General features: G+C 40.5%; 1 protein-coding gene and 1 long non-coding RNA gene across 2 annotated transcripts; one reads left to right on the top strand and one right to left on the bottom strand.

The window, feature by feature from the left end:
* Positions 1–31,182: 31,182 nt before the first annotated feature.
* Positions 31,183–41,187, bottom strand: LOC134740206 (uncharacterized). Its single transcript, XR_010127505.1, has 3 exons — positions 40,569–41,187; positions 32,656–32,752; positions 31,183–31,425 (listed from the first exon to the last, which is right to left on the bottom strand). It is a non-coding gene; the product is annotated as an uncharacterized LOC134740206 (long non-coding RNA).
* Positions 40,850–48,210, top strand: IFIT2 (interferon induced protein with tetratricopeptide repeats 2). The gene is made up of 2 exons (XM_054503503.2): positions 40,850–41,422; positions 45,251–48,210. Exons 1-2 carry the CDS (start codon positions 41,418–41,420, stop codon positions 46,662–46,664), a joined length of 1,419 nt encoding a protein of 472 aa, XP_054359478.1. The 5' UTR covers positions 40,850–41,417; the 3' UTR covers positions 46,665–48,210.
* Positions 48,211–64,450: the final 16,240 nt, after the last annotated feature.

The following is a 64,450-nucleotide window of genomic DNA, read 5'->3' on the forward strand; positions in this document are numbered from 1 at the left end:
AATGGATAAACAAATTGTGATGTATCTATACAATGGAATATTACTCTGCAATAAAAGAATAATGATCTTCTGATGCACACAGCGACATGAATGACTCTTAAAATCATTAGGCTGAGAGAAAGAGGACAGAAAAAACAGTACATGTCTCATTTCATTTTCATAAAAATATAGAAATTGTAAATTAATCTACAGTCACAGAAAATTAGTGGTTTCCTGGAGAGGGGACATTTTTCTTTGGGGAGGAGAGGAGGCTGGATGACAGAGAGGCATGGGGAAACTTGGAGGGAATAAATATATTTGTTATCTTCACTGTAGTGATGGTTTCACAGGTATATACACATGTGAAAACTCATCAAAATATACAATTTAAATATGTGCAGTTTAATCTTCATCTGTCATACTTCGATAGGCCTATTTAAAAAAATACTAATAGTTACTATTTATTGAACCCTTGCTATATGACAGATATAATCCTAATACTTTACATTCATTATCGTGTTGAATCAGTAACCACCCAACAGAAGTGTTTTCCCTTTCTTCAGATGATGATATAGAGACTCAGGCCATGAAGATGATATTTAAACTCAAGTAGCCTAATGCCAAAGATCCAGCTGTTCTTCACTAACGAGAATTTAACCCATTTTCATTCAGCAGTTCTTTGAGTGACAGGCCACTCTCCTAAGGGTTGGAGATTCCGAGCTGAACAAGGATACCTGACTCCTGCCCTCAGTGCATAGTGGAGGAAGCAAGAAGCTGGGGAACCTGAGGCTCAAAACAGGAAGGCCCAACTCACCTGGCTTGTGGATGAGAGGTTGGGTAGCTGTGGAGAAGATTGGCTGAGCTGATTAGAACCGAATGTTGTCTCACCCTTCATTGCCAGCAGGGGGCAGCAGTTCCCCAGGAAGACCGTGTCTGGGCCTATGCACGCTTGGGCCTCCTACTTGGAGGTGCCGACACATTCTGGTAGGTACATGGGGCCTCAGAGTCTCACAGGCCTTTGGCTGTGTTTTCCCCACCTCTACACACATTTCAGTGCTTAACAATTCAAGGCCCTCCATCTCCGTGTGCTCAGTAAAGGGAAGGAGGCTTTACAGAGCACATACAGGGCAGATTGCCCTGCCTCCCAAAGGGAGGGAATTTAAACATGTCCCATTCTGTTTTGTATCAATTGGAAACGCTGATAAAAGGTTTACTAGCATGCACTTGAAGATGGAGTTCAGGTATCCAGGACGCTCCAGGCTTTGACCCGCGATGGTGAGCAAGGGTTCCTCTTCCTTTTCCTATGCTGGGCTTTTCAGTCAGTTTCATCACAAAAGGTGAAAGGTAGCTAGTAGTGACACATTCCAGCACCAGAAGAATTTCTAGAAATTATTGTCTAAGGGTCTTTAATTTCCAGCCCATAGTCACCTTTGATTCCTATTAACAACATGTATGGACACCTACTAAAGAAGTAGCCTGGAGCTGAGGACACAGAAATGACTAAGTCCAAGCTTTCAGTGCCCTCCTACATAAATGTGAGTAATTGGATGTGATGCCTGGTCCAGAGGCCCTCAGATATGCATCCTTTGCCAAAATAGCTGGACCCTCTGGGTGTTCTAGAAATTTGAATTAGTAGTCAATAGTTAAAAATCAGAAGAGCTCAACACCAGACTGGCCAACATGGCAAAACCCAATCTCTACTAAAAATGCAAAAATTAACTGGGTTTGATGGCGGATGCCTGTAATCCCAGCTACTCGGGAGGCTGAGGCAGGAGAATCGCTTGAACCCGGGAGATGGAGGTTGCAGTGAGCCGAGATCGTGCTATTGCACTCCAGCCGGGGTGACAGAGCGAGACTCTGTCTCAAAAAAATAAATTAATTAATTAAAATTAAAATTAAAAAAATCAGAAGAGCTCACATAAAAATATATAATCCTGGCTTCTCTTGAAAAACAGAGAGAATGCTGGCTCTTGATTACAAGATGAAATAAATGTCTTAGAATTGTGGGAAAACTATTGGCATAGGTCAAGTCCAGCCCCCTCTCAGTGCAGAGGAGAATAGAACTCTAGTCTCATTCCGTACCTTGAAGCTTCAGCACCAGACATGAAATCAAGAGCCTTACAGAACCTGCTTGGCCAGCTCCCACAATTGCGTAAGATCAAATACCCATAAGAAACATGTGTATATCCCTTCCAGTGGCTCTGCTTCTGTTGCTGGATCCTGACTAATACACAATCAGAGATATCGAGTGAAACTGGGGTTAGAAAACTAGTGATCTACTTTCATTTCTGCCAATTCTGGCTCTGTCATTTTGTGAAAATTATTTCACTTTTTTAAGCCTCAGGTTTTTTAAAGTATATGCCTTTTACCAAATGATCCTCTTAAATTTCATTCCAGCTCTAGGGCTATCAGGTGACTTGATGACTGTATGTCCAGACATACCAGATGCTTCATAAATAACTTTCTAACTGCAGTGTATGGAGATTATGTTATGATTTCATCTATTTTTATACTATCTTTGATGCTCAAGTACATAGCTTGTGTGACAGTAATGCCAGCTCAGTTCACAGTATGACCTTTCTACTCCATAGTATAATTTTGTAGAGGATGTTAAGCTTTAAAAGGTACAGTTGTAAAAGGTAGGCTCTGGATAGGGCTGGGACTAGATAGATAAGGTAAGCAAGGCACTTAATGCACATTAAGGAGACACTCACTCTCATGTCTTGCAAATGTGGGGTCAGCACTTGCATTACCTGCAGAGTGTCTCCTTAAATTGTATGCCCTAGGCCCTCACTCACTTCACCCTCATCCAAGTCCTGATTTCTAGAGCCAGACTGCTAGGTTTGAAGCAAAGATCTTCTACTTGCAAGTGTGATTGTAGTTGTAGCCTCTGTTATTTTGTTATACCAGCCCGAGCTAAGACATTTCTCAACTTTTTCCAGAAACTCAATTAGCCAGGCTCTTTAACAGCAGATAGACACCAATTCAAAAGTATCACACCACATCATGTTCCACATACAGTATTGGTTAACTATAACACACCAAGTAATGGCATTGCCCTATCTTGAGATAGCTTTATGGATTAGATAGGAACATTTTAAAATAAGAGCTGTAAAACTGTACTGTTGTAGAGCCTTAGATGATCAAATGACCTTAACCAAGTTTCTGATTAGTTTAACAGTATCGTTGGACGAGACTTATTTTTCTGTCTACTAAACTGTAAGGCATTTGAGGGTAGGATCCATCTAATAATAATAACATATGCCAGTTATTTAATATTTAGTGGCTACAAAGTGTCATTCTAAGTGGTTTGCATATATAAAGTCATTTAATCCTGACAACTCCGTTAGATTTTTAATTGAAAATTAGATTATCAATTAATAATTACCGTTATTATTCCCATTTGATAGATGAGGAAACTGCAACAGAAATACTAAATAATGGCTAGAGGAGCTAGCAAGTGGCAGGTCTGGGATCGAACGAAGGCAGCCTAGCCCCCAGAGCCCTGTCTCGACCCTCCGTCTCATTCACTGCTGAATCCCTAGTACTCATCCCAGAGCTCATCAGTTGGCTTCACTAAATGTTTATTGAATATATACCTAATGGCTGTTTTTATTAGATGAATGCCAAAACCAGTCACATAAACTTACTGTGTATTAAACAAGAAAGTATCCAGGAAATGGGGGTGAAACTGTCATTTAGAAACAGAGGAGGAAACTGATGGAAGAATAAAGCCTGCATGCAGTAGGAAGGTTCGCTGGGAGTGGAGTGGCTGCAATACGAGGGGAAATAGCGTTACTGCATTTATGCATTACTGCATTTTTACTTGCAAGTGTGCAATCTTATACAAGTTATGGAATCCTTTTGAGTCTGCTTTCTCATCTTTAAAAAGGAGATAATCACAATATATATCATAAAGCTGTTTCAGAGGTTAAACACATATTTTAAGTAGAACACCTAAGAGAGTTACTGGCACATCAGTAGGGATCAATAAGTGTTAGCTATCTTTAGTTTTACTTGCATTATACGCAGAACAGTAGAGGCATGGAACAGTGTCTGACACATGGTTGAAATTCAATATATATTGACTGACTGAATTAATGAATGAATAAAGATGGATCCATAAAGATAAATGGATGGCTAGATGGACAAAGTATGTTTTCCGAGTTCAGCTTTCCTAAAAAATACAGAGGACACAGAGAACAACCACTGAAAAATTATTGGCAATTATCTCTATATTGGAGGAAACAATTTAGAACAACCTCTGCTGGTCATGATTGGGTTTAGGGATATGACTGGATTGGAGGCAGTAAGGTGCCTTCTTTCATTCATCTGCCAAGAAAACAAAGTACTACTATATTTGAACTTACCTGGTAACTTTTACTCTATGTTGTTGTCGTTGTTGTTTTCAAAAATAAACAAACCCCTCCCCACTCTTTCCTTTCTCTTGTTTTCATTTGTATTTTTTTAAGTGTTTCGTGCTCACTTACCTAAATTACAAAGGTAACTTGGAAACAGAGGGGGCTACATAATACGAGGTATAAGGGATTATGTACTGCCATTGTGAGAACCCCTCATATAATCCTGCCTCTTTTCTTTAGTTTCCCTCTTTTTGATCAGATTATGCTCCTGGTGTAAATCAGGATCAGCACCAAGAGCCCTGGTGGGACCAGCAAGAGGGACACAGCAGGAGAAATAAGAACAATTCCTACCAAAGCATGTTACTAAATTTCTTTCTCTCAGGAAGTAATAACAGGAATGTTTTCATTTTCTCAGTTCTAATGATTTCATACTGAAAGAGAAAAAATTCACAAGACCAGTGATCTCCATAGCTGGATTGACTCCAAGAGAAAAAAATCCATGACAAGAATAGCTGGGAGTTGAGTCACTGTGCCCAGAAGTTCTGCAAACATGATTCAGAAGGTAATTCTCTCTGCTTTAGTGTAGCAGGAAGGTGTGAAGAAGGGTCCACTAATACGTATTAACAGCGTGCAGTTTGCCAGGCACCATCCTTGAGGCTTTTCTTGGTTTAGCTGATTTAATCCTTACAATAAACATCTCTGATAGGAAGCAGAGGGAAAGAGAGGTTAAGCAAGTTCCCCAGGGCCACACAACTAAAATGCTGCTCTATTTTGCTTCAGACCTGGAAGACCTGGCAATGTTATATTAGTTTGGAATATTAACCAAAAATATAAAATTACAGAGACAGGCTCCAAATAGTTCTTTATGCTTTGGAAAAGTAAGAAGTCTCATAAAATATAATTGAAGTGTGAAAAATGTAAAATCTTCAGTCTAGGTTAAAAAAAGTAATTATGGAAGAACACAGAATACATACTACTTACATATGTGTTATAGTAATATTATTTACATATGTTTATATTTTAAAATATATAATATAAAATTGCTTTTATATATAGTATAATTAAAAGAATGTACATGGTCTAAATATATTTTGATAAAAATAATATATAGTCTTCTTTCATATGCACACACACAGAAACATATATATAATGGAAACATACAGAATGGTAACAGGTTTTTACCAACAATTGCTTGTAGCTAATGTAGAACATACTTGAGAAAATGGCTTCTGTGAAAGACCAGTTAGTACCAAAATAATCTGGCCCAAAAAAATAGCCACCATTCTTGACTACATTAATAGAAATAGAATAACCCCCAAAGGTAGATGAGAAGCATTCTAAACTGCACTGATCATGAGTTTCTATGTGATGATTTGTGTCCATTTGGAGCTCCAGTGCTTTAAAGCTGAAATGAACCCTGGCCTTTCACCACCCTCCCTGCCCATAGTATGGTATATCCTCTTATTCCTTCCCTCTTAGCTTACTGAGAGTGTAATTTCCAACCAGTTAAACCAAAGAGGACTATTCTCTAGAAAAGGAGAGAGAGAATGAATTAGCAGATAAATGAAGAGTGTGAGGGAGGCCTTGGGTGGTCCTAGGGTTGGAAGAGAGTTTTGGAGAAGCATTCAGGGATTTGCTTTCTACCAGGTGGCAGAATATAGGGAAAGATGGGAGTGTAAGGAGTTCGCATTTATGGAAGGATTCCAGATTTCCAAATGTATTGGCAGGAGCCAAGTTCCTGTCATGACCCTTGATTGGAGACCAGGGCTTCGAGCCAAACCACGAGGGATGATAGAGAACAATTGATAGAAAAATCCATGCATTTCCTGAGAAAGTAATAGGAAAATATAAACCCACAAACAAAAAGTGACCTTCCCATGCTCCCAAAGGGGTAACAGAACTGAGAGTGGAAGGAGGGATTTTCTAGCCTAAATCTGGCCTATACACACTGTACTTAGGTAAGGAAGTGGGAAAGGGTAGCCGAGTGTGAATTAAATAACAACTCAACACATTTTGGACAAAAAATGGGGCCAGGATTTAAGACATGGTGTGAAGCATCTGGTCAATTTCTTTGACCCGGAAATTCTAATTTCTGGAATTCATTGTATTGAAAAACCCACACAATTGTACAAAGAAGGACGTACAGTGATATTCATTTCAACATTGTTTGTAATAGTGATAATCTGAAAATGACTTAAATGTCCAGCAAAAATAGATTAATTAAACATTAAAATATGCCTATTAAATGTTTTCCTTGAAAAAAAATAGCAAGATTATAAGTACTGAAATGGAAAGATATCCAAGATTTATCATTGAACTGAAAACCACAGCTACAAAACAACATGGATGGGGAGTGATTAAAGCATATTATGATCCAAGTTTAACTTCAGATTTTTATTTTGTTTATACTGATGAATTTATAATATATAGATTTTTATTTTTATAATTAGAAAACATATGCAAAAAATTTAAGGGTATCAATGTGTAGCAAAGAAAAAAACAAAAGGAAGAATCTCCCTCCATAGTCAGGTAAAAAGTGAACGTGCTCTCAGGCAAACAGGAAATGAAGCAGGAAGAGGTTCCTTGAGACACTAGAAGGCAGGGAGGGGTCTCCTGGGTACATTCTCCCTTCGCCTCCCACTGCCTCGCCTAGTGTTAAACACAGCTGGATTACATTTCTGCTTTCAGAAGTTTGCTCTCAGAGTGACGGTCTCTCCTAGGAGGGGACCCTCATTTCTAATTTTGTGATCTGCCAACTCTAAACACTGTCCCCATTCTAAGTTGGTCCCAGCTTCACCCATTCATCTCCAGTCAGAGTTTCTTATGTTGGTTCTGCTTATTTCTGCTACTTTTGACCATAGCCCGTATTTATGTGTCAGTTGGAATTCTGAAGTTTTCTTCACCATCTGGTTTCACTAAAGATAGAATGTGTGAGGATGTTTTATCTGATATCTTATTCCTCGTTATTATTCCAGAGTAGAAATTTCTGACTAAGCTGCTCCAGTGTTTTTTAATGGTATCATTTCTGAAGTTGGTTTCAATGGCCAATTTTGGAATTCATGGCTGAATATTAATTCTGTTTACCTCTTTGCATTCCAGCTATTATAATCCTAATCTACCTTAAAGAAACTCTTGCCTCAGATATTATAGGTGAAAAGTCTTAAACAAAGAAGTACAAAAAGGAAAAGCACGTTAATATATTTCCAACTATGGTCATGCCACAGAGGAAATAATAAATAACTTTGGTTTTAAAAACAGTGGCTATTTATGATTTTAAAAAGAAGGGAAATATTTGTCTGTTAAGTATTTGCAACTCTTGAAAAGGATTCCCTCCTTGACCAAACTTTAGGCAGGTTCCTTTTTAGTCAGAGCCCTCTTCTTGACTAGGCCTCAACATGGCTCTCATCCTCGTCCTTCAGAGACCAGTTTTAGCAAAGAATCCTGCTGAGCCACTTTATCAAGAATGCCCCCCCACCCTGATATACAATTAAGTACTTCTTTCCCAGGCCTTGATATCTAAGCAAGTTCCTTTTAGTAATTTTCCATCCACTCCTTCATCCTGCCTGTTGGCTACAAATCCACACTTGTTGTATTCAGTGTTGAGTTTAGTCTTTCTCCCATATTGCAATAGTCTGTCTCTCTCATTGTAATAGTCTTGAAAAAAAATAAAAGTCTCCCCTGCCATTTTAACAGGTGCCCACTGCAAAATTTATCTTTAACTCCACAAGGTTGGTATCAATACTTAACACTTTACAGATGTGGAAACTAAGGCTCCAATAGATCAAGTAATTATCCAAGGTCAAACCACTGGTAAGTGGTAGGAACAGATTTGAACTCAAGCATTGATATTCCAGAAACCAAACAAACACTTCGCTACTGCACTTTTTGTCTGACTTTCTCAGCTCAATAGTTTGTGAAAACATCTCAGTTTGGAACCAGTTTAGGTCATAAATGCCAGTTTTAGGGAAAGTATTAGGCAGGATGTATGATGATGGTATTTGGCAATAAGTCACAATATTGGGGTATGAAATCCAGTCCTCTGGCATGAACATCATAGGGCCAGCTACTGAGAACTATACATACTATCCCTACTTAGTGTTCCTGACTGAGATATTCAACCCTGGCTCTTGGTTCTCCATCAGAATAAACAGTTATGGTACTATTAGATATTAGAGTTTTCCCTTTAGTGTTCCATGTGCATTCACTTGCAGGGTCTACATTGTTGCTGTTGATGAGGCAAGAGTTAATCAACTTTACTCTTCCCATTCCACAGAGATGGAAACCAAGGCACAGAACTACTGTGACTTTCCTAGAACCTCAGACCTAGACTGGTTTGCACCTTGAACTTGATTCCAGGATATGGGTTCATGAAATGTTAGTCATCATATTTTATACTGAGAAAGGTCCTGGAAGGATCATCCAGACCAATGAATTTTATTTCTCTGAGCATAAAACTGAGACCTGTTTTATGATTTGTCTAATATCACAAACAGTTGGTGACAGAAGTAGGAACTACAGCTGAGGCCAAAACTCATTCTGAACAGCAAATGAAAACAGATACTTTTGGCCAGGCATGATGGCTCATGCCTGTAATCTCAGCACTTTGGGAGGCTGAGGCAGGCAGATTACCTAAGATTGGGAGTTTGAGACCAGCCTGACCAACATGGAGAAACTCCATCTCTACTAAAAATACAAAAAAATTAGCCGGGCATGGTGGCACATGCCTATAATCCCAGCTACTCAGGAGGCTGAGGCAGGAGAATCGCTTGAACCTGGGAGGTAGAGGTTGCGGTGAGCCGAGATCGCGCCATTGCACTCCAGTCTGGGCAACAAGAGCGAAACTCCATCTCAAAAAAATAAAAAAAGAAAGAAAGAAAAGAGATACTTTCATCGAATCCATTATGTGCCAGGCAGTATTCTAAGAGCTTCACAACAAGCCTATGAAATAGGTGCTACCACTATTTACAGATGAAGAACTGATGCAAGTTCACACAAGCAGTGCATTTCAGAGTTGAAATCAGAAACTATATAGTTTAGATCCAGAGAGTTACTGCACTTAAGGAACACACTGAACAAGGGAAGTTCTAGAGTTGGGCAGACCTGGACTTCTCTCCTTGGGCATATCACTTAAGTTCTCTGAATCTTCTCTTACTCATCTGTTAAATGGCCATATTTCACATGAGTGTAAAATGGACTAAATTAGGTAAGTCCTATAAGCCCTGAGCAAAAATTCTCAATCAATATTAGTGTTAAATTAAGTTTCACTTAAAGCTGTCTCCTTGCATATTTTAAGTTCACCCTGACAGTTTCTCTGTACATAGTAAACTATAACCAACTGGATGTGTAAACAGACTGTAACCTACTCCTGTGCCACTCACAGTTTTGGCCAATCAAAGGTGGACAACCATTCAAACCGTGTTAAAATAAGGCAAATGCTGGGCTGTAACCAACACTTCCATTTCTGTACCTCACTTCTGTTTTTTATAGGTCACTTTCCTTTTTCTGTCCATAAACCTTCTACCAGGCAGCTGCACTGGAGTCTCTCTGAGGCCACTCTGGCTTGGAAGGCTGCCTGACTGGTGAATAATTCTTTGCTCAATTAAACTCTACTAAATTTAATTTGTCTAAGGTTTTTCTTTGAACATTAGCTACTGATGTTACTATTAATATTAGCTAGTGATGACAACAGTTCTCCGGAATCCACCCTAGTCCTGTGGTCATTTTTAGATTTCTGGTTCTCTGACCACTACACTGCTAATACTCCTTCTAGTAAATTTTCATCTACCTTGAACTTCCTTACACACTATTCCCCCTAAACGTTGTTCCAGTTGAGTGCCCAGCCAGAAAGATTAAAGCTTTCCCTGCTGAAATTTCCTTTCCCTCCAGCAGGAAACCAGTGTAGTTATGTTGTTTGTACTTGCCAGGATACACTTCCATTTCATATTTGCAAGTACACATAAAGGTATCCTTCATCAACAACACAGTGCCTCCTTTCCTCTGGAATCTTCCATCAGCTCAGGCAGATTTCTAAGCAGCAAATCAGCCTCTGCCAGAACACTGCAGGACACCAGTGCAGCGCCCAGCCTGCGACCATGAGGTAAAGGATTTTTTCTTGCATTTATCCCTTGAAATTATGTCTTGTGCCTTTGAAAACCTCAAGGTAGATTTTCTTAGGTGCTGGATTTGGGCATCTGCTTAAATATTTAACATATCTTAGAGCATACTTGTTTCTTATTAATTCAGGCATTTAAAAATTTGTGGCACTTCCAGAGTCACATCAACATTCCCTGATGGAAGCCTTTAGAAATCCTAACCAGGAAGTGGCCAGAGCCTGGAGCCAGAGACGAACGTCCCTCGTAGGAGGGGTTGCTGGAGGGGGAGGGGCAAATCTATTTCATTCTGTCCTTGCAGGCACATTTTCATCAGTTAATGATGCAAACCAGGCTGAAACGTTCTTAACAAGCATGTGTGTTTCTGTTTTTCATTTGAAAGTCGGAGCATGAGGCTATATTCATCATAGAGGCAGGGTTTCTCTGTGTCAGAGCTCAGCATTGGCAGCTCTAGCAAAGGACAGACTGCATTTAGCTGATTCTTTTCTAAGAAGCCACAGTCAGGCACTAAACCAGCATCTACACCTCTGAGGCCCCTCAAAGCCTCCAGTGAAGCTGGGCTTGATCAGACCTCAAAAAGATCTCCCTTCGTGTTTTGCTCTTAGTTCTCAGTGATCTTTAAAAAATAATAATAAAAAAAAAATTAGAATCATGAAAGATTTTTCTCAGGATATGAATACTATAGGCACAGTAAAGGAACTTTGGAAAAATGCCAGCAAGTATAAGCAAAAAAAAATCATACTGCCCCTTATATCACCCACTGAAACTAAAATATTTAAACATTATGCTTGTGTGTACACCTATATATACTGTATGTCAGGCCTCTGAGCCCAAGCTAAACCATCATATCCCCTGTGACCTGCACGTATAAATCCGGATGACCTGAAGTAACTGAAGAATCACAAAAGAAGTGAAAATGGCCTGTTCCTGCCTTAACTGATGACATTACCTTGTGAAATTCCTTCTCCTGGCTCTTCCTGGCTCAAAAGCTCCCCCACTGAGCACCTTGTGCCCCCCACCCCTGCCAACCAGAGAACATCCCCCTTTGACTGTAATTTTCCACTATCTACCCAAATCTTATAAAACGGCCCACCCCTATCTCCCTTCGCTGACTCTCTTTTCGGACTCAGCCCACCTGCACCCAGGTGATTAAAAAGCTTTATTGCTCACACAAAGCCTGTTTGGTGGTCTCTTCACAAGGACGTGAGTGACATTTGGTGCCGTGACTTGGATCGGGGAACCTCCCTTGGGAGATCAATCCCCTGTCCTCCTGCTGTTTGTTTCATGAGAAAGATCCACCTACGACCTCTGGTCCTCAGACCAACCAGCCCAAGGAACATCTCACCAATTTTAAATTGGGTAAGTGGCCTCTCTTTACTCTCTTCTCCAATCTCTCTCACTATCCCTCAACCTCTTTCTCCTTTCAATCTCGATGCCACACTTCAATCTTTCCCTTCTCTTAATTTCAATTCCTTTCCTTTTTTGGTAGAGATACAGGAGATGTGTTTTATCTGTGGACCCAAAACTCCGGTGCTGGTCACAGACTCGGGAAGACAGTCTTCCCTTGGTGTTTAATCACTGCGGAGATGCCTGCCTGATTATTCACCCACATTTCATTGGTGTCTGATCACCGTGGGGATGCCTGCCTTGCTCATTCACCCACATTCCCTTAGTGGCAAGGCAATTGTGGGGACACCTGCTTTGGCTGCTCACCCACATTTGCAGCCCAGGGCTGCTCACCCAACTGCTTCTCTCCATGTCTCTACCCTCTCTTTTCTCTCCACTTTCCTGGGGGGCAAGCACCCCCTACCCCTTCTCCACTTTCCTGGGGGGCAAGCACCCCCCACTCCTTCTCTCCGTGTCTCTACCCTCTCTTTTCTCTCCACTTCCCTGGGGGGCAAACACCCCACCCCTTCCCCACATTCCTGGGAGGCAAGAACCCCCCACCCCTCTCTCTGTGTCTCTACTCTCTCTTTGCTCTGGACTTGCCTCCTTCACTATAGGCAACCTTCCACCCTCCATTCCTCCTTCTTCTCCCTTAACCTGTGTTCTCAAGAACTTAAAACCTCTTCAACTCACACCTGACTTAAAACCTAAATGCCTTATTTTCTTCTGCAATGCCACTTGACCCCAATACAAACTCGACAGTGGTTCCAAACAGCCATAAAATGGCACTTTCGATTTCTCCATCCTACAACACCTAGATAATTTTTGTCGAAAAATGAGCAAATGGTCTGAGGTGCCTGACGTCCAGGCATTCTTTTACACCTTGGTCCCTCGTCCCTCCCTAGTCTCCGTTCCCAATGCAACTCATCCCAAATCTTCCTTCTTTCCCTCCCGCCTGTCCCCTCAGTCCCAACCCCAAGCATCACTAAGTCTTTCCAATCTTCCTTTTCTACGGACCCATCTGATCTCTCCCCTCCACCCCAGGCTGCTCCTAGCCAGGCTGAGCCAGGTTCCAATTCTCCCTCAGCCTCCACTCCACGACCCTATAATCCTTCTATCACCTCCCCTCCTCACACCCGGTCCAGCTTACAGTTTCGTTCCGCAACTAGCCCTCCCGGACCTGCCCAGCAATTTCCTCTTAAAAAGGTGGCTGGAGCTAAAGGCATAGTCAAGGTTAATGCTCCTTTTTCTTTATCCAACCTCTCCCAAATCAGTTAGCATTTAGGCTCTTTTTCATCAAATATAAAAATCCAGCCCAGTTCATGGCTTGTTTGGCAGCAACCCTGAGAGGCTTTACAGCCCTAGACCCTAAAAGGTCAAAAGGCCGTCTTATTCTCAATATACGTTTTATTACCCAATCTGCTCCCGACATTAAATAAAACTCCAAAAATTAAATTCCGGCCCTCAAACCCCACAATAGGATTTAATTAACCTTGCCTTCAAGGTGTACAATAATAGAGTAGAGTCAGCCAAGTAACAATGTATTTCTGAGTTGCAATTCCTTGCCTCCACTGTGAGAGAAACCCCAGCCACATCTCCAGCACACAAGAACTTCAAAATGCCTAAGCCGCAGCAGTCAAGCATTCCTAGAGGACCTTCTCCATCAGGATCTTGCTTCAAGTGCCAGAAATCTGGCCACTGGGCCAAGGAATGCCCACAGCCCGGGATTCCTCCTAAGCTGTGTCTCATCTGTGTGGGGCCCCACTGAAAATCAGACTGTGCACCTCACCTGGAAGCCACTCCCAGAGCACCTGGAACTCTGGCCCAAGGCTCTCTGACTGACTTCTTCCCAGATCTTCTGGGCTTAGTGGCTGAAGACTGATGCTGCCTGATCACCTCAGAAGCCTCTTGGACCATCACAGATGCTTTAGTTAACTCTTACAGTGGAGGGTAAGTCCATCCCCTTCTCAATCAATACAGAGGCTACCCACTCCACATTACCTTCTTTTCAAGGGCCTGTTTCCCTTGCCTCCATAACTGTTGTGGGCATTGACAGCCAGGCTTCTAAACCTCTTAAAACTCCCCAACTCTGGTGCCAACTTAGACAACATTCTTTTATGCACTCTTTTTTAGTTATCCCCACCTGCTCAGTTCCCTTATTAGGCTGAGACATTTTAACCAAATTATCTGCTTCCCTGAATATTCCTGAACTACAGCCACATCTCATTGCTGCCCTTCTTCCCAACCCAAAGTCTCCTTCATGTCTTCCTCTCATATCCCCCCACCTTAACCCACAAGTATAGGATACCTCTACTCCCTCCTTGGTGACCGATCATGCACCCCTTACCATCCCATTAAAACCTATCACCCTTACCCCACTCAATGCCAATATCCCATCCCACAGCATGCTTTAAAAAGGGTTAAAGCTTGTTATCACTCACCTGTTACAGCATGGCCTTTTAAAGCCTATAAACTCTCCTTACAATTCCCCCATTTTACCTGTCCAAAAACCAGACAAGTCTTACAGGTTAGTTCAGGATCTGCACCTTATCAACCAAATTGTTTTCCCTATCCACCCTGTAGTGCCCAACCCGTACACTCTTTTGTCCTCAATACCTCCCTCCACAACCTCTCCACAACCCAGTATTCTGTTCTGGATCTCAAACATGCTTTCTTTACTATTCCTTTGCACCTTTCATCCCAGCCTGTTTTCACTTTCACTTGGACTGACCCTGACACCCATCAGGCTCAGCAAATTACCTGGGCTGTACTGCCACAAGGCTTTGCGGACAGCCCGCATTACTTCAGTCAAGCCCAAATTTCTTCCTCATCTGTTACCTATCTTGGCATAATTCTTCATGAAAACACATGTGCTCTCCCTGCTGATCATGTCTGACTAATCTCCCAAACCCCAACTCCTTCTACAAAACAATAACTGCTTTCCTTCCTAGGCATGGTTAGGTATTTCCACCTTTGGATACCTAGTTTTACCATCCTGACTAAACCATTATGTAAACTGACAAAAGCAAACCTAGCTGACCCCATAGATCCTAAATCCTTTTGCCACTCCTCTTTCCATTCCTTAAAAACAGCCCTAGAAGCTGCCCCCATGCTAGCTCTCCCTAATTTATCCCAACCTTTTTCATTACACACAGCGAAAGTACAGTGCTGTGCAGTCAAAATTCTTACACAAGAGCCGGGACTGCATCCTGTAGCCTTTCTGTCCAAACAACCTGACCCTATTGTTTTAGGCTGGCCCCCACCCCCATGACTGTATATCTCTGATCTACCTGACATTCACTCCATTTCCCCATATTTCCCTCTTTCTTGTTCCTCACCCTGATCACACTTGGTTTATTGATGGCAGTTCCACCAGGCCTAATCGCCACTCATCAGCAAAGGCAGGCTATACTATAGTATCTTCCACACCTATCATTGAGGCTACTGCTCTGCCCCCTCCATTATCTCTCAGCAAGCCAAACTCATTGCCTTAACTCAGGCCTTCACTCTTGCAAAAGTACTACGCATCAATATTTATACTGACTCTAAATATGCCTTCCATATCCTGCACCACCATGCTGTTACATGGGCAAAAAGAGGTTTCCTCACTACGCAAGGGTCCTCCATCATTAATTCCTCTTTAATAAAAACTCTTCTCAAGGCTGCTTTACTTCCAAAGGAAGCTGGAGTCATTCACTGCAAGGGCCATCAAAAGGCATCAGATCCCATCACTCAGGGCAATGCTTATGCTGATAAGGTAGCTAAAGAAGCAGCTAGCATTCCAACTTCTGTTCCTCATGGCCAGTTTTTCTCCTTCTCATTGGTCACTCCCACCTACTCTCCCACTGAAACTTCCACCTATCAATCTCTTCCCACACAAGGCAAATGGTTCTTGGACCAAGGAAAATATCTCCTTCTAGCCTCACAGGCCCATTCTATTCTATCGTCATTTCATAACCTCTTCCATGTAGGTTACAAGCCGCTAGCCCGTCTCTTAGAACCTCTCTCCATCATGGACATCTATCCTTAAGGAAATCACTTCTCAGTGTTCCATCTGCTATTCTACTGCTCCTCAGGGATTGTTCAGGCCCCCTCCCTTCCCTACACACCAAGCTCAGGGATTTGCCCCTTTCCAGGACTGGCAAATTGACTTTACTCACATGCCTCAAGTCAGGAAACTAAAATACCTCTTGGTCTGGGTAGACACTTTCACTGGATGGGTAGAGGCCTTTCCCACAGGGTCTGAAAAGGCCACCATGGTCATTTCTTCCCTTCTGTAAGACATAATTCCTCCGTTTGGCCTTTCCACCTCTATACAGTCTAATAACGAACCGGCCTTTATTAGTCAAATCACCCAAGCAGTTTCTCAGGCTCTTGGTATTCAGTGGCACCTGGTTTTACCTCAAACTGCCACCCTTAAGTCTCTCTTCAAATGGATAGAAGATCTTTGGTGACAAAGTACACTCTAATACTTTCACCCTTATGAAGTCCTATTCTTTACTTTTACACTTACTGTTATTCTCATTCCCGTTCTTATGCCACCCTCTACCTCTCCCCAGCTATCTCTACCACACTATCAATCTTAGTCACTCTCTCCTAGCCATTTCTAATCCTTCTTTAACAAACAATTGCTGGCTTTGCATTTCTCTTTCCTACAAAATCGCTGAGGCCTTCACTTACTCACTGCTAAAAAAATAAGGGGGGACTCTGTATATTTTCACATGAAGAGTGCTGTTTTTACCTAAATCAATCTGGCCTGGTATACGACAACAATAAAAAAAACTCAAAGATAGAGCCTATAAACTTGCCAACCAAGCAAGTAATTATGCTAAACCCTCTTGGACCCCCTTGGGCACTGTCTAATTAGATGTCCTGGGTCCTCCCAATTCTTAGTCCTTTATTATCTGTTTTTCTCCTTCTCTTATTTGGACCTTATGTCTTCCATTTAGTTTCTCAATTCATCCAAAACCGTATCCAGGCCATCACCAATCATTCTATACAACAAATGCTCCTTCTAACAACCCCATAATATCACCCCTTACCAAAAAATCTTCCTTCAGCTTAATCTCTCCCACTCTAGAAGCAGCCCTGAGAAACATCGCCCATTATCTCTCCATGCCACCCCCAAAATTTTTGCTGCCAACACTTCAATACTATTTTATGTTATTTTTCTTATTAATATAAGAAGACAGGAATGTCAGGCCTCTGAGCCCAAGCTAAGCCATCATATCCCCTGTGACCTGCATGTATAAATCTAGATGGCCTGAAGTAACTGAAGAATCACAAAAGAAGTGAAAATGTCCTGTCCCTGCCTTAAATGATGACATTACCTTGTGAAATTCCTTTTCCTGGCTCATCCTAGCTCAAAAGCTCCCCCACTGAGCACCCTGTGACCCCCGCCTCTGCCAGCCAGAGAACAACCCCCTTTGACTGTAATTTTCCACTATCTACCCAAATCTTATAAAACAGCCCCACCCCTATCTCCCTTCACTGACTCTCTTTTCAGACTCAGCCTGCCTGCACCCAGGTGATTAAAAAGCTTTATTGCTCACACAAAGCCTATTTGGTGGTCTCTTCACATGGAAAAGAGTGAAACTATATAAAATAGATTTCTTTGGAAAATATTTCAAGGTTAAGCGTGTATGTTACAGTTGGTTTCATCTTATCCTTTCACTTAACATTATATTGTGAGTGTTTCCTGATATTATTAAAATTTTTCAATGACATGGGTATTGAGAGCTTCATAATAATATTGCAAAATATGGATGTAGGATGTAGGATGACTTCTCGGTCTCCTTTCTTTGTTCTTTTTTTCATTTCCTTTCTTCCATCCTTCTTTCCTTTCCTCCTTCATTCCTTTTTTCCTTCCTTCTCTCCAATCCTTCCTCTTACTTCCTTCCTTTGTTCCTTCCCTCCATTCTCTTCTTCTTAATTTTTTTCTCTTCTTCCCTGCCTTCCAGATTCCTTCCTTTTTAGCTTAATTAAATGTATACATTCACATCATTTAAATAGTCAACGTGATCTACAAGGCAGGAGACATAGCAACCCCCTTCACCATTCCACCCTATTTCCCAGTCTCCAGAGGTAACCACATATAACTCTTTTGGTGCCTACTTTGTGATTTGTTGCCATACCCTTAAATAATATAAGTATATTGGTAGTTCTTGATTTTCAAAATTTTAAGCATTATCTGTTAGTTTTCTACCATAGAACATCCTTCTGCAACAGACGCATATGCACACAAACAAGCACACATACACCTCCTTTCCCACATCTTCCTCTCCCAAGATCATATTGTAACTTTGGTTAGATTAATATTTGGTATTTATAATATTACAATGACATAAAAACTATTCACAATGGAGCCATGTCTTGCTTTACAACAGCCTTAACTTTTCTTGTACTTTGTTTCATTTTTTCTCAAGTTAAAGGAAACAAACAAAACAGTTGTTTCATTATTTTGTTTCCTTCTCTCAATTTCTAAGTGCTTATAACTATTTTAGGCCCAAACTCTCCTCTAGTTGAATAAATCTCTCCATATTTTTAAGCAGTAGGTAAGCTGCCAATTTCACATTTCTGTGGAAATCACTGTAGAAGTGTTTGACCCACTCCCATCTAGACTGGTTATTCTTGTAGGAGCCAAAGGAAAACTTCCACTTCGCTGTCCGTAGGTTCACTGAAAATCAACGGACAAAAAGGTTAGCTGGACAGAAAGCATACAAATTTATTAGATTATAGTTTTATGTGACATGGGAGCCTTCAGAATGAAGATCCAAAGATACAAAGAAAACTTTGCTGTTTTATGCTTAGGTTCAACAAAGTATGGCAGCCATATAGAAATACAATGGGAGAAAAAGGGTATGACGTAATGATATTACACTGCATGGGAAAGCCCAGCAAGGCCTGTCAGTTTAGACTCTTTCTGGCCTTTCTGTGCAGCATTCCTTCCTTCTGGGTATGGGGAAGGACCCTCTCTGGAATGGGGGTCTTATGGCCTATCACCAAACTAGATAAGTCAGATGATTTCTTTTCATCCAGTTTACACAGAAAGGCAGGAAGAAGTTAGAGTAATATTTTTAGGCTTTACAGCTGGCTTTGGAGAAAAGGGGTTCTATGACCCACTTTGGAGTAAAGGGATTCAGTTTTCAGCTAGCCCTGGGGGAGAATGAGAGGACAGAGACAGGAGGGCTGGAGAGGTCAGATAGAGCTGCTTCTGAGGTGTTCACTTTGGGGTATCATGTTCTGAGACTCCACACTCTCTAGAACTGGAGCCAAAGTAAGTACATCTGTGCTTTCATCTGGGCTTTCCCGCCCCTCTCTTGTAGGAAGCCTCTTGCATTGGAGCCTGTGTTTCCTAATTCCTATTTCTTCTTTTACCTGTGTTTACTCCTTAATTCTGATGAAGCATCTCCTCTCAGCTTCTTGAGGAATGATGTATCTACATTTTTTACCTACATGTAGGAAAATGTCTTTATTCTGCCCTAACAATTAAATGATTACTGCTATGTTACAATTCTAAGTTGAAAATCATTTTCTTACAGTATTTTATAGGTATTTCTCCATTTTCTTCTAACTTTTAGTGTTGTTGACACATCTTGTGATATTTGGATTCTCGGAGTTTTTTTAATTTTTAATTTTTTTGTTTCAATAGATTTTGGGGAACTGGTATGTTTGGTTTACATAAATAAGTTCTTCAGTGGCGATTTGTCTCTCACCACTCCCCACCCTTTCCCCTAAGTCCGTTAAGTCCAATGTATCATTCTTATGCCTTTGCACCCTCATAGCTTAGCTCCCACTTATGAGTGAGAACATACCATTTTGGTTTTCCATTCCTGAGTTACTTCACTTGGAATAATAGTCTCCAATTCCATCCAGGTTGCTACGAATGCCATTATTTCATTCCTTTTTATTATATATATACACACACATACACCACATACATATATATACTGCCATATATATATATATATACACACACACCAGCATACCATATTTTCTTTATCCACTCATTGATCGATGGGCATTTGGGCTGGTTCCACATTTTACAATTGCAAATTGTGCTGCTATAAACATGCATGTGCAAGTATCTTTTTCGTGCAATGATTTCTTTTCCTCTGGGTAGATATCTAGTAGTGGGATTCCTGGATCAAATGGTGGATCTACTTTTAGTTATTTAAGGAATCTCCACACTGTTTTCCATAGAGGTTATACTAGTGTAGAAGTGTAGAAGTGTTCCCTTTTCACCACATCCCCGCCAACATCTATTATTTTTTGATTATGGCCATTCTTGTAGGAGTGATGTGGTATCACATTGTGGTTTTGATTTGCATTTCCTTGACAATTAGTAATGTTGAGCATTTTCCCATATACTTGTTGGCCATTTGCCTATCTTCTTGTGAGAATTGTCTATTCACGTCCTTAGCCTACTTTTTGATGGGATCATTTGTTTTTCTCTTGATGATTTGTTTGAGTTCTTTGTAGATTCTGGATATTAGTCCTTTGCCAGATGTATAGATTGTGAAGATTTCCTCCCACTCTGTAGGTTGTCTGTTAACTCTGCTGATTATTTCTTTTGCTGTGCAGAAGCTTTTTAGTTTAATTAAGTCCCACCTATTTATCTTTGTTTTTGTTGCATTTGCCTTTGGGTTCATGGTCATGAAGACTTTGCCTAAGCCAATGTCTAGAAGGGTTTTTCCAATGTTATCTTCTAGAATCTTTATGGTTTCAGGTCTTAGATTTAAGCCTTTGCTCCATCTTGGGTTGATTTTTGTATAGGGTGAGAGATGAGGATCCAGTTTCATTCTACTACATGTGGCTTGCCAATTATTCCAGCACCATTTGTTGAATAGGGTGTCCTTTCTCTATTATGCTCTTGTTTGCTTTGTCAAAAATCAGCTAGCTGTAAGTATTTGGCTTTGTTTCTGGGTTCTCTGTTCTGTTCAATTGGTCTATGTGCCTATTTTTTATAGCAGTGCCATGCTGTTTTGGTGACTATAGCTTTATAATATAGTTTGAGGCCAGGTAAAATGATGCCTCCAGATTTCTCTTTTTGCTTAGTCTTGCTTTGGCCATGCAGACTCTTTTTTGGTCCCGTATGAATTTTAGGATTGTTTTTTCTAGTTCTGCAAAGAATGATGGTGGTATTTGGATGGGAATTGCATTGAATTTGTAGACTGCTTTTGGCAGTATAGTCATTTTCACAATATTGACTTTACCTATCCATGAGCATGGGATGTGTTTCCATTTATTTGTGTCATCTATGATTTCTTTCAGTAGTGTTTCGTAGTTTTCCTTGTAGAGGTCTTTCATGTTCTTGGTTATGTATAGTCCTAAGTATTTTATTTTATTTTGGCAGCTATTGTGAAAGGGGTTGAGTTCTTCATATGATTCTCAGCTTGGTCGCTGTTGGTGTGTAGCAGAGCTACTGATTTGTGTGCACCAATTTTGTATCCTGAAACTTTGCTGAATTTATTTACCACTTCTAGGACCTTTTTGGATGAGTCTTTAGGGTTTTCTAGCTATACAATCGTAACATCAGCAAACAGTGACAGTTTGACTTCCTCTTTGCTGATTTGGATGCCTTTTATTTCTTTCTCTTGTCTGATTGCTCTGGCTAGGATTTCCAGTACTATGTTGAATATAAGTGGTGGAAGTGGGCATCTTTGTCTTGTTCCAGTTCTCAGGGGGAATGCTTTCAACTTTTTTCCATTCAGTGTAGTGTTGGCTGTGCGTTTGTCATAGATGGCTTTTATTACCTTAAGATATTCCTCTTCCTTCTATGCCAATTTTGCTGAGGGTTTTAGTCATAACAGGATGCTGGATTTTGTCAAATGCTTTTTCTGCATCTATTGAGATGATCATGTTGTTTTTGTTTTTAATTCTGTTTATATGGTGTAGCACATTTATTGACTTATGTATGTTAAACCATCCCTACATCCTGGTATAAAACCCACTTGATCATTGTGGATTTTCTTTTTGATATGCTGTTGGATTTGGTTTGCTAATATTTTGTTGAATATTTTTGCATCTATATTTATCAGGGATATTGGTCTGTAGTTTTCTTTTTTTGTTATGTCCTTTCCTGGTTTTGGTATTGGGGCGATACTTGCTTTATAGATTAATTTAGGGAGGATTTCCCTCTTTATCTTTTGGAATAGTGTCAATGGGATTGGTACAAATTCTTCTTTGAATGTCTGACAAAATTCAGCTGTAAATCTATCTGGTCCTGGACTTTTTTTTGTTGGCAACTTTTTTTTTAATTTTTTTTTTACCATTTCAATCTCGCTGCTTATTATTGGTCTGTTCAAAGATTCTATATCTTCCTGGTTTAATCTAGGAGGATTGTATAGTTCCAGGAATTTACCCATCTCCTCTAGGTTTTTTAGTTTATGCATGTCAAGATGTTCATAGTATCTATGAATAATCTTGCATATTTCTGTAGTATCAGTTGTAACATCTCCCATTTCATTTCTAATTGAGCTTATTTGGATCTTCTCTCTTCTTTTCTTGGTTAATCTCACTAATGGCCTATCACTTTTATTTATCCTTTCAAAGAACCAGCCTTTTGTTTCATTTATCTTTTGTATTATTGTTTGCTTGTTCGTTTCAATTTCATTTAGTTCTGCTCTGATCTTCATTATTTCTTTTTTTCAGCTGGTTTTGGGTTTGGATTTTTCTTGTTTCTCCAGTTCCACGAGGTGTCACCTTAGATTGTTGGTTTGTGCTCTTTCAGACTATTTGATGTAGGCATTTAGTGCTATGAAGTTTCTTCTTAGCACAGCTTTTGCATATCCCAGAAGTTTTGACAGCTTGTGTCACTATTATTGTTCAGTTCAAAGAACTTTTAAATTTCCATCTTAATTTCATTGTTGGCCCAATGATCATTTGGGAGCAGGTTACTTAATTTCCATGTATTTGCATGGTCTCAAGGATTCCTTCTGGAGTTATTTCCAATTTTATTCCATTTTTATCTGAGAGAGTATTTGATATAATTTTGATTTTATAAAATTTACTGAGACTTGTTTTGTGGCCTATCATATGGTCTATCATGGAGAATGTTCCATGTGCTGATGAATAGAATGCATATTCTGCAGTTGTTGGGTAGAATGTTCTGTAAATATCTGTTAAGTCCATTTGTTGTAGGGTATAGTTTAAGTCCATTTTTTCTTTGTTGACTTTCTGTCTTGATGACCTGTCTAGTGCTGTCAGTGGAGTATTGAAGTCCCCACTATTATTGTGCTGCTGTCTATCAAATTTCTTAGGTTTAGTAGTAATTGTTTTATAAACTTTGGAGCTCCAGTGTTAGGTGCACATATATTTAGAATTGTGATATTTTCCTGTTTGACTAGTTCATTTATCATTATATAATGTCCCTCTTTGTCTTTTTTAACTGTGGTTGCTTTAAAGTTTGTTTTGTCTGATATAAAAATAGGTATTCCTGCTCACTTTTGGTGTCCATTTGCATGGAATATCTTTTTCCACCCCTTTACCTTAAGTTTATGTGAGTCCTTATGTGTTAAGTGAGTCTCAGGAAGACAGCAGAAACTTGGTTGTTGAATTCTTATCCATTCTGCCATTTTGTATCTTTTAAGTGGAGCATTTAGGCCATTTACATTCAATGTTAGTATTGAGATGTTAGGTACTATTCTATTCATCGTACTATTTGTTGCCTGAATGCCCTGTTTTTTTATTGTGTTATTGTTATATAGGTCCTGTGAGATTTACACTTTAAGGAGGTTCTATTTTGGTGTATTTCAATGATTTGTTTCAAGATTTAGAGCTCCTTTTAGCACTTCTTATAGTCCTGGCTTAGTAGTGGTAAATTCTCCCAGCATTTGTTCATCTGGAAAAGACTATATCTTTTCTACATTTATGAAGCTTAGTTTTGTTTAGCACAAAATTCTTGGCTGATAATTGTTTTATTTATTGAGGCAAACAATAGAACCCCAATCCCTTCTAGCTTGTAAGATTTCTGCTGAAAAACCTGCTGTTAATCTGATAGGCTTTTCTTTATAGGTTACCTGATGATTTTGCCTCACAGTCTTAAGATTCATTCCTTTGTCTTGACTTTAGATAACCTGATAACTGTGTGCCTAGGTGTGTATCTTTTTGTGATAAATTTCCCAGGTGTTCTTTGAGTTTCTTGTATTTGGATGTCTACATCTCTAGCAAGACCAGGGAAGTTTTCCTCGATTAGTCCCTCAAATATGTTTTCCAAACTTTTAGATTTCTCTTCTTCCTTGGAACACCAATTATTCTTAGGTTTGGAAGTTTAACATAGTCCCAAACTTCTTGGAAGCCTTGTTCATTTTTTAAAATTCTTTTATCTTTGTCTTTGATGGATTGGGTTAATTTGAGAGCCTTGTCTTCAAGCTCTGAAGTTCTTTCTTCTGCTTGTTTTATTCTATTGCTGAGACTTTCCATTGTATTTTGCATTTCTCTAAGTGTGTCCTTGATTTCCAGAAGTTGTGATTGTTTTTTATTTATGCTCTCTGTTTCACTGAATAATTTTGCTTTCATATCCTGTATCATGTTTTTTGTTTCTTGAAGTTGGACTTCACCTTTCTTTGGTGCCTCCTTGATTAGCTTAATAATGGACCTTCTCTTTTTCTGGCAATTCAGAGACTTTGTCTTCATTTGGATCCACTGCTGGTGAGCTGGTATGATCTTTTGGGGGCACTAAAGAGCCTTGTTTTGTCATATTATCAGAACTGGTTTTCTGGTTCCTTCTTATTTGGGTAGACTATGACAGAAGGAAGATCTGGGATTTGATTCAAGAGCTGTTGTTCATTCTTTTGTCCCATGGGACAAAAATTAGGCCCCACCTTCTCCCACCTTCCAACACTATGGCATTAGGGATTACGTTTCTAACACATGAGCTTTGAGGGACATATTTAAACCATAGCAGACTCCTAATGGACATCTATGCATATCCATTTCCCTGACTGATATGCATGCCTTAGATACTTCAGCAGGAAAAACTGACTGTTCACTCAAATGCAGGAATAAATCTAGATGTGGATAGAAAGAAATGCTCTCCTGCATATAGGTTGGCCTGGTCAAGACTGCTGAGCTAATTTGTAGCCAGTGTTGTTTAGGATGAGTGCTGACTCCTCATATTGGTGTAATAAAAGAATTTCTGCTTCCCCCATGTCTGATCCATCAGTTAATATCCTCTTACTACCCCTTCTGAGGCAACTTGAGACAGCATGCACAAGAGGACATGAGATGACTTAAGCCTCATACTCTTATTTAAGGATGGGAAAAAGAGTGTAAAGTTTTTCATCTTCTGTGTTTAACCTCTTCTCAGAAGTGGTCAAGTGCCCATGCCCCAAACCTGTTTGTACATCTGCTCACTCACATTACAAAACATTCACCTTTCTTCCTCTACAGTGAAACCACCAGATGGTCCTTGGAAAATATCTTACCACAACTGAAATGCCATTTTACTTGAAATAAAGAAAGTTCCTTAGATGATTTAGAAGCTAGAGTGCACGATCAGGTAGAGTTTCTAAACACAGAATTCAAAGCTATCATGTACAATCTATTTGCCTGTGTTTAACACCTCACAGGTCATAATGAGGTGGCTCTGGACTACTTAGGACCAGCGGAGGAGTTTATCCTGCAGGAGAAGTCTGACCAAGGCAAAATCAGAAGTCTGGTCACCTGCGGAAATTGCCTGGATCTATAATCACATGGGCAGATTTCCAGAAGCTCAGGCTTATATTGACAAGGTGGGAAGTCTTTGCAAGAAGTTTGCAAGCTCCTATAGAATTGAATGCCCTGAGATTTACTGTGAAGAGGGATGGGCACTTTTAAAATGGGGAGAAAAGTATCATGAACGGGCTAAAGAATGTTTTAAGAAGGCTCTGAAAGAGAAACCCACCAACCCAGAGTTCTCTCCAGGACTGGCAATCACACTTTATCGTCTGGGTAACAAAGTACCAACAGAGAAAACCATTCACCTTCTGAGGCAGGCCATCCAGCTGAATCCTGGCAACCAGTATATTAATGTTCTCCTGGCTCTGACTCTTCAAAAGATCAAGAAAGAAGCAGAAGTAGACAAGTTGGTTGAAGAGGCCTTGAAGAATACACCATGTCCAACAGGTGTACTTTGTAGTGCTGCCAAATATCATCAAAATAAAGGTATTCTGGACACAGCTATAGAATTACTTTAAAAAGCATTAGAATCAGTGCCCGACAACGTCTACCAACATCTCCAGATTGGATGCTGCTACAGAGCAAAAATCAGACAGATACAAAAGTCGATAAAGTGTGCAACTAATGAGGATAAAGAAAAACTACAGGAAATGATGGAAAATGCTTTGGATCATTTTAAGAAAGTTGTTGAGTTGAATATTAACCTCCTGCATGCCTGCTCAGATCTGGCCTGCCTCTATGCTGTAACAGGTCAGTATGATGAAGCAGAGTATTACTTCCAGAAAGAATTCAGTAAGGATCTTGCTCCCTCCAAGAGACAAATGCTCCATCTATGGTACAGCAATTTCCAGCAGTACCAGAGGATGTGTGACGATGCTGCCATCCACTGTTACCTGGAGGGCTTGAACATAAACGGAACATTGACTGAGAAGGAGAAACTGATCATAAACCTAAGAAGAATTGCCAATAAACAACTCTCTGAAAATGCCTCTGATGCCGTGGGTTGGCAACCTTCTCAACTTATTCGTGAGCTGAATAAAAAAGGGCACCCCACCACTGACGGCTCTGAGCGAGGACTGGGATGTCTGTTGGACAACCCAGCCTCAGACACTGGTAGATTTTTCCCTCTGCATCTCTGGCTGAGAAGGGCAGTAAGGAAAGCATAGTGGGTACAGGTGGGGCCCACCACTGAGAAGAGCAGAAGGCCCAGAGAAACCTTTCTGCCAGGACTCTGGGCCTCAGGCGGAGAAGAAGGACAGGAAGAGAAAGGGGTAGGAGGCTTGGTTTGATATTTATGAAGAGAGGGAAGATCAGGAGACACAGAAGCTCCAGCTTGCAGGAGCTAGGCCAAATGGTTGGGCTTCTCATTTTTGCTGTATCTTTTCCAAGTCCTGAAATTCTCTTACCCAGATATGGAAATTCAGAATCACTTTGCTTCTGTCACAGATATTTTGAGCAAAAAACCCCTTTGAGGGAAAGCACTTGCTTTGGGACTATGTGATTCTGGTTCATTCCCAGCTTGCATCTGATTTCCCAGGACACCCAGTGCCTTGCACATGGCCTGGCAGCCAGGAGACACTCAGTATTTGCTGAGTGAATGATCGAATGGAACTCCACCAATCACTGGTCCCATCTCCTCACTCCTTAAACTCCAAAATAAATTCCATATAAATCAAAGTTTTAGATGTTTAAAAAATAGAAATCACAAAATTACTATAAGAATTCTTGAGAAAAAATTTTTTTAATCTTGAGGTCTGGAAGTTTAAGTATGAAACAAAACACAAAAGACAAACTATTGATAAATTCAACTACATTAAAAAGCATATATTATATGGAAAAGATACCTTAAAAACACCCAAAGATAAATGTCAATCTAAAAGACAATATTTCAACACATTACTAGGTTAAAGGATTAATTTCCTTAATGCTGAAATAATTCCTGTAAAACAAGAAGAAAATTCGACCCAATGAAAAAATGGGAAAAGGTCAAGAACAATTAGGAAATGAAAATAACTTTAAAACATATGAAATGATTATCCATGTCACTCATATAAAGAGCAACACAAACCGATATTGCAAGAGAGACTAAAGCAGGTCAAGAAAGAATACACCTTTCCTAAAAGTGTCCTAACAAGTATATAAATAAACAAGCTCTATCATGCATTGCTGTTAAGATTATAAATTGTGTAGAAGGAGGGAATTTGTTGATGAACATTAAGCATCCATGAATTTTTGCCACAGCAATTCCACTCATTCATTGTATATTTGCACATGCATGCAAAGACATGTACATAGATGTTCATAAAGCTTTGTTTGTAATAATAAAGATCTAAAAACACTCAAAGGATTGAAAACAACTCATTAGAGGATTCATTAATTCAATTTTAACATTCTATACTTGGAATAGCATGCAGCTATTAAATAATAAAAATAATTAGGCAATTCTAATTGTAAAAATGTAGAACTCTATCTCTAAGGTATATTTAAATATAAATAAATAATGCAGAAGTGTGCATAACATGCCAACGTTGTTCAAAGAAAGGAACAGAGGGAAGGAGGGAGTGAGGGAAGGGAGGAGTGAGGAGGGAGGAAGAAAGAAATGGAGGAAAAGTAGGAGGGAGAAAGAAAATTGGAAAAGTATATCCCAATATGCATAAATACTTTGGGAAGGGTATTTTCCCCGCAAGATAGCATTTAGAAAGTGATCTAGTTGTCTGGGGGTCTGGATAGGAGGGAAGACTTATTTTAACAGTATATCTCTTTGAATTTTGCATTTGGTACTAATAATATATATCAATGGTCCCCAACCTTTTTGGCACCAGAAACTAGTTTTGTGGAAGACAATTTTTCCATGGACGAGGGGAGTTGGGGGTCAGGGGTGGATGGTTTCAGGATAAAACTGTTTCATCAAGCATTAGTTAGATTTTCATGAGGAGTGCACAACCTACATCCCTCACATGAGCAGTTCACAATAGGGTTTGCACTCCTGTGAGAATCTAATGCCGCCACTGATCTGACAGGAGGAGGAGCTCAGGTGGTAATGCTCACTTACTGGCCGCTCACCACCTTCTGTGTGGCCCAGATCCTAAGAGGCCACAGACAGGTACTGGTCCATGACTGGGGGTTGGTATATATAATATAGTCAAACAAAGTAAGCAGCAAAGCAAAATTGGAAACAAAGATGGTTAGATCAGAATGTTTGTGAACACCTTAGTGTCCATTCCACAAACTTCCTACTGTGTATAAGGCCACACTAATCAATGTACGTCATTGACTAATGTCACTTTCCAGGTCTCTCCCCTGGAAAATCTCTACCACCAGCCATCCACTCACCCTCCTCACACACAAACAAAATGCCCTCCAACTCTTTTTGCTCGTTCATAATTGTATCCATCTCAAAACTGATTTCTGAAAAATTAATCTCCTCCAGAAGATTGCTCTGACCACTGTCCTCTGTCTATTATACTCTGCTCTGGTTCATTTGTTTTGTTTTGCTATCACTGTTAGGGAATTTACTTTTTGTGCAAAAAACCTTTATTGGACTCCCAGTGTTTACAAGTAACGTGATAAACGAGAGTGCAGCAAAATGAAAAGGCGCATGCCTAACTATAGCAGTTCACACTACAATACCATGCTATTGTGCTCTGGTTGATAGCAGTTCACACGACAATATTGTGCTGTTGTGCTCCAGTTGATAGCAGTTCACACGACAATACTGTGCTATTGTGCTCTAGTTGAGAACACACACCCCCTTCCATTGTCTCATTTACCAATAAACCAGGAATAGCTCCATCCATTCCATGTGCTCTTCAGTTTTGAAGGACGTTCCTCTCTCCATCTCTTTAGATGTACGTAAATTTAATTTTGCAATTAGATTATAAACTCCAGAAAGACAGGGACCAGGGCTTTTATCTCATAACAATACTTAGCTTCCCTGACATTGTGGGGGAATTTTAGCTTGTGATGCTTGGCCTGGAGTGAGTAAGTGGTGGGAGCTGGGGGAATCTGCCTGCATCCCTTTACTAAGCACAAAAGGAGTCTACAGGAGGGTGCAACGTCTGATGGGAAACTGAAGCACCCTAGAAGCTTGGTTTGTAAGGACCTGGTGAAGCAACCGATGAGAGAAGTGGAGCTGTCCCTACTGTTGATTTCAAAAATATCAGAAAGTCATATACTTGCAGATAACACTTAAACATTTCCACATATTTTCTCTGACTACCCTTACCGTCCTTTATATGGCCTTTTTCATCTCCCTTTTACTTACCAATGTTTTCATGATAAGCTATTTTTTAAATTTTTTTTATTCTCAGAATCAAACATTGAAAAATATTTGAGGCATTCTTTGGAATGTTTTGAATAAATACTCTCTTTGAGCAAATGTTTTAAATAAATCTATTTTTGAATAAATGCTCTCTTTTAAGTTATACTATTGACAAAGTTTCCATTTGAATACAGGAGGCTCTGGGATAAACAAGGTAAAACAGAACCCCCATCCCTTAGTGGTAGAGATGAGTATAAAAGACTAAAAATGTCAAAAAGAACCTCCCCAGAGGATGGAGCCAGGTGTATGAAGAACAATGGCTCAGACCAGGTGCGGTGGCTGACACCTGTAATCCCAGCACTTTGGGAGGTCAAGGCAGGCAGATCACTTGAGGTCAAGAGTTCAAGACCAGCCTGGCCAGCATGACAAAATCCTGCCTTTACTAAAAATACAAAAATTAGCCAGGCATGGTGGTGCACACCTGTAGTCCTAGCTACTTGGGAGGTAGAAGTAGGAGAGTCCCTTGAACCCAGGAAGCAGAGGTTGCAGTGAGCTGAGATTGTGTCACTGCACTCCAGCCTGGGTGACAGAGCAAGACTCTGTCTCCAAAAAAAAAAAAAAAAAAGAACAGTGGCTGGATAGTTCTTATCAGATAGCAAAATCAGGGTCTAATTAAGAAACTTCTGCCATTACCAGGGAAGGGGAGCTTCAAAATGTCTATCCAGCAGAATGTCATCATTGCTACAGATTCCTGACCTCTGAGATTCTTCCATGCTGTCCTTTTTCAATTGAAAATGTTTATTATAGTTAACCTACCACAATACACATGATGATGCACATGAGTTATCTAATCTTAACTAGCCTTTTGATTTTTTTTTTTCTTTTAAGCACCAGACCACAAGGAGTCACATACAGACCTTTAGATAGGACAGTGCTTTGCTCAGAAATCCCTGACCATGAGCTGAGTAGAATGATTCCTTGACTGTGGGTCGGCTCCCCTGGGAAAGGTCCGATTATGTTCTATGTTTGGGAAGAAGGGTATACATGGTTATTTAGGGCCAGAGTAGGATACTGTGATGGAAACAACTCATGATCCTTCCAAATTAGTGTTTCCCCTTCATAATAAGAAGTTGTCACCAGGAAGGGGGCTTCCTACTCTGCAGCTACATGAACTAACCTTCACTTCTTCCCAGTGGGCCGTGAACTAGTTCTTCCTAATAGAATGTGAGTGAATGTGATGTATGTCATTTCCAAGTAAAGATGGTTAAGAATCAGGTGTACCCTCTTTACTCTCAATTTCCAGGCTCTAGGGGATGGTAGAGTCACAGGATGGAAGAACTCTGTGTCCTTGAATCATTGCATGGAAGAGAACTGGATGTTTCCCAGGAACACCAGCCTTGGACAGTTATGTGAACAAGAAATAAACTTCTTTTACAGTGTCATTTATGTTTTTGAGCGTCTTTGTTATAGCAGCTAGGTGTATACTAATTCAGGGATTCTGTGATAGCAATATTTCTTCTCTTTTGAGTAGGTGTCCAAAACTTGATTTTCCACAATTCTGAAATATTTTGGTCCTGGGATAAACTTTTCTACTCTTTTGGCAACACAAAGATCCCTTTGTACAGAGTCACTGATTCGTCTTCTTCTGGAGTAGCATTCCAGTTTCTCACTGTGGCCAACAAAGAGAATAAAAAGAAAACAAGGATCTGAAATCGCAACACAGTGGCTGCCACCAATACCTGATAATACTATAGTCAAAGCTCCACATTAGAGAACAGACCACTTTCAGGTGAGTGGCCCCTGGCCCTAGAAGTAAGTGGTATTCAAAGATGGTAAATGGTACAGGTGGCAGTAGAAGGTAGTAATAACTAACCCTTATTGGGCATTTACCATGTACCAAGCACTGTTCTCAGAGCTTTATACATAGTAGTCCACTCAATCTCCACAAAACCCTATGTGGTAAATACTAACATAATTCCTTTTTCTTTTTTTAGAGACCTAGTCACGTTCTGTCACACAGGCTGGAGTACAATGGTGCAATCTTGGTTCACTGCAGCCTCAAACTCCTGGGCTAAAGCAATCCTCCTGTATAGCTAGGAGGACAGGCTTATGCCACCCATGCCTGGCTATTTTTTTTTTTTTAATTTTAGAGATAGGGTCTTGCTATGTTGCCAAGACTTGTTTCAAACTCTTGGCCTCAAGTAATTCTCCTGCCTCTGCCTCTCAAAGTGCTGAGATTACAGACATGAGCCACTGTACCTGGGCACAATTCCCATTTTAAAAATGAAGAAATTGAGGGACAGAAAGGTTTCTAATGGTTTGGCTTTGTGTCCCCACCCAAATCTCATCTCAAATTGTAATCCCCATAATCCCCATGTGTCAAGGGCAGGACCTGATGGGAGGATTGGATCATGGGGGTGGTTTCCCCCATGCTATTCTCATGATAGTGAGTGAGTTCTCATGAGAGCTGATGGTTTTATAAGCGTCTGACATTTCCTCTGCTTACATTCACTCCCTCCTGCCACCTTGTGAAGAAGGTGCCTTTCTTCCCCTTCGCTTTCTGCCATGATTGCAAGTTTCCTGAGTCCTCCCCATGGAACTGTGAGTCAGTTAAACCTCTTTCCCTTATAAATTACCCAGTCTCAGGTAGTATCTTTCTAGAGTATGAGAACAGACTAACACAGTTTCCATCTCTATTACTTAGCAGCAGCTGTCAGATTCCGGCCCCCTTTTCTCCACCCATATGTAATTCCTCTTACGGTCTCCACTTACTCTTTTTTTTTCCCATGCACTTGTCCCATATTGTCTAATTTATTTATTATTGTATTAATCTACATTGGCTGCCATAATGAAAAATCACAGACTAGGTGGCTTAAGCAACAGAAATCTATTTTCTCACAGTTCTAGATGCTAGAAGTCCAAGTTGGTTTCTGGTGAGGCCTCTCTTCCTGGCCTGCAGAGGGCAGCCTTTTCTCTGTCTTTACATGGCCTTTCCTCTGTGTGAGGTGAGAGAGAGAGAGAGAAAGAGAGAGATCTGAGGTCTCTTCTTTTTCTTCTTCTTTGTATGAAGACATCAATGTTATCAGATTAGGGGCCCACCCTTAAGACCTCATTTAACTTTAAATACCTCCTCACAGGCCCTATCTCCAAACAAAGTTACGTTGAGGGTTAGGGCTTCAATGATGAATTTTGGGAAAGGAGTGGGGAACTCAATTCAGTCCATAGCAGTTGTTTATTGACATCTCTTCCTGATAGAATAGAAGCTCCATGAGTACAGAGATCTTTGTGTACTGATGTATCTTAAGAGCCTAGAATGGTGCCTGGCACATAGTAGATTCTCAGTAAGTATTGATTTGATGAATGAATGGTGAATGAATGAATGAAACAAATACTTCTAGTGTTCTAACAGGGATAAGGGTACAAATTGTCCCAGCAGAAGTTTATTTAGGGGGGTCTTATTTCTGAATAGGACTATGGAAAGGGAAAGTCATTTACCCACATCAAGTTTCCACTCAAAGACTGCCCAATTGCAGTCTAAAAAATTAATGCTGAAAAATGTCTTAGTCCATTTTGTTCTGCTATAACAGAATACCACAGCTTGGCAGATTGGGAGATTGGGTAATTTATAATGAACAGACATTTATTGACGCATGGTTCTGGAAGCTGGAAAGTCCAAGATCAAGGGGCCACATCTGGCCAGGGCCCTCTCATTGGGTCATCCTATGATGGAAGGGTAAATAGGGGGTGAGGGTGAGCAAGAGAAGGTTGAAGTCATCCTTTTATATGGAACTCCGTCCCTCAATAATGGTATTAATCTATTCAAGAGGACAATGCCCCCATAACCCAAATACCTCCCATTAGGTCCCACCTCCCAACACTGCCACATTGGGTATCAAGTTTCCAACACATGAACTTTGGAGGACATATTCAAACCACAGCAAGAAGAAATGGTGTTTAATTAATTTTTGAAAAAAGAATAAGAATGGGGAGCTGGCCAAGTGCTGTGGCTTATGCCTGTAATCCCAGCACTTTGGGAGGCTGAAGCAGGAAGATCTGTTGAGCCCAGGAGTTTGAGAGCAGCCTGGGGAACACAGTGAGAGCCTATCTCTACAAGAAATAAAAAATTAGCTGGGTGTAGTGGCACTCATCTGTGATCCTAGCTACTCAGGAGACTGAGGTGGGAAGATCACTTGAGCCTGGGAGGGAGGTCAAGGCTACAGTGAGCTCTGATTGTGCCACTGCACTCCAGCCTGGGTGATGGAGCAAGACTCTGTCTGAAAAGAAAAAAAAGGAAGAAAGGAAAGGAAAAAGGAATGGGGAGCTATTTTATTAACTATATCAATATTTTTGAAGTTCATTTGGAAGACCATTTTAAACGTGTATTTGTGAATGAGTACAGAAGGGAATGTTGTATAGGTGGGAACACATTGTTTCCAAATTATAGCCCACTGTGGGGATCAAGAGAACCCACTGGGCTACCTAAGTATTCCTCTAACAAGTGTGACTACTATTGAACAGTCACCAGCTCTTCTAGGTGGACAAAACTTCAGTTAAAAATAGACTCAAAACAAAAAAGAGGGTCAAATTTTTTAAAAAATCTCAAGGGAAAAGCATAGTTTCATTTTATAGAAGTAAAAGTATTTTCGCTTACATTCAATATATTATTTGGTTCTCAGACTTTAGCATGCATTATAATTATCTGGAAGGCTTATCAACACCTAGATTTCTGGGTCCCACACTGGAATTTCTGATTCTATCAGTCTAGAATGGGGCCTAAGAATTTGCACTCCTAGGTGATGCTGATATTGCTGGTGGCAGGTCGCAATATGAGAATTATTGCATTATACCATCTGTAGTTGATGTAACCCATTCCAGGAACAGGAAGCAAATCTATATTCTATATAAATGAAACGTATTGTTCTAGGAAATATGAACAGGGCCTATATTCCAGGAAAAAGACACATATATATTTGTAGCAACGAGGGTAATCAGAACTCTTTCTAATCAGTTTCATTTTCTCAAAATAGAAATAACACCAGGAGAAAGTTGGTTTTCCTTTTCAGTTGCTATTTTGCAATCACATTGCACACATAGTCTCACACTAACCCAGCTACTAAATCAGCTGATGCTTACCTGCTGTGGTAACATTATATACAGGCACTAGCCATACAAATTTCTGAAGTGTAAATCAGTATCTCGACCATTTCAAAGCACAGTGACCATGGTAAAACCTTTCTCTATGCTTCTCCCCAACCAGTACCTTTATTCATAAGATTTTAAAATTCCTATCCAATAGTTTTCTTGAATACTGAGGTTCAAAAAATAAATCAAACCAAACCCACAGCATTTCCACTTTCCTATTTCAGCATTTCTTAAAAACCTAACATACATTTCTATAAGTACTTAATAGAACTTGTAAATAGAAGCCAGGCACTGTGGCTCATGCTTGTAATCCCAGCACTTTGGGAATGCTTCCCAAGGCAGGTAGATCCCTTAAGGCCAGGAGTTCAAGACCAGCCTGGCCAACATGGCAATACCCCATCTCTACTAAAAATACAAAAATCAGCTGGGCCTGGTAGCTGGGCCAAGTAGCCAGCTACTTGGGAGGGTGAGGCACGAGAACTGCTTGAACTCAGTAGGCAGAGGCTGCAGTGAACCAAGATCTCACCACTGTAGTCTAGCCTTGGCAACAGAGCGAGACTATCTCAAAAAAAAAAAAAAAAAAAAAGAAGAAGAACTTGTAAATAGAAAAGGAACTTGAAACTCTTGAGTAAGATACAAAAGTAAGGGTTTCCAACTGGGACAGACTTAGCTGTGCATCCTAATCAAAGGGTCGAGACTTTTTAGGAAGGACAGTTTCTTTTTCTTCCCTGCCCTAGGCAGAAAAAAATTATGATAAATAACTTTTCCCAAGACTGAATAACCTACCTTAACAACCTCAGTGTTGCTGGAGAATATGTTCTATCTGTGCTTTTTGTAATTTTCTGACCTCAATCTTTGAGGTACTATTATTTTCTTTTGGGCCTATATATATAATTGCCCCTTTGTGACTAAGGGTATGAATAAGGAAAAATTAAGGAAAATACATTTCTTCTATCATTACAAAATACTATGGCTGTACATTGTGATTTGGGGATGTCAAATACCAGGGCAACAAGCAGGGATTTAAAATACGGTGGGGATTCTGGTTCAGGATGGCTGACTAGAGACATCAGACACCCACCCTCTCTAGAAAGAAGAACCAAAATTATGAATAGATAATTATACCTCGAATAGAACACATAGGAGACAACACTAGAATTCAACAGAGAAGTCATGGGAAACACCCAAGGCACAGAAGAAGAAGGAATCAAGTGGCCAGCTTGGCTGAGATTGGCCAGGATACCAGAGGGCCTTGGCATTTCAGGGAAAGGGAAAATGAGAGAACTTCAGCAATCCACATCCCTCCTGCAAACTGCTGCAATCTGAAACATGAGTTTCTCTACCCATACAAACTCTGACACCAGTATGGGTGGTGATTTGGAGATCCTACAAGGGTATTTCATGAGACAGAGAACTCACGCTGGGTCTCTCAGCTCCCCCAAGACCTAAGCGGCACCATTGTGAGACTATAGTCATGGAATTACGTCCTATCCTGGGAACCACAGCTCCCATATCTCCATATCCCAGGAGCCCCCAGTGATATTTCCCAGTATCCACCCAGTGGGCTACAGTGACACAGCACTGGCTAGACCCAAAGTTAATACAGGGTCCGCAGCACCCCAGCCCACAGGGAGTACTACTCCCCAGGGAAAGAATGGTGCAATGTGCCAAAAAGCCCCTGATACAAAGGAAACTAAAACATGTCCTTTCCAGAGCCCCCTGTTTGGGGCTGTGAGAAGTGACCCTACCCTTAGCAGCACCACAAACTCTGTACTCGGCCTCACAAGTGGATAGTGTGATACTCTCCCACTAGTGAAGCAGGCTCTGTGCTTGGGCTTACATGTAGAGAGCAGAGCCCCTTCTTGCCCTCCACACACTGCTGCAGGCACAGCCACTGATGCTACTACCAGAGGCTGGGGCAGGGAAACCAGAGGGCTGCCTGTCTGGTGCTCTGAATGGTGACTGCACCCCCACTGGACGCATGGCCTCTGTGCCTAGGCTCACACATAAAGAACAAGGTCTCTCCTCTCTCTGCACAGTGCTGTGGGGTTGCTATTACAGAGAATGAAAGAGCCTGAGAGCTGTGTGTCTGTGGTATAGGTGGCAACCCTGCACCACAGCCACTGCCAACATCAGTGTACACTTATCAGAACCCAAGCGTTTGAACCACCGTTGGCTACTGCCATTGCCCAGATCACATCAGCTGCCCAGGGACATAAGAACCCACTCACCCACCTGGCCCACTGCTGCCACTATCAGCATCTAAGCAAGCTATCTGGGGGCCCAGGAATTAGCCTACCTGGTCCCACTAACACCAGTGCCAGTGTATGTTGTTCTGGGGCCGAAGATCAGACATCCTCAACCCACTGCTGCCACCACTGGGGCCTGAAGACTGGCCCACATGGCAACCCTGTTCCCAGTAAAATGTCACGATAGCCTCCAAGAATAACCCCACCCTAAACCATCAAGGAAATCATATATATCACTGATCACAGCCAAATAAATTGTACAGAGACTACACTACCATGCACATTCAGAATCAAAGTCAAAGTGCCTTACTCAACCAATATTGTTGATATATCTTCAGGAAAAAGTCCTCCCCTACAAAAGCAAATTCAAAAACTGAAAGAAGTGACTATTATATTAGATGCTCAGATATCAGTGAAAGGACACAGGAAGCATGTAAAAGCAAGGAAATATGATACCTTCAAAGGAATACAATTCCCCAGCAACAGATCCTAATCAAAAAGAAATCCAGGAAAAACAATTCAAAATTATGATACTAAGCACGGTGCCTCACACCTGTAATCCTAGCACTTAGGGAGGCCGAGGCGGGTGGATCACCTGAGGTCAGGAGTTCGAGATCAGCCTGGCCAACACAGTGAAACCCCGTCTCTACTAAAAATACAAAAATTAGCCAGGCATGGTGGTACATGCCTGTAATCCCAGCTCGGGAGGCTGAGGAAGGAGAATCACTTGAACCAGGGAGGCAGAGGTTGCAGTGAGCAGAGATCGCACCACTGCACTCCAGCCTAGGCAACAGAGTGAGACTCCATCTCAAAAAAATAAAAATAAAAAAATATATATATAATACTAAAGAATCTCAGCAAGATACAAGAGATTTCCAAATCCAATACAATTCAAACAATACACAGAAATCGGAGAAACAATTCAGGATATGAATGAGAAATTTGCCAAAGAAATAGGTATCATAAAAACAACCAAACTGAAATTCTGGAACTGAAGAATTCCTTGAATGAAATACAAAATATACAAAAAGCTTCAACAGTAGACTAGACCAAGCAGAAGAGAAAACATCAGAACTTGAAGACAGGTCTTTTGAAATAATCCAATAAGACAAAAATAAAGAAAAAAAAAGAATTAAAAAGTATGAACAAAGTCTTCACGATCTATGGGACACCATAAGGTAACCAAATATACGAATTATCAGTATCCCCAAAGGCGAAGGGAAACTGAAAGGGTTTGAAAACCTATGTAATGAAATAATAGATGAGAGCTTCCCAAGTCTAGTAAGAGATTTAGACATCCAGATACAGGAGGCCCAGCAATCCCCAATCAGATACAGTGCAAAAAGTTCTTCTCCATGGCACATTATAGTCAAACTATCTAAAGTCAGTGACAAAAAGAAAATTTTAAAGACAGCAAGGGAAAAGCATCTCATCACCTATAAAGGAGGTCTGGTATATGTGACCAAAAGGCATATGAAAAAATACTCAACATCACTCAACTCCAAGGAAATGCAAATAAAAATCACAATGAGATATCATCTCACCCCAGTTAGTATGGCTATTATTTAAAAAAAAAAAAATGCTGGCAACGATACAGGGGAAAGGAAACTCTTATATGCTGTTGGTAGGAATGTAAATTAGTACAGTAATTATGGAAAACAGTATGGAAAGCTCTCAAAAAACTAAAAATAGAATTTTCATAAGACCCAGCAATCACACTACTGGGTGTCTATCCAAAGGAAAATAAATCAGGAAATCAGAAGGATACCTGCACTCACATGTTCATCACACCACTATTCATAATAGCAAAGATACGAAATCAACATAGGTGCTCATCAGTGAACAAATGGATAAAGAAAATATTGTATATATAAACAATGGGATATCATTCAGCCATTAAAGAGGAATTAAATCATGTAATTTGCAGCAATGTAGTTGGAACTGGAGACCATTATGTTAAATGCAATAAGCCAGGCACAGAATGACAAATACTGCATGTTCTTACTCAAATGTGGGAGCTAAAAAACTTTATCTCATGGACATTGAGAATAGAACAATAGACACCAGAGACTGGGAAGGGGGGTGGTGGGAAGATGAGAGTTAGGTTATGGGTACAAACATACCGTTAAATAGAAAAAATAAATTCTAATGTTTGATAGCAGACTAGGGTGACTATACTTAGCAACAATATTATGTATATTTTAAAGTAACTAGAAGAGATGACTTTAAATGATACCAACACATAAAAATGATAAACACTGAAGGTGATACATACCCCAATTACCCTGACTTGATCATTAAACATTCTTTGCATGTAACAAACACTCACATGCAACTCATAAATATGTAAATTATTATAAATCAATAAAAAGGGGGAAAATATTGTGGGGCTTGGGGAAGCCAAGAACATAAGGAGATGTTAGGAATTGTTTGGCTTAGGTCAGTAATCGTGATGGATTGTTGAATGTCAGAGGAGATAAAGTTCTGGAAAAAGCAAACATTGAAATTTCCCCTAGCCAGTTGTGGTGGCTCACGCCTGTAATCCCAGCACTTTGGTAGGCCAGCGCGGGCAGATCACCTGAGATCAGGAGCTCAAGACCAGCCTGGCCAACATGGTGGAACCCTGTCTCTACTAAAAATACAAAAATTAGCCAGGCATGGTGGTGCATGCCTGTAATCCCAGCTACTTGAGAGGCTGAGGCAGGAGAATCACTTGAACCAGGGAAGTGGAGGTTGCAGTAAGCCAGGATCTTTCCACTGCACTCCAGCCTGAAAAAAAGAAAGTTTCCAGTTTCATCCATGTCCCTACAAAGGACATGAACTCATCCTTTGTTATGGCTGCATAGTATTCCATGGTGTATATGTGCCACATTTTCTTAATCCAGTCTATCATTGTTGGACATTTGGGTTGGTTCAAAGTCTTTGCTATGTTGTGGGGTGGGGGGAGTGGGGAGGGATAGCATTAGGAGATATACCTAATGTTAAATGACCAGCTAATGGGTGCAGCACACCAACATGGCACATGTATACATATGTAACAAACCTGCACATTGTGCACATGTACCCTAAAACTTAAAGTATAATAATAATAATAATAAAAAAAGTTTCCCCTCTGATCACTTTGGTTAACGATTTTAGTTAATAATTATAATAGAAACTAACATTTACTTATTACTGCCAGGCATTATTCTAAGGACATTTCATGTATTCTCTCATTTCATCCTCCCAACACCACAATGAACCAGTAGTGGTATTATTCCCAATTTACAAAACTGAAGCAGAGACACTCAATAATTTTCCCCAGAGTTTCATAGCATAAAAGTAGAGGCTGATTTCAAATCCAGATAGACAGACATCACTGCCCATGCTTCTAATCATGTATTCACGTATTCAACAACTACTTTTGGAATGCTTGCCATACCATGCAATGTGCAGGGTGTTTTGCGGGGACTGGAGATTCAGCAATGATTCAGACTAAAATCCCCTGTCCTGTCAAGGCTAGATAACTGCTCCTTACAGTGGCCTGTGGATCATATTGGTATAAGGCAGAGCAAAGATGGGTTAATATGGTAATCACAAGGCAGGGTGCTCTGTAAATGTGTCCTTCTCGGAGTTGTGCTCCCTTGATGTCATCAGTACATTCCACAAAGCGGAAGTTCTTCTAACTCACTACCCAGCTGGGCTTGGCTCTTAATCAAGAGCATTTTGGGGTGAAAATATTTAAGTTTACCAGCCCTTGTGCAAATCTGAGACGAAGGACTACATTACAAGTAAAATTCACCTTAGCGGGAAGTGGGGTTTGTTATTCTGTGTGTATCTTTAACAGTATCTGCTGAAAAGAACCCTTTTGTTAAATAATTGTATTACAAGTCTCCAACTTAATCTTTTCAAATATGAAATAAAAGAGGGACAGTGCACAAGAGCAATGCCCCCAGACCCATCTTTAAGTGAAGCACCAGGCCGATGAAACATCCCTCTCTGCTGCCTTCTTTCTCTGATCACAACTCAGCTCTGGAGGAAAAAAGAGTCCTCTAAAGTATAACAAAAAGAAAAAAAAAGAAAAAAAAAAGATAGTCCTGCCAATTTCACTTTCCAGTTTCACTTTCCCTTTTGTAACGTCAGCTGAAGGGAAACAAACAGAAAGGAACCAGAGGCCACTTGTATATATAGGTCTCTTCAGCATTTATTGGTGGCAGAAGAGGAAGATTTCTGAAGAGTGCAGCTGCCTGAACCGCAGCCCTGCCGAACAGCTGAGAATTGCACGGCAACCATGAGGTAAATATTTTCCCTTCGTATTCGGTAGTGCTGTTGAGTCATCTTGTCCAATGCAAATCCTGAGAAGCTATGCTCCCAAAGAGGGCCAGCTCTATTTTAGTGTTTGTTGACAGCCTTACTATGCCTCTACCTCTGTTGGTTGTAAATCTGTCTTACCAATGCTGGTTTGTTCCCTCCTGAACAATTTTCTGCTTCACACTGGCAAGCTTCCTAAATTCATCTCCAGAACTGCACGCCTGGGGAGCTGAGTTGCGATTAGAGAAAGAAGGCAGCAGAGAGGGATGTTTCATCGGCCGGGTGCTTCACTTAAAGATGGGTCTGGGGGCATTGCTCTTGTGCACTGACCCTGTCTTTTTCATATGCGAAAGGATTAAGTTGGGGACTTGTAATACAATTATTTAACAAAAGGGTTCTTTTCAGCAGATACTGTTAAAGATACACACAGAATAGCAAACCCCACTTCCCACAAAGGTGAATTTTACTTGTAATGTAGTCCTTCGTCTCAGATTTGCACAAGGGCTGGTAAACTTAAATATTTTCACCCCAAAATGCCTCCTGAGTATGAATTAGAGATGGAGTGCTTGGAGAAAATAGTTCTCACCTCTAACATTCCCTTCTATCCCCAAAACATGAGATTGCCCTGGAGAGGAAGTGTTAGCTCATTGAGTTGGAAGGGAACTATTTTCTCCAGTTTGAAGGTGGGGTGGCCGGACCTGCTTGCCTAACCCTTATCCTGGGAGCTCTGGAATCCCGTGTTGCCAACCCCACTGCTTACTTCCTATGAGACACCTTGCCCTCTGTCTGTGAGGTTCCTGATTTCTCTTCTTGAGATGATATTATTTCCTGCTAGTCTAAATGTTCTGCCTGATTTCCAAAAAAAAAAAAGATTTGAGATATTTACAGATTTTCTTTTTTGTAGTCGCCCAGAATCTATCTATAGAACCCTTTTCTTAATTCTTAGAATTTTAGCATGGTCTTATCTTAGAATTTTTCCCATTACGATACAGACCCATCCGTCCTTCTTGCTTTCCTTAATTCTTTATCTATTGTGACTTTCATTGGGCATTGCCCTTGTGCCCTAAGACAGTGGTTCTCAAAATTGAGCATGCATAAAAATTGCCTGGACAGCTTATTAAGGACAGAGTCCTAGGGTTGACTCCCCAGAGATTCTCATTAAGTGGGTCTGGGTTGGAGTCTGAGGATGTGTGTTTCTAAAAGGCTCCTCAGTGATTCTGAGACTGCAGTGGTAGCATTAGTTCTGAGCCTGGCTGATAATGTCACTGTGGCTTTCATCCAGATAAGAGGCAAAGGAAGAAATTGCTGTTGTTGTGTATACAACTGGAACTTCTATAGGAATCAGGAGAATAGGTCCTCACAAGCCAGAGCCCAGGAAGCAAGTGCCTGGCATCGGCTTCTCTAACTTAACAGTGGGAATAAAAACCCAAAATCAGGCAGTGAAGTTGGATGCCTTTTAAATGGCTGCTCAAAGGGCTTTTACATAAGTGTGTATATTAAATATCTCTATCCTGCAAATGCACAATGGACTTTATGTTTTATATGATGGAGATAACCTCAATTCTATTTACTCTCTCTGTTTCTTTTGTAAAATGAGAAAGGAGCTAAGGAGTTTATGTGTTAAGGGAATGAGCACCCAAACTCGAGTGGAAGTTGGAAATGGAATTGAGAGGGAGCAACGAAGCTAGAGTGAGTCTTCAGGTGTTAGGATGCGTGCTGCACATGCTTGGGGTCTGAGAGTTGCCATATTCTGTAGGACTCACCATATTCGGTAATGAATGCAGTAGAGAGTGTGACTGAGTTGCACATGGAGAAAACACAGGGTCTGAGCCCTCCAAGCTCCCCAGTGTCCTGTTCTGATCCTCCTGGGGTCACTACAGTCCTACCCGTGGTCCTGTGAGGCACTCTAGTAAGTTTAAATCAGTTCCTGCTCACCTCTGTTTCTTGGAACAAATGGAGACTTAACTATCCCAAGCAGAATAAACAAACAAACAAACAAAAATAGGATGGAAAATAGGCAAGAGTTTACAGGAAGGACCTTCCTTCCATTCAAAGCTCCAAATAGGTCTTAGCAAAGAGCCAGGTTGTCTAAGTCTCTTGATGTAACTAACCCCAGGGGCGGGAGCCCCGGAGAGTGCTTGGCTTGGTATCGGGCATCCTAATGGCAGCTGCATTCCCGTTGAAAAGCTCATGTCCAAACAGGTCTATTTTTATTCTTAGTGAGGTTACAGGAAGATTCCCAATCAAAATGGGAGTGGGAAGGAGTGGTATAAAAAGTGGGAGACAGAGGGGTAGTTAGAAAGAGGGGTCACATAATCTTCTATCTAGACATATGTTTCAAAAGTGATCCTGCCACATTGCATGACATTCCAGATATCTATTGGTTGTATAAGAAGCCATACTATTTAGAAATACAGCTCCTGATACAAGGGTTGCTGTATAGATAGCACGAAAAAAAAATTTAAGTAAGAAAAAGCAACACTACAGAGACTCCAATACACAGACAGTGTTGAGAAATACTTTGGGGCATGGAATGCTATTTATCTCCAAAGTAATTCGAAATACAGGCTTTTGTTCATTTGTCTGTTCTGTGGGGTTTTTTTGTTGTTGTTTTGTTTTGTTTTGTTTTTTGGTTTGGTTGATTTTGGTTTATTTATTTATTTTGAGGACCAACACTGAAGGGAATGGAAAATCTTTCCAGGAGAGTCGTAAGGGTACCCTAAAGAAAAAAGAGCTTTTTCTACAAGAAAAGGAGCTAGTGGCCTTGTGAGCCTTCCCTGTAGCTGCACTTCTTGCCCCTTGTTATAAAAGCAAAACCCAGAAGAGAAAAATAAAATTTCAAAAAATTAAAACAATCAAGTACAAAATTATTAATAGAGCAACTCAGTGAGATGTGTTAAGAACAGAAATCACCAGTTTAAGAAGTAGAGGTATGGGGGCGGGGGGGGGAAAGGAAAAAAATTACATTTTACTCCAAAATAAATGTTTAAGACATTGCTAACATAAATAATACTTGAAATTAAATGAGAGAATAATACAAAAGCAGATAAAATGAGTAAAAATTAAGAATGGTTGAAAATAAGATTCAAATGGTTAAAATGGAAAAATTCACAGAAACAAATGAGAATGTAGCATGTTAAAGTAATAAACCAATACAAAATAAAACCAATCTGATAAAAGCTCAGAAAGTTTGAATAGACAAAATAAATGAAGGATATATTAAAAGCTGAAATAGACAGAAAATCAAAAGTGATCAGGATTTCTTTAAAGGCAAATGAAGGAGAACTAAGGAATTAAGAATATCAAAGATAAAATGAAGCTGCATTTCAGAGGGATGAGAAATTAAAATCACCATGGCAAAACATTAAAAGAATAAAAAATTATAAAGCTGAAATTTTCAAAGTACAAAAGTAAAGCTAGGGAAGAGTGAAGAACAGAAACAAAAAGCAATGAAAAAGACTGACTTCTTTAAAACTACATAAATAAAACCAAGCCTCCACAGAGGCCCTTGAAAGCAGAGAGGGCAGAGCTATTTAACAAAAACTGTCTTATTCATGAAAACCTAGCCACAGACTCAGAGAACAACCCACTGCCCTCGCCCTAATTCTTCTGCTGCCCACAGTCCCTAAACTCCTGCTACCACATGCAGGAATTAACAATAAGGAAAAATATATTATAGAAAGAAAAGAAGGAGAGTTTCTTTGATTTGTGTTAACAGCCTTTAGGAGGAGGAGAATTTTATTTGCCGTGCTCCCATTTCTTGACATATAAATCTGTGTCTCAAAGTGTCCATCTTTCTGTTTTTCCCCACAGTGAGAACAATAAGAATTCCTTGGAGAGCAGCCTATGGCAACTAAAATGCCATTTCACCTGGAATTTGATGGAGGGAGAAAACTCCTTGGATGATTTTGAAGACAAAGTATTTTACCGGACTGAGTTTCAGAATCGTGAATTCAAAGCCACAATGTGCAACCTATTGGCCTATCTAAAGCACCTCAAAGGGCAAAACGAGGCAGCCCTGGAATGCTTATGTCAAGCTGAAGCGTTAATCCAGCAAGAGCATGCTGACCAAGCAGAAATCAGAAGTCTGGTCACCTGGGGAAACTATGCCTGGGTCTACTATCACATGGGCCGACTCTCAGACGCTCAGATTTATGTAGACAAGGTGAAACATGTCTGTGAGAAGTTTTCCAGTCCCTACAGAATTGAGAGTCCAGAGCTTGACTGTGAGGAAGGGTGGACGCGGTTAAAGTGTGGAGGAAACCAAAATGAAAGAGCGAAGGTATGCTTTGAGAAGGCTCTGGAAAAGAAGCCAAAGAACCCAGAATTCACCTCTGGACTGGCAATAGCAAGCTACCGTCTGGACAACTGGCCACCATCTCAGAACGCCATTGACCCTCTGAGGCAAGCCATTCGGCTGAATCCTGACAACCAGTACCTTAAAGTCCTCCTGGCTCTGAAGCTTCATAAGATGCGTGAAGAAGGTGAAGAGGAAGGTGAAGGAGAGAAGTTAGTTGAAGAAGCCTTGGAGAAAGCCCCAGGTGTAACAGATGTACTTCGCAGTGCAGCAAAGTTTTATCGAAGAAAAGATGAGCCAGACAAAGCTATTGAACTGCTTAAAAAGGCTTTAGAATACATACCAAACAATGCCTACCTGCATTGCCAAATTGGGTGCTGCTATAGGGCAAAAGCCCTCCAAGTAATGAATCTAAGAGAGAATGGAATGTATGGGAAAAGAAAGTTACTGGAACTAATAGGACACGCTGTGGCTCATCTGAAGAAAGCTGATGAGGCCAATGATAATCTCTTCCGTGTCTGTTCCATTCTTGCCAGCCTCCATGCTCTAGCAGATCAGTATGAAGAGGCAGAGTATTACTTCCAAAAGGAATTCAGTAAAGAGCTTACTCCTGTAGCGAAACAACTGCTCCATCTGCGGTATGGCAACTTTCAGCTGTACCAAATGAAGTGTGAAGACAAGGCCATCCACCACTTTATAGAGGGCGTAAAAATAAACCAGAAATCAAGGGAGAAAGAAAAGATGAGAGACAAACTGCAAAAAATTGCGAAAATGCGACTTTCTAAAAATGGAGCAGATTCTGAGGCTTTGCATGTCTTGGCATTCCTTCAGGAGCTGAATGAAAAAATGCAACAAGCAGATGAAGACTCTGAGAGGGGTTTGGAGTCTGGAAGCCTCATCCCTTCAGCATCAAGCTGGAATGGGGAATGAAGAATAGAGATGTGGTGCCCACTAGGCTACTGATGAAAGGGAGTTGAAATTCCTCCATCAAGTTGGTATTCAAAATATGTAATGACTGGTATGGCAAAAGATTGGACTAAGACACTGGCCATACCACTGGACAGGGTTATGTTAACACCTGAATTGCTGGGTCTTGAGAAAGCCCAAGGAGTTCTGGGAGAGGGACCAGATCGGGGGGTGGGTCCAAGGGCTTGGTGATAGAATTATTTCTCAATTGACTTCTTGAGTGCAATTTGAACTGTAACATTTGCTTAGTCACCTTTAGTGGAGTAATCCACTGGGCTTGTTTCTATGTTTATATAAAGCAGCCAAATCCCTCATGTAATATTGAAGTCCATTTTTGCAATGTTGTACCATACTTGGAGTCATTTTGCATCCCATAGAGGTTAGTCCTGCATAGCCAGTAATGTGCTAAGTTCATCCAAAAGCTGGGGGACCAAGGTCTAAATAGGGCTCGGTATCCCCCATGGCTTACCCCTGCCTCCTTCCTCCTCCTTCCCAGTCTATCATCAACCTTGAGTATTCTACATAATGTGAATTCAAGTGCCTGATTAATTGAGGTGGCAACATAGTTTGAGACGAGAGCAGAGAACAGGAAGATACATAGCTAGAAGCAATGGGTACAAAAAGCAATGTGTACAAGACTTTCAGCAAGTATACAGAGAGTTCACCTCTACTCTTCCCTCCTCATAGTCATAATGTAGCATGTAAAGAATGAGAATGGATTTTGTACAATACACTAGAAACCAACATAATTTATTTCTTTAAAACCTGTGTGAAGAAATAAATGTTCCACCAGTAGGGATAGGGGAAAAGTAACCAAAAGAGAGAAAGAGAAAGGAATGCTGGTTTCTCTTTGTAGATTGTAATCAAATGGAGAAATTTTCAGTATTTTAGCCACTATTAGGCAATTTTTTTTTTTGTAAAATGAAGACTGAACTTTGTTCAAATGCTTTCATGAACCTGGTTTGAGATGATAGGAAAGCAACAAAATGTGGGAACCTGGTGACTAAGGGCCTGGTGCAAGGACTTGGGAAATGTCATTGATAATAGATGGTGGGGTTTTCCCCCCTTTAGAAATGTTGGATATTAAGTGATATAAACACTTCTTTTAACTCCGAAGATCTTCTGAGAAATCACAAAATTCATGGTATGCTTGGAACAATTGAGATTTTCTAGGTAGATACTGAATAGCCTAGACATCAAAGTTGGTGTGAACCAAAATAGAGTCAGCTGACCCAGCATCAGCCATACTCTGGGTTGGAAAATGTTTGCCTGTTGGAATTAATTTAAGCTTAAGTATATATCAACATTATTTTATTGTGCAATTAAAACAATAAAAGTTCATGGTTTTTCAAAGTTAAAAATTCTAACCACTGTAACAACAGTTTTTGTGTTATTTTCTGTATTAAAAATTTTGTTGCATGCATTTGAGGTCATCAGGGTGCAAAATTTGTATTCCTGAAAATGTCATATATTTTCATTAATAAATAACCTAAATATGATAAAACATAAAGCAGTGTTCTGGTTCATCTGGAATTTTGCTATACTTTAAATCTTTCAGACTCAGCTACTGATAAATGAAACGTTACACAGGTGTGAACCAAATCCAAATAACCTGGACTGGTCTACTATCATAATCACCTGAACAGAACAAAACTTTTTTCCTCAGCTTTAAGAGTCCAAGGCTTCGGATAACAGCTGCCATTTGCCACCTGCTACCATTGACCTACATGAACACAGACATTCTGTCTCCACCTTAATGGTGGGTGGGCTGCTGCCCTTTTCTTTGTTAAATTTTGTGCTTTCACCACATTTTCTCTATTCTGATCTCTGTTATGAGAAATAAATGTCACTGATTCCATTTTATGCCCCATCCTGGATGCAATCCAAATGCATGTTAGAGAGTCTTCCCTATTAAGTAAAGAATAGGAAGAGACAAGAAGGCCTGAAATCTCTATTATTTTTCAAGAGGCCTCTAATGGAAAACACAAATCACACCAACTGCAAAGGTAAACTCATTTCATTGGATAGAAATGGACAAGTGTATGTTTCAGGGGAAGATCTAGCTCACCTTGCCTGAGTAAATTAGGACTACATCTGATGCCTGGGAAGGAACACCACACGTATGCTGAGTGGAAGGTTAAAATGGACAGGTATGCCAACCTTGAGAGAGGACCATTGGTACCTGTGTGTGCTAAAGACGGATGTATGTAATCTTGTCCTTGCATGTCATGCCACCAGTCCCTTGCTGGAACAGGACCCTTAGTGGGAAAACAGCAAGAAGGGTAGAAAAGGGAAACATAACATATTACACTTAATATTTATTTGAGGGCTTACAGTTAACAAATGATTGGAAAACAATGAAAATTATGTACATAGCTCCAGTTTCCTGAAATTTCACTATCCAGGAATAACAAATGGAGTCACATTAATTGGGCTTGACTTGTAATTCCCAGCCTTTTAACCACATTTCCTGGGGCAGGACATTTGACTCCCTTCATATATTCATCCAACACGGCAAGCCCCTAGTAGATGTCTCCTATGTGTTGATGAACCCGTCTATCAGAGTTATCTGATCACATCTGCTACTTGTGTAGCTTCAGCAACCATATCCATCAATGACCATTGCCCCTAAAACTGCCTTCAATACATTTCACATTCTCTGTATTTGATTGTCACCTTGAGAGTACTAATATCTCTGCCAACAATGTTTTCAAGTGTGTTAGTGCCAGTGAAAGAGTGAGAATTCCTCTTATCTCTGTGTTGGTTCCAAGTAGTTCTTATTTATTTCTCTGCCTCAGAGTCCTCAGTGAAAAAGATTCATCAACTTCTGCTTGTCTTTCTCCATAGAGCTCAGACACAGCCACTGGGGACAGCTGACCTTGAGTCATGCTGTACTTTCACCTTCCTTCATACCCTATGTCAATTGACCCATCCAATACAACTGGATCCAGTGCAACTGGAAGACTGGAAGTATTAGAATCCTGATTACAACACAGATAGGCCTTGTGTTAGGATCCCTACCATACATGCAATCAACCTTGGATGCCAATCTGAGGGTTGTAGTTTCCAACCTACGTTTGCCCCATCGCCGATTTTGGAAAAGGGCCTAACTTAGACTAATATATAAGAAATTTTCCCCATGATTAATAGTGCAGCTACCTCATTGCTGATGATCTACACCTTCTAGGGAGGCTGCAAAGAGGGAAACCCACTAAAATCCTTAGATGCACCTAGGTGCATGCACTTGTAAGAGACGCATTCTCAGCTCTACATGGGGCCTCCCTTCAGCTGGTTTACATACAGGACTTAAGACTAGAGAAGAGACCAGAGGCAGGATTTGTTGGAAGCCTGTGGAAACAAATCCCAAACAGTTCTGCTTCTCCTCTGGTTCTCTGTAGGCTGCTGTTGAAAAGGAGGCTACCAAACAGGTAAACGATACAAATCGACGCCAGAGCCTTGGTTTATGTCTCACTTGTTTTGGAAACATAATGAGTCACAGTTTGTATTATTTCTGAATTGAGTAAAATGTAAAAATATGTAGTAAATTCTGCCCTGAACCTGGAAATTCCTGAAACCCTTCTAGAGACCTGGAAATTGGCCCCAGTGTGTTTACACAGATATAATCTAATTAAAATATTTGAAAAGTCTTTCTTTACCTTTCCAGCATCCTGGATATCCCAAGTAAATGAGCCTATTTATGTTCTGCTTTTGATTTACAGATATTACGGAGCAAAGGCACTGTGATATAAACCACTGAGCACGCATTTTCCTTTCTCATTTTTGAATTAAACTTACTAATTTGTCATCAAGCACTACATTTAAGAACTCAAACCTGGCTGGGTGTGGTGGCTCAAGCCTAAAATCCCAGCACTTTGGGAGGCCGAGGAGGGTGGATCACCTGATGTCAGGAGTTCCACACCAGCCTGACCAATATGGTGAAACCCTATCTCTACTAAAAAAAAAAAACAAAACAAAATTAACCAGGCATGGCAGTGTGTGCCTGTAATCCCAGCTACTCAGGAGGTTGAGGCGGGAGAATCTCATGAACCCGGGAGGTGATAGTTGCAGTGAGATGGCACCACTGCACTCCAGCCTGGGTGACAGAGGGAGACCTTGTCTCAAAAAACAAAAAAAACCCCTCAAACCTACTTGTACGTTTTTTGCATTTAGTGAAAAAGCCTACATAAGTTGGAGCTTTAAAACACATGTATAAAACTTTATAATATATCTTCTAATTGTTGATTAAGGAAAACTAGAGTTTACTAGAATATTTAAATAGAAACATTTTAAATAATGAGTAAAGCTTTTAGGTTATGGAAAAGAGTTGATTTGTCTAGGTGTTAAAAAGGAAATTATTATTTCCACTAGCAATGTATGAGAAATACTGTTTCCAGTATCTTCACCAATACTGAATATTACCAGTCTTTAATTTTTGTCAATCTGATGAGTGCATGCATATATTTCCAAAAAAGGCACTGGTGTATAGATCACAGATAAATAAAATGTTCAAGTGTGGAATCTGTATGATGGAAATCCTCTCCACACCCAGAATGCTAGTTTTCTCTCGTCTCTCTCTGTCTCTCCCCACCACCTCTCTCTTCCTTTTTCTCTCCTTCTTTCTCACTTTTATCTTCCCTTTATGTCTTCTTCCTTCAAGTTTCTCTTTCTAGAGATGACTTTGCATCTCTGTGCATGAAGTGGAAAACATCCCTACCAGGTTACTTATCTCTTCTCCTAATAATTCAACAAAGGCCAGGTGCAGTGGCTCACACCTGTAATCGCCACAGTTTGGGAGGCTGAGGTGAGTGGATTGTTTGAGCCCAGGAGTTCGAGACCAGCCTGGACAGCATGGTGAAACCCTATCTTTACAAAAAATACAAAACTTAGCTGGGCTTGGTGGCATGCACCTGTAGTCCCATCTACTTGGGATGCTGAGGTAGGAGGAACACTTGAGCACAGGAGGTGGTGGCTTCAGTGAGCTGAGATCGTGCCACTGCACTACAGCCTGGGCAACACAGTGAGATGAGACCCTGTCTCAAAAAATAAATAATAATAATAATTCAATAAAGACTTTCTAGAATCACTTTCTTCTAATCAAAATTCCAAAGAAATATCTGTTTGTCTCATTTCAAGTCAATATCCATTACCAATAGAATCCAGTTGACCGAGGCGGGTGGATCATGAGGTCAGGAGATCGAGACCATCCTGGCTAACACGGTGAAACCCTGTCTCTACTAAAAAATACAAAAAATTAGCCAGGCGTGGTGGCGGGCACCTGTAGTCCCAGCTACTTAGGAGGCTGAGGTGGGAGAATGGCGTGAACCTGGGAGGCGGAGCTTGCAGCGAGCCGAGATTGCACCACTGCACTCCAGCCTGGGCGACACAGCAAGACTCCCTCTCAAAAAAAAAAAAAAAAAAAAAAAGAATCCAGTTGACCAAGAGAATGAGATCATATGCCAGACAAAGCAGGGGCTTTGAGTGCATGCTCTGTGCAGGAATGAGAGCAAATTATCCAAGAAGGAGACATGGGAGGAGGGAGGAAATGACTGGCAGAGGACATGGCTTGCATACCTAGAATACACTCTAGCTTTCAATCCCACGAGCACACACTTTTGTGTGCAGTCCAGCACTGTCTTACACGTTATTACCTGTAGAATATCTAGAGTTCTAACTAGACCAGTATTTCTCAAACGTTAATGTGCAGTGCCTATTTTCATGTGCACAATCACCTGAGGATCTTGTTAAAATGTAGACTATGATTCAGTAGATCTGGGTGGAGCCTGAGACTCTGTATTTCTCACAAGCTCTGAGGTCAAATGAACGCCAGTAGTCTGTAAACTACACCTTGAATAGCAGAGGTATAGACTGAACTGCAACCAATTCAATCTGGTTCCATTTTTCAGTTTATCCTTTAGTCAGAAACGAAGATCATACCAGCACATTTTCCTTCGTACAGCCTTCTCTCTCTTTCAGTAACTCATCTCTTGAGATCTCAGATAAGAAAATCTGTATTACCTCAAAAATAAGTATGTTTAATGTAAAATGGTGCAGCCACTTTGGAAAATAGTTGGACAGTTCTTCAAATGGTTAAACACAGTTACCATATGACCCAGCAATTCCATTCCTAGATATATATGTAAGAAAAAGGAAAACATGAAAGCATATATTCACACAAAACTTGTGCATGAATGTTCATAGCAGTATTCACAGCTGCATTATTCATGATGGCCAAAAAGTGGACCCATCAACTGATGAATTGATAAATTAAATATGGTAGAGCCACATAATGGAACATTATTTGGAAACAAAAATAAGTGAAGTACTTACTGATACATGATACAACACAGATGAACCTTGAAAACATGCAAAGTGACAAAAGGCAATTTAAAAAGGTCACATATTGTATGATTCTGTTTATATGAAATGCTGAACGGAGGCAAATTTGTAGACACAGAAAATAGATTAGCAGTTGCCTAAGGCTAGGGGAGGGGGTTGTGACGATGGGAGATGACAGCTTGAGAATGTTCTATAATTGATTGTGGTGCTGGTTGCATAACTGTGAATATAATGAAAGCTATTGAATTGTATACTTTAAATGGGTGAATTGTATGATATGTGAATTATATTTTATTATAGCTATTAAAAATGGACACTCTTATTCCAAATATAATGAAAAAAGTTTTTCTTTTGTTATCTATTTTTACTTCTAAGTTTGTTTTCGTTGTGTTGTATCCTTATTAGTAGCATTTTGAATACTGTCATTGCTTTCACATTCAGTAGATATGTTAGATAAGTTATGTATTCTATTTTCTGAGTTGGGTGTGCTATGAAAATCTGGTCCCATCTGATTTTATATTTAAATACTCATATACAGGAACCTTACTGATTGGCAAATTGGCACAAAGAAAGAGTCCAAATACGGAAGAGAATTTGACTCCATATGTAAGTTCAAATCTGCATGTGTACAAGATTAAGAATAATGTGAATTTATGCCTGAGTGCACTGGCTCACGCCTCTAATCCCAACACTTGGAGGCCAAGGCAGGCGGATCATGAGGTTTAGAGATCGAGACCATCCTGGCCAACATGGTGAAACCCCGTCTCTACTAAAAATACAAAAATTAGGTGGGTGTGGTGGCGGGTACCTGTAGTCCCAACTATTTGGGAGGCTGAGGCAGGTGAATTTCTTGAACCCAGGAGGTGAAGGTTGCAGTGAGCCGAGATTGTGCCACTGCACTCCAGCCTGGCTACAGAGCAAGACTCTGTCAACAAGAAAATAAAAAAGAATAATATGAATTTCTTAACGATGCAGAATGTTATTCAGTCACCATGTGCAACTGTTGCGAATACTGCTAATTCATGAGTACTTTTTGAGCCAGGAATTAGAACAAAAAGAAAAGCAAGAAAATGGACAATAGGTGCTACTGTACTGGAAAAATAATTCTTCATTACATAAGAATCTATTGCATTCTGGTGAAAGACAGGCTTTGAGCAGTTTGCTGAATTTGCCTTTTCTCTGATCTTTATTGCTACAATCCTCTCTGAACTCCAAAGCAGAATCTGTCTCTAAAAATCAGCTCCCTCACAATGCACAAACATGCATGATATAATCTCCATTCATTGTGAGCAAAGAAGGGAAGATAGACAACTTTTCCCTGGGCTGGACGTTTAGGGTTTCAAGTCCAATTCTACCAGAATTAAGCACTGGATTCTGAGTAACAGAGGTGCTCTTTGTTCTTTTAAAATTTTACATGTTTGTATCTGTGATATATGGGACCCTCTAAAGCATGGGGCCAAAGGCACCTCCTAACTGAGTATAAGGATGGTATTTATACCATTTATGATATCACAAATATATGTACCTTTTATAAAGATATGTCGCTTTATTATCACCAAGATAACAAATTGTTAAGTTAAACAACCAATCAGAATTAGACTTTTCCAAGTTGCAGGTTACTTTCATAGACTATAACAATCTCTGAACTTGAAGTATCTCATGAGACTCTGTTGTTGGAAACACCATATGTCATGTCAATTTTGCTACACAAGAGTCTCTGCTTTGTGCAGCTACAGGATGGAGGAAATGCTTCTAGCTAACAATTCCTTCATCATCAAATTAGTCATGACAACTATACTCCCTAGGTTTTTATGAATATTTACATCACGGTTGGGAAGTATTATAAAAATGAAAAAAAAAAAAACTTCTCAGGGTAGTATCAACTCCTTCAGAGCTCAAAGCATAAATATATAATCCATCCATTAAACAATAATATGTGTATTACTTTTGTCCATTTTACACCTGGGTAAACTAAATTATTATCCAGAGCTTGGAGAGCTAAACAGCTCAGAGATCCCTCCAGGGCCTGGCTTCGTATGTTTAGTGTGAGGTAAAAAGGAAATTCTGGCTCAATGATTTGGCCCCTGGAAAATTCGAGAACTAGTAAAGTAAACAGAGAGAATTAAATCTAGGTCTCCAGGTCTAAATTTACTTCTGGGGTACAATTTACTGGACAAAACTACTATTTTTTTTACAAAACATTTTGGAAGTCTTTCATATAACCGGCTCCCAGAAACCCCTACATCAGAATCTCCTAGAGGCATTATTAAAAATGCAGTTTCAGAGGAGGTTCCAAGATGGCCAAATAGGAACAGCTCCAGTCTATAGCTCCCAGCGTGAGCGACGCAGAAGATGGTAATTTCTGCATTTCTAACTGAGGTACTGGGTTCATCTCACTGGGGCTTGTCAGATAGTGGGTGCAGCCCACAGAGCGTGGGCCAAAGCAGGGCGGGGCATCACCTCAACCGGGAAGTGCAAGGAGTCAGGGAATTCCCTTTCCTAGCCAAGGGAAGCCATGACAGACGGTACTTGGAATATTGGGACACTCCTACCCTAATACTGCGCTTTTCCAACAGCCTTAGCAAACAGCACACCAGGAGATTATATCCCGCCCCTGGCTCGGAGGGTCCCATGCCCAGGGAGCCTTGCTCACTTCTAGCACAGCAGTCTGAGATCAAACTGCAAGGCGGCAGTGAGGCTGGGGGAGGGGAGCCCGCCATTGCTGAGGCTTGAGTAGGTAAACAAAGTGGCTAGGAAGCTCAAACTGGGTGGAACCCACCGCAGCTCAAGGAGGCCTGCCTGCCTCTATAGACTCCACCTCTGGGGGCAGGGCATAGCTGAACAAGAGGCAGCAGAAACTTCTGTAGACTTAAACGTCCTTGTCTGACAGCTTTGAAGAGAGTAGTGGTTCTCCCAGCATGGAGTTTGAGATCCAAGAACAGACAGCCTGCCTCCTCAAGTGGGAGTTAGTCTGTTACTCCTCCCTGAGTAGCCTAACTGGGAGGCACCTCCCAGTAGGGGCTGACTGACACCTCATACGGCAGAGTGCCCCTCTGAGATAAAGCTTCCAGAGGAAGGATCAGGCGGCAACATTTGCCTTTCTGCAGCCTCCACTGGTGATACCCAGGCAAACAGGGTCTGGAGTGGACCTCCAGCAAACTCCAGCAGACCTGCAGCTGAGGGTCCTGACTGTTAGAAGGAAAACTAAAAAACAGAAAGGATATCCACACCAAAACCCCATCTGTATGTCACCATCATCAAAGACCAAAGGTAGATAAAACCACAAAGATGGGGAGAAACCAAAGCAGAAAAGCTGAAAATTCTAGAAAATCAGAGCGCCTCTTCTCCTCCAAAGGAATGCAGCTGCTTGCCACCAATGGAACAAAGCTGGACGGAGAATGACTTTGATGAGTTGAGAGAAGAAGGCTGCAGACGATCGGTAATAACAAACTTCTTTGAGCTAAGGAAGGATGTTTGAACCCATGACAAAGAAGCTAAAAACCTTGAAAAAAAGATTAGACAAATGGCTAACTAGAATAAAGAGCATAGAGAAGACCTTAAATGACGTGATGGAGCTGAAAACCATGGCATGAGAACTACACGATGCATGCACAACCTTCAGTAGCCAATTCATCAACTGGAAGAAAGGGTATTAGTGATTGAAGATCAACTGAATGAAATGAAGCAAGAAGAGAAGTTTAGAGAAAAAAGAGTAAAAAGAAATGAACAAAGCCTCCAAGAAATATGGGACTATGTGAAAAGACCAAATATACATCTGACTGGTGTACCTGAAAGCGACACAGAGAATGGAACCAAGTTGGAAAATACTCTGCAGGATATTATGCAGGAGAACTTCCCCAATCTAGCAAGGCAGGCCACCATTCAAGTTCAGGAAATACAGAGAACGCCACAAAGATATTCCTCAAGAAGAGCAATTCCAAGACACATAATTATCAGATTCACCAAAGTTGAAATGAAGGAAAAAATGTTAAGGGCAGCCAGAGAGAAGGGTCAGGTTACCCACAAAGGGAAGCCCATCAGACCAACAGCAGATCTCTCGGCAGAAACTCTACAAGCCAGAAGAGAGTGGGGGACAATATTCAACATTCTTAAAGAAAAGAATTTTCAACCCAGAATTTCATATCCAGCCAAACTAAGCTTCATAAGTGAAGGAGAAATAAAATCCTTTACAGATAAGCAAAGGCTGAGAGATTTTGTCAACACCAGGCCTGCCTTACAAGAGCTCATGAAGGAAGCACTAAACATGGAAAGGAATAACCAGTACCAGCCACTGCAAAACATGCCAAAGTGTAAAGACCATCTGTGCTAGGAAGAAACGGCATCAACTAACGAGCAAAATAACCAGCTAACATCATAAGTACAGGATCAAATTCACACATAACAATATTAACCTTAAATGTAAATGAGCTAAATGCGCCAATTAAAAGACACAGACTGGCAAATTAGATAAAGAGTCAAGACCCATCAGTGTGCTGTATTCAGGAGAGCCATCTCATGTGCAGAGACACACATAGGCTCAAAATAAGGGGATGGAGGAAGATCTACCAAGCAAATGGAAAATAAAAAAAGCAAGGTTGCAATCCTAGTCTCTGACAAAACAGACTTTAAACCAACAATGATCAAAAGAGACAAAGAAGGCCATTACATAATCGTAAAGGGATCAATTCAACAAGAAGAACTAACTATCCTAAATATATATGCACCCAACACAGGAGCACCCAGATTCATAAAGCAAGTCCTTAGAGACCTACAAAGAGATGTAGACTCCCAAACAATAATAATGGGAGACTTTAACACCCCACTGTCAACATTAGACAGATCAACGAGACAGAGAGTTAACAAGGATATCCAGGAATTGAACTCAGCTCTGCACCAAGCAGACCTAATAGACATCTACAGAATTCTCCATCCCAAATCAACAGAATATACATTCTTCTCAGCACCACTTTGCACTTATTCCAAAACTGACCACATAGTTGGAAGTAAAGCACTCCTCATCAAATGTAAAAGAACAGAAATTATAACAAACTGTCTCTCAGACCACAGTGCAATCAAACTAGAACTCAGGATTGAGAAACTCACTCAAAACTGCTCAACTACATGGAAATGGAACAACGTGCTCCTGAATGACTACTGGGTACATAACAAAATGAAGGCAGAAATAAAGATGTTCTTTGAAACCAATGAGAACAGAGACACAACATACCCGAATCTCTGGGACATATTTAAAGCAGTGTATAGAGCGAAATTTATAGCACTAAATGCCCACAAGAGAAAGCAGAAAAGATCTAAAATTGACACCTAATATCACAATGAAAAGAACTAGAGAAGCAAGAGAAAACACATTCAAAAGCTAGCAGAAGGCAAGAAATAACTAAGATCAGAGGAGAACTGAAGGAGATAGAGACAAAAAACCCTTCAAAAAATCAATGAATCCAGGAGCTGATTTTTTGAAAGGATCAACATTATTGATAGACCACTAGCAAGACTAATAAAGAAGAAAAGAGAGAAGAATCAAATAGATGCAATTAAAAATGATAAAGGGGATATCACCACCGATCCCACAGAAATACAAACTACCATCAGAGAATACTATAAACACCTCTACACAAATAAACTAGAAAATCTAGAAGAAATGGATAAATTTATGGACACATACACCCTCCCAAGACTAAACCTGGAAGAAGTTGAATTCCTGAATAGGCCAATAACAGGCTCTGAAATTGAGGCAATAATTAATAGCTTACCAACCAAAAAAAGTCCATGACCAGATGGTTTCACAGCTGAATTCTACCAGAGGTACAAAGATGAGCTGGTACCATTCCTTCTGAAACTATTCCAATCAATAGAAAAAGAGGGAATTCTCCCTAACTCATTTTATGAGGCCAGCATCATCCTGATACCAAAGCCTGGCAGAGACACAACAAAAAAAGAGAATTTCAGGCCAATACCCCTGATGAACATCGATGCAATGCAAAAATCCTCAATAAAATACTGGCAAACCAAATCCAGCAGCACATCAAAAACCTTATCCACCATGATCCAGTTGGCTTCATCACTGGGATGCAAGGCTGGTTCAACATATGCAAATTAATAAATGTAATCCAGCATAAAAACAGAACCAAAGACAAAAACCACATGATTTCTCAACAGATGCAGAAAAGGCCTTTGACAAAATTCAACAGCCCTTCATGCTAAAACCTCTCAATAAACTAGGTATTGATGGGACATATCTCAAAATAATAAGAGCTATTTATGACAAACCCACAGCCAATATCATGCTGAATGGGCAAAAATTGGAAGTATTCCCTTTGAAAACTGGCACAAGACAGGGATGCCCTCTCTCAGCACCCCTATTCAAAACAGTGTTGGAAGTTCTGGCCAGGGCAATCAGGCAGGAGAAAGGAATAAAGGGTATTCAATTAGGAAAAGAGGAAGTCTAATTGTCCCTGTGTGCAGATGACATGATTGTATATTTAGAAAACCCCCCATCATCTCAGCCCAAAAGCTCCTTAAGCTGATAAGCAACTTCAGCAAAGTCTCAGGATACAAAATCAATGTGCAAAAATCACAAGCATTCCTATACACCAATAACAGACAAACAGAGAGCCAAATCATGAGTGAACTCCCATTCACAATTGCTTCAAAGAGAATAAAATACCCAGGAATCCAACTTACAAGGGACGTGAAGGACCTCTTCAAGGAGAACTACAAACCACTGCTCAATGAAATAAAAGAGGACACAAACAAATGGAAGAACATTCCATGCTCACGGATAGGAAGAATCAATATCATGAAAATGGCCATACTACCCAAGGTAATTTATAGATTCATGCCATCCCCATCAAACTACCAATGACTTTCTTCACAGAATTGGAAAAAACTACTTTAAAGTTCATATGGAACCAAAAAAGAGCCTGCATTGCCAAGTCAATCCTAAGCCAAAAGAACAAAGCTGGAGGCACCATGCTACCTGACTTCAAACTATACTACAAGGCTACAGTAACCAAAACAGCATGGTACTTGTACCAAAACAGAGATATAGACCAATGGAACAGAACAGAGCCCTTAGAAATAATACCACACATCTACAACCATCTGATCTTTGACAAACCTGACAAAAACAAGCAATGGGAAAAGGATTCCCTATTTAATAAATGGTTCTGGGAAAACTGGCTAGCCATGTTTAGAAAGCTGAAACTGGATCCCTTCCTTACACCTTATACAAAAATTAATTCAAGATGGATTAAAGATTTAAATGTTAGACCTAAAACCATAAAATCCCTAGAAGAAAACCTAGGCAATACCATTCAGGACATAGGCATGGGCAAGGACTTCATGACTAAAACACCAAAAGCAATGGCAACGAAAGCCAAAATTGACAAATGGGATCTAATTAAACTAAAGAGCTTCTGCACAGCAAAAGAAACTACCATCAGAGCGAACAGGCAACCTACAGAATGGGAGAAAATTTTTACAATCTACCCATCTGACAAAGGACTAATATCCAGAATCTACAAAGAACTTAAACAAATTGACAAGAAAAAAAATCAAACAACCCCATCAAAAATTGGGCAAAGGCTATGAACGGACACTTCTCAAAAGAAGACATTTATGCAGCCAACAGACACATGAAAAAGGGCTCATTATCACTGGCCATCAGAGAAATGCAAATCAAAACCACAATGAGATGCCATCTCACATCCGTTAGAATGGCCATCATTAAAAAGTCAGTAAACAACAGGTGCTGGAGAGGATGTGGAGAAATAGGAACACTTTTACACTGTTGGTGGGACTGTAAACTAGTTCAACCATTGTGGAAGACAGTGTGGCGATTCCTCAAGGATCTAGAACGAGAAATACCATTTGACCCAGCCATCCCATTACTGGGTATATACCCAAAGGATTATAAATCATGCTGCTATAAAGACACATGCACACATGTTTATTGCCGCACTATTCACAATAGCAAAGACTTGGAACCAACCGAAATGTCCATCAATGATAGACAGGATTAAGAAAATGTGGCACATATACACCATGGAATACTATGCAGCCATAAAAAAGGATGAGTTCATGTCCTTTGTAGGGACATGGATGAAGCTGGAAACCATCATTCTGAGCAAACTATTGCAAGGACAGAAAACCAAACACCGCATGTTCTCACTCATAAGTCGGAATTGAGCAATAAGAACAATTGGACACAGGAAGGAGAACATCACACACTGGGGCCTGTCGTGGGGTGGGGGGAGGGAGGAGGGATAGCATTAGGAGGTATACCTTATGTAAATGATGAGTTAATGGGTGCAGCACACCAACATGGCACATGTATACATATGTAACAAACCTGCATATTGTGCACATGTATCCTAGAATTTAAAGTAAAATTTAAAAAAATGCAGTTTCGAGCTCGGGGTTAAGAGGGTGGACTAGAAGCAACTCATGTGCCAGGCTATCACGGAAAAGAAACAAAAGGGCTAGTGAGCATTGACCCTGCAGGCCAATCATCTGAGAAATCATGTCAGGGATTTGGGATCCTCTAAGATATAAGGGGATTACAGAGAGCAGAAAGGGGTGAAGCTAGATACCAGCCTGTCTGGGCTCAGCGTGGATCCAGGAGAATTTCTCCAACACTGGAAAGGGTGAGTGAGTGAGAACCCCCTAGGGGATTTACGCTCTCGACAGGGACCTGTGCAAGACTGGAAATGGGAGAATGCCCCTGAAACCCCTGCCCACCCCCGACCCCACCACCATGCTTCTAACTGAGGCAGAGAGCCACCCAGACATTTTGGAAGGCAACTCTCTAGTCTGAGGAGACTTCTGCAAGCCTTGTGCCCCCAAGAAGACCAGCACTGGTGCCATATTGTCAGCTTTGTTGAAGATCAGATGGTTGTAGGTGTGTGCCCTTATGTTTTGGCTCTCTATTCTGTTCCATTGGTTTATGTGTCTGTTTTTGTACCAGTACCATGCATTTTGGTTACTGTAGCCTTGTAGTATAGTTCAAAGTCAGATAACATGGGCTCTCTATTCTGTTCCATTGGTCTATGTGTCTGTTTTTGTACCAGTACCATGCTATTTTGGTTACTGTAGCCTTGTAGTATAGTTCAAGGTCAGGTAACATGATGCCTCCAGCTTTGTTCTTTTTGCTGCAATAAAGGCTGCAGTCCCAGTGCCTAGGAGCAGTAAGATTGCCCTATCTCAAACCATTTCTGGATGGGGCTTGGTGCCAGCTTCCAGCCTAGTGGTCCTACTTCTCTGTCTGAACTCAGCCAGTGACCATAGCCTCCTGTTCTCCCAGGAAGCACCTGGAGTGCAAGACAGGTGACTACACCTACACCTGCCACTGGTAGCCAGGCAGGCAACACTTGCTAGAGCTTCCAACCCAGCGGTTCCACTTCTGTCTGAATTCAGCCAGAGAGCACAGCCTCCTGTTGTCCTGGGAAACATTCAGGCAAGGTGGGCAACCCCACCTACCCTGGCCTCTTGTAGCCAGGCAAACCATGCCTGCTAGAGCTTCCAGTTTACATCCCACAGCAAAATTCTCATTTCCCATTCCTTTACAAAATTCTTGTTTCTGTTGGTTCAACATATGCAAATCAATAAATGTGATTCACCACATAAGCAGAACATAAAACTGAAACCACGTGATCATCTCAATAGATACAGAAAAGGCTTTTGATAAAATTCAACATCCATTAATGTTAAAAATCCTCAACAAACTAGATATTGAAGGAACATACCTCAAGATAATAAGAGCCATCTATGACAAACCCAAGGTCAACATCATACTGAATGGGCGAAAGCTGAAAGATTTCGCCTTGAGAACTGGAAAAAGACAAGGATGCCCACTCTTAGCACTCCTATTCAACAGAGTACTGCTAGCATGAGCAAACAGGCAGAGAATGAAATAAAAGGCACCTAGATAGGAAGAGAGGAAGTCAAACTCTCTTATCTTTGCAGACAATTTGATTGCATACCTAGAAAACCCCCACATCTCTACCCAAAAGTTCCTAGGTCTAATAAACAGCTTCAGCAAAGTTCCAGGATACAAAATCAACATATAAAAATGAGTAGCATTCCTATACACTAACAAAATCCAAGCCGAGAGCCAAATCAGGAAGGTAATCCCATTCACAATAGCCACAAAAAGAATAAAATACCTAGAAATACAGCTAACACAGGAGGTGAAAGATCTCTACAATGAGAATTACAAAACATTGTTCAAAGAAATCAGAGATGACACAAACAAATGGAAATGCTCATGGATAGGAAGAATCAATATGGCTAAAATGGCCATACTACCCAAAGCAATTTACAAATTCAATGCTATTCCTAACAAGCTACCAATGACAGTCTTCATAGAATTAGAAAAACCTATTTTAAAATTCTTATAGAACAAAAAGTACTCAAATACCCAAAGCAATCCTAAGTAAAAAGAACAAAGCTGGAAGCATCATGTTACCTGACCTTGAACTATACTACAAGGCTACAGTAACCAAAATAGCATGGTACTGGTACAAAAACAGACACATAGACCAATGGAACAGAATAGAGAGCCCATGTTATCTGACTTTGAACTATACTACAAGGCTACAGTAACCAAAATGCATGGTACTGGTACAAAAACAGACACATGAACCAATGGAACAGAATAGAGAGCCAAAACCTAAGGGCACACACCTACAACCATCTGATCTTCAACAAAGCTGACAAAAACAAGCAATGGGGAAATGATTCCCTGTTCAATAAAGGGTGCTGGGATAACTGGCTAGCCATATGTAGAAGACTGAAATTGGACCCCTTCCTTACATCGTATATGGAAATCAACTCAAGATGGATGAAATGTAAAACCTAAAACTATTAAAACCCTGGAAGATAACCTAGGAAATATGATTCTTGACATAGAAATCAGCAAAGATTTCATGATGAAGACACCAAAAGCAATTGTGACAAAACCAAAAATTGACAAATGGGACCTAATTAAACTAAAGAGCTTCTGATAGCAAAAGAAACTATCAACAGAGTAAACAGGCAACTGACAGATGGGAGAAAATATCTGCAAACTATGCATAACCAAAGGTCTAATATTGAGAATCTATAAGAAACTTAAGCAAATTAACAAGCAGAAAAGCAAACAGCTCCATTAAAAAGTGGGCAAAGGACATGAACAGACACTTTTTAAAAGAAGACATGCATGTGGCCAATAAGAATATGAAAAAATATGTGGTGTTTTGTTTTCTGTCCTTTGTGATATTTTGCTGAAAATGATGGCTTCCAGCTTCATCCATGTCCCTGCAAAGGACACAACTCATCCTTTTTTATGGATGCATTGTATTCCATGGTGTATATGTGCCACGTTTTCTTTACCCAGTCTATTGGGTTGGTTCCAAGTC

The sequence above is a fragment of the Pongo pygmaeus genome, chromosome 8 (genome assembly GCF_028885625.2).
Source record: "Pongo pygmaeus isolate AG05252 chromosome 8, NHGRI_mPonPyg2-v2.0_pri, whole genome shotgun sequence".
In the NCBI taxonomy this organism is placed as follows: Eukaryota; Metazoa; Chordata; class Mammalia; order Primates; family Hominidae; genus Pongo; species Pongo pygmaeus.